The sequence below is a fragment of the Lepeophtheirus salmonis genome, chromosome 8 (genome assembly GCF_016086655.4).
Source record: "Lepeophtheirus salmonis chromosome 8, UVic_Lsal_1.4, whole genome shotgun sequence".
In the NCBI taxonomy this organism is placed as follows: domain Eukaryota; kingdom Metazoa; phylum Arthropoda; class Copepoda; order Siphonostomatoida; family Caligidae; genus Lepeophtheirus; species Lepeophtheirus salmonis.
In genome coordinates, this window is record NC_052138.2 from 11,593,682 (window position 1) to 11,655,116 (window position 61,435).

General features: G+C 30.9%; 1 protein-coding gene across 3 annotated transcripts; it reads left to right on the forward strand.

Moving 5' to 3' along the window:
- Positions 1 to 35,899: 35,899 nt before the first annotated feature.
- On the forward strand, positions 35,900 to 58,676 carry LOC121122424 (uncharacterized). Of its 3 annotated transcripts, XR_005865796.2 has the most exons (19): positions 35,900 to 36,192; positions 48,457 to 48,736; positions 49,517 to 49,677; positions 50,309 to 50,339; positions 50,405 to 50,591; positions 50,656 to 51,314; positions 51,571 to 51,887; positions 51,951 to 52,139; positions 52,197 to 52,344; positions 52,403 to 52,753; positions 52,826 to 52,945; positions 53,006 to 53,458; positions 53,530 to 53,631; positions 56,395 to 56,499; positions 56,559 to 56,639; positions 56,720 to 56,767; positions 58,023 to 58,160; positions 58,288 to 58,351; positions 58,416 to 58,676. XR_005865796.2 is itself a non-coding variant. In XM_040717405.2 (18 exons), exons 2-18 carry the CDS (start codon positions 48,511 to 48,513, stop codon positions 58,429 to 58,431), a joined length of 3,258 nt encoding a protein of 1,085 aa, XP_040573339.1. In that variant the 5' UTR covers positions 35,900 to 36,192; positions 48,457 to 48,510; the 3' UTR covers positions 58,432 to 58,676. The 3 variants fall into 3 exon arrangements, 1 of the variants encoding a protein (XP_040573339.1); XR_005865795.2 differs by having other exon boundaries at positions 58,023 to 58,351; XM_040717405.2 differs by lacking the exon at positions 58,023 to 58,160.
- Positions 58,677 to 61,435: the final 2,759 nt, after the last annotated feature.

Sequence of the window (61,435 nt, forward strand, 5' to 3'; positions counted from 1 at the left end):
AGCTGCTGAATTATTTAGTATACAAAATCTAGTGTCATTCGACTTTTAAATGAGGAAGGTCAATCTAAATGGAAATTTGCTTATTTTATCGTACTTGTAGATAAATGGTTTGATGTCATGAACAGTTTGCAAACTATAATAAATAAAAGTTTTGGATGTGATTATGGGGTAAATTTGGAGGAACAAAGGGAATCCTTCTTTCAATGATAAATTTGATAGGAGGAAAAATGATAAAAGGAATCATAATAACAAAATTATCCTATCAAAGTCTTAAAGCCTTACCAAAAAGGTATACTTATTTGAACAAAGTCGATGATGGCGTAGTATGAAGATTTAAAAAATGAAATTCAGCTTCCGTATGTATTGACATTTCGCCTAAATCAGGATTTCCTTGATTTTTTTTACAGAATAATATATATTGGACGAACTAACTCTCATGCTAATGCCGTAGAATCAATAGATCGATTTCGTATTATTGTAATCAGTGGCTCTGAAAAGATTAATGTTGAAAATGCTCCAGTTAATTTTCAAAATGACGATCACTCTCATTCCAAAGATTCAGCAAGTCACAGGGAGTATATTGGATAAAAAAGATTTAAGAGAAAATCATGAATCTACATATATCAGAGTAAACGTTCGAAGCCATTGAAGAACTTTGATTTTTACAATTCTTTTTTTTAAAGAAGAAAACCCAAGGATCCAGAATCTGGTAGTGAAAATAGAAACTACAATGTAGGAGATTTTGCAAGTATTCCCAACAAAATCAACTGCCAAAAAGAGGGATTTATATACGTTGTGGTGTATGCAGCCAAAAATCTTCCCCCAAATTTAAAACATTATGAATCCAAAACTTTATCTTAATATTTTACCTAGTTCATGGCTACTAACTCTATCAAGAGGGGATTAATTCAACCATCTACAGAATTTATAAGCTTTTCAAAGAAAATGAATGACGAATTTCATCAATTCCACGCCAACTATGTAAATACATACTAAACCATTTGGTATGGATAAACTAATAAAAATTATTCATACTAAGTACCCTAATAAACCTCGTGAAGTTATCAAAAGAATTATATTTACTTGAACATGTATTCGACTAAAATATATTTATAGTTTAAATATGAGCCGTATGAAAAATAAATTAGTGAGGAAAATAAGAAAGATGCCTCATTTTGTTTGTTAACTTTTAATGTAATTAAACATCAACTTTTTATTCTACTCTCATTTATTTTTATTGCAAGTTTTGAAGTAATTTATGTATTTTTAGAAATATAGATAATTTCCATCTATAATATTTTATTTTTAAGATATATTTAGTTTTAAAAACTGAAAAACATTTTAGTTTTAATTGTTAAGATCAATCAATCACTTCATAATTATGCGTGAATTCAATCAATGAATTTAATATAATATCGACTATGACCTCACGCTCCAGAGGCAAAGGAAAACGCGTCGTGGAAGATCCACATCAGTCCAAATATACCTTGCTCCATGGATTTTATATACGTATATTATAATTATGAACTTTAAATGAGTTCAAAGGAAATTTGTGGATTTGAACTGGACTTGTACTTGTGAGCAATGACTTGGGAGTCCTCTTGGACTTTTCCAAAATTATGATATATATTAAGATGAGAAAATTCTCACAAGTAGACATGGACTTTAATATACATACATGTAATTACATGATGACGAAACCTTTATTTTGAGAGCCACGCCTAGTCAAAGCTTCTTCACCTTGAAATGATCCTCCTAGATTAAATTGTTATTGATATCATCATAGATACAAAGTCGAATGAAAAAATACAAAATGAAACTAAACATTATAAGTCCGTTTATTGATGTCTGTACGTATATTGTAGATATCTACGTATGCGTGTAAGTATATTTTACTTCCTTTAAAGACGTTGTATGTCTAGATACCAGACAATGAGGAATTGATTTCAACAACTTGACCCACCCAAATGCCTAACAAACTATTTCATGTAATGTAGGATAAAGGGTGTCTCATTAATTGTGTCTCACCAGAAAAAACAACTATAACAATATGTAAAAAAAATTCAGGTCTTCGAACAACTGCCCACTATAACAAACATTTATTATTGTTATTTAAGCTCTACAACAGAATTTTCAATTGCAGTAGGTTTAGCGTTTAAAACCTTTGATTTTAAAAATCATAATTTTGGGTTATATTTTCGATTCAGAGTCATATTTCGAAGTGAAATAACTATATAGATAAAATGTAAGGGATCGTAAAAATGTTTTGGAACTAAATATGATTAAGTCTATTATTTGATTCATTGTATGAAGTCATGAACATTTTAGAGGCAGGAAAAGTTCAGGAATTAAATATAAATAAGTCAATTGAATTACTTACATTTAACCAATAAATACTACTGTATGCGTCATAAGTCCTTGTACATTTTTACCTTTATTACAAAGAAAGAGAAATCTAGGCTTACTATTGAGAAAACAAATTATAAAATAGGCGATGAAGGATATTTTAATTTCTATTATTTTTCAAAATTCCACCCTCTGCCACAATACAGAGCTCCAGGCGGGTTCGAAATTTAAGACAGATTTTTTTGAGGGTGTCTGCCGAAATATTGGCCTATTTCTCCCCCACCTTAGCCTTCATGACCTCCACACTGCTGTGGTAATAGGTGCCTTCTTCTCAATGGCGCACCACGCGTAGTAGTCAAGGGGGTTCAGGTTGGAGGAGCTGGGAGGCCACATCTCCTTGAACCAAAATCTATTCGCCCCTAAATACTTTTGGGTGACCTAGGATGTGCGGTATGGTGATCTGTCCTGTGTCCCTAGCCCATTTCCAATACCGTAGGGCGGAAATACCTTCTTGGCTATGATTTATATTCATTGGTCTTCAAGGTCTCTTTTATCCACACCGGTGGAAATGCCGTACTGTCTGAACAAATGAGCCCGAGCATCATGGCATTAGGTGAGTGTTTCGAACCCCTGGCGAATTTTAGCTCGGAAGGGGCGTCTTTGGAGGTGTTGGCGATGTACCAAAGGCTATAGGAGTTGCTGACTGGTTCGACTGTGAAAAATTTTTCATCCGAAAAAAATGAGAACTTTCCTATTGGTGTTCTTCAATTTATTAAGGAGGATCTTCGATCGTTCCAGCCTCTTTTGTCTGTGTAAAGCCATCAAACCCTGAACTTTTTGTGACAGCCCTTGACTTGAGGTCCAAATCCTCCTTAGGATGCACCGGACATCCGTTTTGTGAACCGAAGTACCCGGTCATTTGGCAGATGTTGTCATAAAGGTTCGTGTCTATATTTACCTTCACTCTCAAAACATTATAGGGAATACGCAGAGTATAAATATACTTGGCTTATGAGGCTTACTGTGCGGACCGATTTTGGTCTTCCCGACCTGTGACGATCGACACAAGATTTGGTTTCTTTGTAGAGCTTCTTGGCGTTGTATACAGTGGTCCTACTGATTCCGAAGCTCTGATTTCATTTTTTTCAATTAACAACAAGAACTTATGGTGCATATGGTAAACAAATATATTGGATAGGAAAAATATCGAAATTTTTGTATAATCCTGTCTTTAAAACATTAATTACAATTATCAAATAAACAATTTAATTATATTCAATTTCAAAACATTATCCAGGGGCATACGCAGAATTATAAATATATACTTGGCGATATAAGGGCCTGTTTTTTTACTAAAAATGAAAAAAAAAAAAATTAAAAAGTGGAATTTTTTTTGGAAAAAATTCTTAAATTAAATTTTCTAATAAAAAGTACAACTCTGTTAATATATCAGAGCTCAACTTCTTTTTTTTTTTTTGTGGAAAACATGGTCTCGAGCAATTATCTCTCCTGCATAATATGTAAATCATAATACTTCAATCAACTTTTAACAATGTTGACCGACTCAGTGTCGGCAGATCCTAATCCTATAAACTGACATTTGTATGTACATATATATAAGTAATTTGCTTATTTAACTAACTAAATGTCGTGGATATTGGCAGGATATATGAAAAACATTATTCTCATCATTTATCATACACATAATAGTGTTCAGACACGGTTAGAGATTGATTTTTTTCTCGGTTCGAGCATAAGTTATTTTTGTAAACCTTTGGGTTAGGACTGTCGTTTGTGTAGAGTGAAATATTAAATTATATACCGAAAAAAATAATTTTTTATTGAAATATTATCCTTTTAACAAGTTTGATTGCAGGGCCGTCCACAGGAATATTATTTTTTGAAAAATAGTTCAAAAATCTATAGCTGTTTAGAAAAAAATTAAATTTTTTCGAAAAAAAAATCCTAAATTTAAAGTTATTCACAACTAAAGTTGTTTTTTGGAAACAAGTTTCATATATCCAAATTAATTCAAGTGAAATTTAATTTTTTTGAAAAAAAAAATGGAAATTTATTTTCTGTGCAATGGATCTTTGAAATTTTCCTCCGAAAAATTTAATACTTGAATTTTGTTTTCGAAAATTTAATATCTGAAATCTTTTCAGAAATAATTAGTTTTGGAAAATTTATTCCCAATCATTCTGAAAAACAAGTTTCCCCCCAAAAAAAAAAAATTTAATCCTGTGGACGCCCCTGGGTCTAAACCGAATTTTGAATAAGTCCAATCCGAATAGGTTTTTTTTGTAAGACAGATCCAGAACCAACTTTTCTTTCGGGTCGATCAAAACTAATTTTTTATTTGAGACCGGTCCAGACTTAACTTTTTTAAAGTATCAAATTAGTTCGGTCTAACAAAAATGTTATAACTTTCTCCGACTGGTCTATGATTTTCAGACATAAACCTATCACTAGTTATGATATATTTCTCACATTTATTTCCCAAAAAGTCAAACGTCATTTTTTAATGTTGTCTTTTTAGTTTAACTCATCCAAAACCGATTTTTGTGTTGACCTTGGCGTTTTTTCTCTGCAAAATAATTATTTGCGATACTCTTTTTTTTAAAACCTCAATTGCTCTAAAAAACTTTGACATCAAATTTTAGCTGTAATTGTTTAAATTTATTGAAAGGTGACACTTTCAAAAATAAATATTTAATTACAGCTCGATACTCAAAAATACTCAAAATATGGTCAATTTTCTCAAAAACCCTCACATCAACTCACTCAAACGAATGTTATAAAAGAAAAATGACTGAAAATTTGGTGAGTAGTTGTCAACAGATGCTAATTAGATGTGACTAGCTTTTATTTACGAAAGGTGCCATCTTCACGTTGAGAATGGAAACCTTTTTGACCACCCTTGTACATATACACTAACAAGGGATGGAATAGCAAAAATAAACATATTCATACGTCGTTCTAACAAACATTACAATGTGTACTCGATAAATCATATAATTTTTTTCTAAATTTGGATATTTTGATAACTTTTCGAGAAATTAAATCTAAAATAAATTCAATAATGATTAGGTACAAATAAAATTGACCGAAAAAAAACCTAGGAAAATAACAAGAGTTATAAATATTTTATAAAATGATATTTGACCGATATTTAATATATTTATTTAATTTTTTTCGAACAGTGGTCTTATTTTTTCTTTCAAAATTTCCCCCCATATTACATAACCAAACAAATCTTTATCAAAATGTATAGAATGATAATTTTCCTAGCTATAATTTTGCTTTGTAAACGAAACTATGGCCAAATTTGCATTCTACCTTAATATTATATATATTAAGTCGTCCACCTCAAATTTCTGAGTAGTGGCTGCAGCAAATAAAAATTGATTACTTTCCAAATTTATAATTCAGAAAGTATTGGAGGATATTGTTTTATCAAATTTCTTAATAGAAATTGCTTACAAATAAAACTTGTATATATTACAGTTCTGATGATGCAGTGAGGCCACCCACCTCTGTTACAAATTACTTTGGGGAGGTTTAGACCCAAAACTTATCAACACTGTTATGTCATTATAAATGGATGTATTTTATATATGTAAAATGATGTACATCCAGTGTGTTTTTTAGCTGGACCTTTAATTTGTATTTGGTAGTATAAAGAAGGAATGTTTCTTTTCATTAGAAGTTGTCATTATTATTTAATTCCCGTATTGAACATCCTTTCCCATTTAGATTAAATTATATTCAAACCTGTTTAAACGTCGTTCATGTATGGTCATAAAAGACGAAGCATAACCCTGATGATTTGTTGCAGAGTTATAATTGTAAGTCCTTGTGGGACTCAGAATAGAATTGGGGATTGACATTCGAGTAATTCTTGCAAATATCCTTGTTTATATCCTTTTCTCCTTCCTCTCTTGTCATAGCTGATTGTAGCTGATCTAATGAAACGACATTAGATTTATTCCTTCTCTCCTCCAAAACATTTTCAAATTGTCAGGGTTACCATGTTGATTTTCGGTTTCTTTATTTTAACATGCCCATGCTTCATTGGATTTTCATCATTGTATATATATATACTTGTAGAGGGTACCCACGTTGCAGGGCTGAATAGAAAGGAATAGAAACAAAGAATGAAGGTAAAAAAAGAGACTAAGATAGGGATCCAGAAAGATACAGACGGAGAAGAGAAGGAGAGAGATATGGAAAGAGAGAAGGGAAATAAGATTTTATTTCGGTCAATACACCCTCTTAATGACTCCCAAAAAAATATCATAGGAATATGCTTGATTATTTTGTATGTACACTTGCTAAATTTCGGAATCATCTGTTCGAACATTTGGATTTCATATGTGATAACAACAAAACAAATCTATACATATGATATGTTTTTTTGGTGGGGTGGGGGTGGGGCTTCGGAAACTTATAGAAGGGATCAATCTCCCCCCTAAAAAATGGGTTAGCAAGACCACTGACTGTCAGTATATAAAAATAAAGCAGCCGAAAATGAATGTTGTAATCAACACACTTTGAAGGATTTTAAATTCTATTTAATCAGCTGCAAGAAGTCGTGAGAGGAAACAAATGAACACTCCGTATTGAGTAAGGACATTTATATCTTGATCTTAATTTTTTAGTGCCTTAATCCATTTCACTCTCCCCTTCAGATTCGATGAGAACCTACTTAATAATAAATATTCCCCCACTTTCGTCATAATCCAGATGATCTGTTTTATATACAATACATCTATCTGGCATTTCACAAAAATTAAAATCTAAAGTGCAATGAATGTTAAGAGTGAAACAGTTCTTAACAATAATAATATATTAACTTATATATTCATAGTACTTTTAAGTATGTATATTAAGTTATAGAAAAGAGGAAGAGAATGTTATGACGACCATTGGTATTTCTAGCCTTATTTTGGTTACTTCAAGACCTCAAGCTACAACCCTTTTAGCCCACTACCTGTGGATGCCCCTTCTCTTTTTTGTAACAAAATTTTTCATGAATACAGAGATTTATTTACAGCAATGATTTTGGTTTTTTTTTAATAATTAGTTTTCGTAGGATATGATTTTGCTAAATGTCTTCATAGAAATTGCTTACAAATCAAACTTATATGCTATAAATAATATTTCTGATTATGCGAGGAGGTCACTTATCTCTAACGTATATTTCAAGGAATTCAGCATTAAAGGATTATTGGTATTTGAAGGATAAGTCTAATCGGTTTAAACTTTTTTGATGACCTTTATCCATTTCTCACTCCTTCAGATTCGATGGGAAGTTATGTGAACATAATTTATTCTTCCTTTTTTTTAATAATCCAATGACCTTTTGTACATCTCTGGCATTACAAGGATCTGTTATTTTTGCACCAATTAAATATAATTTTTTGTAAATTTTAAGAGTAAAACATCCTTAAAAAATGATATATGAACGTATCCATGGAATTTTAGATGCAATGAAGTCGATTAAAGTCATTTTTCTCCTAATTGAGGGATTTAAACGAGGGTCGTTTGAAAAGTCCGTGCAAAGTCCAAGAAATGGTACTACAGGCGCGTATCGAGATTATATTTAGTTAGTAGCATCTCTTGGAAGAACACACACAAACGTTCAGCCAGATCAGTCTATTTCTTTCTTTTTGCCATTAGTTTGAATCGAAGAATCGGCCAGAAGGATTTTGGCAACTGTCTTTTGGATTCGCAATAAATAATCTTCATCACCAATCTGGAAAAGGGTAAAACTATTACAGGTGCATAATATTAATCGTTATTGGACTGTTTGAAAACTGAAACAAGAAAAACCCCCACGATTGGCCCACAAAAAGTCATTTTCCATTATGTCAATGCACCGGCTCACACATCAGAAGTTATGGTTGCAAAATTAATGGAAATAGGATTCCAACTCGTGATGCACACAGTCCTAACAACCTCACACACCTTCACTCTTCTGTTATTCATCACCATTTCATGGATTTTATTAATGATTTCTGAAGTACTAATCTTAACAGGGGGTCCAGAACGTTCAGCGTCACTTGTGCCCATATTACCACTCCGAAAGTTTTGGAACCATTTATAAATTGTTCTAATTGAAGATGCAGAGTCCCCATAATGTTGATCAGGCTTCTTTTTAGTCTCCTGAGGCATTGGAAATAAAGACATTCAAAATTAATCCGTGGTAAGTAATTAATTTTTTATTTACAATTTAAAAAAAAAATTGTTAAAACTAAAATTTGTAATAAAAAAAAAATATGAGAAAGACCAATCTTTGGTGAAATTCGTAGCTTGACATTTTAGAGTTATGGCTAAACACAATATTTTAAGCCCTTATTTTACCTTAATCCATAAAATTGACTCATTTGGGAAGAGGAATTTTTTTGTTTTCCTTCCACATATCTAGAGTTCCATTGTTATACTAATAGGTTGCATTTTGTAGCTCACGCATTTTTTTTGGGGGTTGGCAACTTGAAAAGTGAATTTTATTTACTTGTGCTGCTATTATTATTATCTAATTCATGAGGAGTGAACTTCCTTTTCTACTCCATACAATTTTATACTAAAAAAACACACAGAACATTTGTGTCTGTTCATAAAAGACGGATCGTAATCCTGAGAATTTGTGGCAAATTATAATTGTAAGTATTTATAAGACTCAGAGTATAATTCAAGTTCGACATCAGATTCATTCTTGTGTAAGAATTTGTTTATTTCCTTCTCCCCCTCCTTCTTGTTACAGCTGATTGTTGCTGATCTAATGAAACGTCATGACATCTCTCTTCCAATACATTCTTCTACTTGTTAGGTTTACCATGTTGAATAGGGGTTACTTTTTTAAAAATGCCACCATTTTACTGATTAGTATCACTCTCTATGACTTATTCAATTTATTGTATATTCTAGGCAGTAAGTATATTAAGTTAAAGAAGGAATGTTATGACGGCTAATGGATATCACGCAAAAAAATATTTTCTCTTTTCCCTATTCTTCTCTTGTGTAATCCATGCTTACAAATAACAATTAATTAGTCTTTGGGTCTTCGTTACCCGCAGTAAACACAACTCTAACGATGTATTTGCACCTAATAATATGCATATAGCCTTGATGCAATCTGGTGAAGCACTCGTACAACTTTTCCAAGGTTTTCCTGAAAAAAATATATGATGCGTTAAAATATTAGGATCTTAATCCTTACATTAAGGTCAACTACATATGTTAAATGTACATAGATGTATTTTAACATAAATGTATTTTGTTCAGAATAAATATGTGACCTATGTATAACAGGTAGTGTTAAATCGGTCTAGAAAAAACTATAAAGACATTAGTCCTCTCAATCCAGCCTTGATTGATTTTATCAGTGCGAGGACCGATCTTCATTGATCGTTTATTATAAATTCATTTCCGCAGTTGAAGTTTCATCTATAGTTGCAATCTTAAATCACCATTCAATACAAGGACATTGATTCAGAATGGGGGTTTGGAATAATTTGGTGTATATGTAGCCATACCAGAATCCAGCTCTGACTAATTATTTTTTTCTACTTTAGCTAGGGCCATAGTACAGGCTAATTGGGCCTAGAACTGTTGAATGGAGGAAAAAAAATTGTTCCGATTAGAAAAAAAGACTAAAAGCTTGGGTAGAGGGGGAGGGCAGAAAAAAGATTTGTTAGAAACGAGTTCCTAGGACAAATCCAACTCTACTCGTAACTGGAGTTGTACAATTAATGAACTGTTGCTATGTAAAAATAACCAAAAATTCAAAAACTCAAACTATACTTGATAAAAATATTGCAGGGGTTGCACTTGTGAAAAAGACTTGAGACTTGACTTGACTTGACCGTGCAATATAAAGCCTTATTCTTTTTTTTAAGTTTATTTTATCACTGAACATTTCTTATGAAAAAAAACCCCCAAAAAAGTCCCAAATTTAGTTGGTAACCAAGGAACTAATATTTAATAATTGTTCAGATTATCTTTAGAAAAGGTAATTATAATTCAAAAAAATCAACGTTCAAAGCTCTGATTAGAAGAAAAAAATGAGATACATTGACAGATGACAACAAATTTTAACTCTATTTTTTGTGTTAGGAAGGTAACGCCGTGATTCCAACTTTTTATTAATCAGATATCATTTTTTTTACAACTTCTGGTATTGAATATTATTATTTTTTTTTTTCATTTTTTACAAGACCGAGCATTTTACGACTATTTATCCCCGACTATTCGAGAAAAAACAAGACATTTTTAATTACCTGTCCATATAAAATGGACATTAGTCACACCCAGTTCTGTCTTAAAATTTATATATTCCGGTCCATGATCACGTCACACAACTTTATTTCTTTTAAAAAACAACAACACAGCTCAAGTACCGACAGTCTAGAGACCCGTCAGTCTTCCTGGGGACTGATAGGATCCATCTGAAGTAAGTCTGAACTGGAGCGAATAAATAAAGACAGACACAACCCAAGTAATAATTAAAGATGGGCTGTTTGGTCAAATAAATTCCTGTTTTGAGATTAAAAAAGGAAAACGGTTATTGTTTGCTCTCTTTCTTCTTCTTTATTTTTTTATTCATTATTTATTAATAATTGTTGTACAACATCACCCTCTAATAAAGTCTACATATATTAGCCGCTTACAAAAATAAATATACATAGTAGCAAAATAGAATATGCATTGACAATGAAGACAAAACTGTAGAGAAAAGAGATACACATTATTTTTAGGAGTCTATAATTATCTTCCATCTTTAGTTATAAGTGCTTTGTAGTTAGACGAAATATATACTTCATTCTTTCACACGGCGTTACCTTGCAAAAATAAAATAAAACATGTATTTGGTTGTCAACTGTCGATTCCTTTGTCTTACATCAAAGCTATATATTCAACTAATTTGAAATACCGATATACCAAATAAAAGAAACCGAAAATAAACGTGATCACCCTAACAATTGGAAGAATGTTTGGGAAGAAAGCAGCATTGTAGTCATGCCGTTTCATTAGATAAGCTGTGAGCAGAGAGATCAGAAAAAAACACACAAACGCCACTCCGTATTTAGGATGATGTAGACAGAAATTATAAGGATGTCGATCCTCAGTTCTACTTTGAAAATAACATTCCTTTAAAAATTTTTGTCTGGTAGACTTCCTTCAAGATGACCAATATCAATCATGTTGACGTCAAATGAAAACAACTTCTAACAGGTATTTCAATAACATTAATTAAGTATATATTACTAATCAGGTATATGAAATATATACCGTATTACTTTTTCAATACTTTGAAATTTTATAATTCAACATACAAAAATATTATTCCTAATGATTAATTTTTGTATTTTATGGCTTAAATTCAAATTTCAAACTATTGTAAACTACCTAACACAAAGGCTTATAGAGTGTATTTTGTTATCGACTATTGATGTGTCTGCTTCTTTTTTCCTAACCAGTGTTCTGAACGTTGATTGAATGAATTAAAAATAAGTTTTACAAGTTGTATAGAATATGATCTTCCAGTATTTAAAAATATAAGGACCAGATAATGAACATGGTAATTTTGAATATTTTAGGAATTTTTGGGAGACGAGGAGCTTTGCTGTCGTCACGTTTTATTGGATCGGCTACAAGAAGTTGTGAGAGACTAGAAAATTTAATATTTGAAAAGAAAGTTCAGGAAATGGAAAAATTGAAATTTAATTTTGAAATTTATTTTCCAAAAAATTTCAGTTTTTTCAAAACCACTCTAAAGTTTTAAAATTTCTTTTCCAAAAAATTCATTTATTTGAGAGTGGCTATGGAGTTTTTACTTTTTTTTCCAAAAAATTTTATTTTTTTTGTGAATAGCTATTAATTTTTTAAATTTTTCTCCGAAAAATTTAATATTTGTAGTTCAATGTTGAACTTTATTATCCAAAATATTTCAGTTTTTTCTAAACAGATATGGATTTTGAATTTTTTTTAGAATATCTATAGACTTTTGAAATTTTTCTCCAGAAAATTTAATATTTGAAATTAAATAAAACATATATATTTTTTTTCATTTATTGTGAACAACTCTAGATTTTTGAATTATTTTTCTAAAAATTTAATTTCTTGAGAATAATCCTGGATATTAATTTTTTTTTCCAAAAATTTAAGATTTTAAGAATTGCTAATGATTTTTGAAAATGTTTTCCAAAAAATTAGATTTTGCAATTTTTTTTTTCAGAAAAATTTAATTTTGCAATTTTTATTCAGAAGAATTTAATTTTTCAAATTTTTTTCAAAAAATTGTAATACTTGGTTTTTTTATTATATATAACAAATACCAAGCAAAAAAATACAATAAAAAATTATATGTATATATTGATTATATATAAATAATCCTGCGGCAGCCACTGAACTTCTTAAAAGTATTTGTCTTAGTATATTTGTTTCCTGTCCTCCCTTCCTATTCCGTCCTTGGTTCAAGTTATCACAGTGTGTAACCGTGCTCCTGGTCCCTAGATAATTCAACAACGAGTACATATTATAATTATCCTTATCTAGGTATTTTAAAATAAATGACGGAATAATACTAGATGCCAATGATCAACACTGATATTTGAATTAAATCAAATATGTAATATGATAGTAAAAATCCCTATGAAATTGCTTAATTTGTATATTTTTTTTTGATTTTTTGATTGAGTGTGGATGAGAAAAGAAGGGTAATATGAGAAAAAATATCTTGTTCATTCAATTGTAATAGTTAATTTTTATCTACAATATGGAAATAAGATTGTATAACGATATTTTTTACACATATTAGGGTAATATCCATATATATATAATAAAACGAGGCACTAGAGTGACTGATTTTTGATTTACAGTAAGGTTTCGTTTATTAATTTCAATTTGACATACATTAGTTCACTTTTTTTGTAAATATTAATAAAAAAAGGGTTGTGTTTGTTATAAAATTGGGTTGTTCAACAATGCTTAAATCACATGAATACACTTTACTATGCTTGCAGAAATATTGATGACGTGGTTTTTGTTTCCCCAACTTGGCTTATATAGCTTTGTTGTTACTACATATGTAGAGATAGTCAATATTTTGTTTGACAATTTATTTTAATATTTGAAATTTTTTTCCAAAAAAATTATAATTGAAATGTATTTTTTTGCGAATTCCTATAGATTTTTTAATTTTATCTGAATATTAATGGATTTTTGATTTTTTTTTCCACAAAATTTAATTTTTTTGAATACCTATAGATTTTTGAAATTTTTTTGTGTACAGCTGTTATAAACCTTGGCTGTTCAACAATGCTAAAGGAACATTAAAATAGTGTACTATGTTTGGACAAATATTGATCACTTGGTCTTGGTTTCGCCAACTTGGTTTATAGCTTTGATTCTAACTAGGTATGTAGAGATAGTCAATATTTGTTTTATAACTTTTTTCATGATATCCTTTGCGGTATCAAGGAACAAATAAACAGGAAGACACAGTTATTTATTATGTGTATTAAAAAATCAAATGTAATATTTTAAATAATGATGGTTATTTTTGTTATTCAGTTGATTGACTTCTACAGTACCGTTTTATCCTATCCCTATATTTACTCGAATCAATCAGAGCCACGAAATCATGTTATTTTCTTAAGTTATATTCAGGATTCTCTAGATATTTGAATGATCGGATAATTACATAATATATTTTGCCTTGAGATTCTATCTATAAAGGTAGGAACTATGTAGTGATGTCATTGACAGGGAGTCCTAACCAGCTTGCGAACCGCTAAACTGAGAAACGTTTGTTAACACCTAACCTTAAACCGTGTTTCAAAATAGCTAAATCCGAGAATTTGTACTGACCAATCCTTCCCTCAGCTAGACAAAAGGAAACCAGTTTAAACATCCTCTACTCAGGGGCAGCATGTGTCTATTGCTACCCTAGATAAGTGTAAAATCTACTTTCTAAAAGTGAAAGCAAAATAACAGTGAAATAACATGAAAAGTGATGCTAATCGAGAGCATGCCCCCCCCCCTCTGAAAATCAACATGGTTACCTAGAGAATTTGAAGAATGTTTTGCAAGACAGCAGCTCAGCTGTCATGATGTTTTATTAGATTGGCTACAAGCAGCTGTTTTGAGAAGGAAATAAACAGAGATATAGGGAAGAATGTCTCCTGGCATCGATCCTCAATTCTACTCTTAGTCTTAATTAGACAATGATAGTGATTATCGACAAAAAAAATAAAAAATAACTGCCCCTCTGAGGACCAGTACGTATCTATAATAATAGTGACGGGCCTACCTCTAACCCCTTTCTGGTCATTCCTTGTATGACATAAGCAGAGATGAAATCGTTAGTATTTTTGGAAATTTGGAAAAGAAACCTGGTAATCCTGAGAATTTGAAAAATGTTTTGCAGGAGAGCGGCTTGGCCGTCATGACGTTTCATAATATCAGTTATACAAAGCTGTGATAGGGTCGGAGGGAGATACGGAAATAAACAATCTAAATGCTACATTGAAAGCACTAATTACTCCGCAACAACTCATCTAGGTTACTCTCTGTCTTTTATGAGCACACACAAATGTTCTATCCGCTTTTGTATCTCATTATATTAAGTAAAAAAGGAAGTTCACTCCTCAGGAATTAAATAATGGGGATAATAGCTTAGGAAAGGAAAAGACAGCTCTAAATTTGTCAATTAAAAAAAAATCGGACCATCTAAAAAATGCACACGATCAGTATGCCTGGACATAAGTACTATTTTGAAAGAAAATTGGGTACGTAGGAATTGGATCTGAACAGGTAAAACTAATATTCTGATCCTTAAAGATCCGGAAATTGATAGGATAAAAAAAACAGACAAAATCCAGAACCGAAAATTATGAATCTGTTACATCACTAATGTGTATACATGTATATTGAAAACATATAAGTTATCTAAATCATATACTGTAACAACCACACCTTTGTAAATGTTTGGAACAATTTTCTTTGTGTGTAACTGTAAAAAAAGAATTGCATTTTAGGGGTCTCCGCAGGATTATATTTCTCAGGGGAGACTAGGTTTTTGGATTTTTTTTTGCAAAAAAACAGTAATTTTTCAAAAGTTTATAGGTATTCACAAAAAATTAAATTTTTTGGAAAATTGAAATTGATGTATTAATTTTTTTGAAAAAAAATTATGATGTGCAATTTTTTGGGAAAAAAAAATCAAAAATACATTGTTATTCACAAAAAGTTATATTTTCTGAAAAAATATTTAAAGAATCCATAGCTTTTTACATTTATTTGAAGTTTTAGGCTATATTTGGAAATATTTTTTTCCAATTTGTGGCTTAACATGAAAACAAAATGATTCAAAGAAACACAGCAACGATTACCAAATTATAATTGATGAGCATAATTTTCACCAACAAAATGATAATCATATCATGTATTTGAATTTCCTTTGAAGAATTACGTATTATATGTTTTGTAGTTGTAAGGTAGACAGTGTCGGTTTTTCTTATGTCCATGATAAATCTTGCCCAATACTTTCTTTTTTAAATTTGAATATAAATTGTATTTTATATGTTTTTAAAAATCGAATCTTGTGAGTACTTTTTTTTATAAATATTTTCACTCAGTGTACATATTTTTTACGCTAATTTGCGGGCCTTCAATGTCCCTCTATTAAACTAGCAATGAGATAAAAGTGGTCATAATTGGAGTAATTTTTTGAGACATATTGATGCAGAGTTTGTATTTTTAACTAACTTTAAAATACGACCCAACTCAGAGTCACATATATATTTTTTTTTTAGATTAGAAAAATATGATTTTGCTTATAAGTCAACACAAATGTTTACTATTGGTTAAATATTTTTAGTGATTATACTAGTCAGTAATTTACGTTAAAATTGAATTTAAATGCTACCTGTCAAATGTTGCAACTGTGTTTCAAGGATTTTTGTGTTGAATAAATAACTGGATTTTGTACGGTATTTAGCAATCATTAACTTTTAATGTATTATATAGCAGATTAAGGTAATACATGAGCTATACATTCCCTGACTTTAAACATGGATGCCCCTATTTTTTTAAATTAACCTCATTTTCAGTTAGTACCAACCTTCAAAAAACAGCTGTCACAATTTCATGAGAATCTGTTCTTTTAGTTTGTAAGTTATTCTGCTAAGTAAGACGTTACTCTTGTTATTTCCACTGCAATGGATAAAAAAAATTGTATTTTGATTTTACACTGGTTCTTGATAGGTAAAAATACCGTTGAAACTAAGGAATGGCTTGTAAAGTGTTATGGGAATAAAATAATAATAATTTAAAAAAATTCAATGTTGAACGAAAATAACCGTATTTTCTTTGTTAAGCCCCCGGGACTTTTCTCCACATGTGTTATTATAAGATTCTAACGATAGTACTCAGCATTGCCCGGTGTCACTAGGCATATTTTTCCTTTTTCTAATCATTAGCTATTTCTTTACACACATCCCTTCTTTAGCCATAACCAGACAATTAAACAAACAAACTTTGCTTTATTTATATAAATATTATTGTAAATATTGTCGCTTATACTTTTTTAATGTCCGAGACGAGGGCATGTTGACTCCCCTACTGTAAGTAGGGGAGTCACGCCAAAGGAAATGCCATCTATTATACTATACAATACATATGCGTGTACTTGTATTTTGTATAGAAAAATGTGGTCAGAGATAATCACTCTTATGAAAAAAAAAAAATTCAAATGAGGCCCATTCAATCAAAAAATCAATGTTATTTCATTTTGGACAAAGAAACTTGTCCAATAGCTTTGAAAAAGAATGACTCCATTCGAATGGAAGAAACACGAGACATGTACTTCCTTTTATATAAATATATGTTATCATGATACCTGAAGAATCATGGAGGAAACGAAAAAAGTAAATTATAATAAGTGGCTCGTCAACAGAAAAGCCAGCTGGAATGATTTTCCCCAAAATGGAATTTGGATTAAATTTGTATTCTTCAATAAACTATTTTCAATTTCTATCAAAAAATTATTAGTATTAACTCTTAAGGTGTTACAATAAAAACGTAAGAAATTGATTAATATTATTTAAAACGTAATAATGTTTCTTTTAGCAAATAAACAGTGTCTTGGTTTTTATTTAATTTTTTTCCCCCCATAAAAATAAATTATCTGTGAATAGCTACGGATTTTTGAAATTTTTGGTGTATAGCTGTGTATTTCTAATTTTCTAGTAAAAAGAAAAAATTTCCCTGCTACGTCCCCTCCAACCCACCTGCTGTGGATGCCCCTGCTATGGTAGGGATCCCCAATTATTTTTTTTAGGCTAGAATTTAATTTTTTTTTTTTTTTTTACATAAAAACACCCAAAATATTCTATTACAATGTTTATTTGACGTGTAAGGAGTTGATAAAAGGTTATATCTATTATTTGAACCCATAATTGTATATGTACAGGGTGTGTGGACAAAATCTGCCGAATTTTAAAAACAACATTACTCCATCAGCTGATGCTTGATTTGTCTTTTTTTGGTGTTAAAATTTTTTCCCAGGTCATAGGCTTTACTTATTGTTTACCACTTGTGGCGATAGCATCATTTTAAGTGCCCAAGAAAAGTCCTTATGTTCAATGAGAGAGACTGTGGGTGCACTGCTATTCAGATTATGCTTAGTGATCACATGAAATTAAGCATTGATGACATCTCTGGCCTTCTGTCAATTCCAATTAGAACGGTCAGAAGTCTTAGGAAGCAGCTGGAGGAGTCATTGGATCCGATGGACGTTATTGTCGGGAAGAAGAAGGAGGAGAAGAGTAGCAGGATTGTCCAGGACGTCACCTTCATCAACAAGGTCAGGGACATCATCGACAAAGACCTCAGCGTTCCATAAGAGCCATGGCAAGTCTGTTGTCACCGACAGGCCGTGAATGTGGCAGCAGGGCTCGCCTCCGGCCCACAAAGCTAAGCGGACGCAAGAATGGCTGAAAAGTAATGCTTTTGCGTTCGTACCCTTCTCCTCTTGGCCTCCCTCATCACTGGATTTGAACCAGTTGGACTACTTTGTCTAGTCCTACATGGAGAACTTGACCAACCGCTCCTCCCATAACACCAAGCAGTCTCTCATCACCTGCATCAAGGATAAATTCAGTGAGATAGAAGCAGTGCAGATCCAAAATGCCTGTTCTCGGTTTCGTAGGAAATCTTAAATCAACCTCCAAATTTGAATACAATGCCTTCTATTGACTTAAATATACCTGAAGTATTGGTCTGTATGTATTGGATACGTAAATGAAGTAAAAAAATTAAATGGGATTTTCTTCTTATTCTGATTTTTGTTCAAGATTGTTTTTATATTGACCACCACATATGTATTCGTCTTTTTTTTATTCATCGTCAGGCTATAAACTGATTCTGAGCAATTCATGTATCCCTACCAACATACATAAACATTGAATCAAATTTTATGTATAGGACAAAGCTATAATTCGATTTGTAAAAATTGTAAAAAAAAATCACCGACAATTTGAAGAATATTTTGTAGCAGAACAGCTTAGTTTTCTTCTAATTCATATTTAGATATTCTCTGAATTATTATTTATATATATTGAATTGATAACTTTGTCAATTTAAAAATCAATGATTGAGTATAATCTAATATCAGGGAAAGTCTTTAGGAGGTGGGCTGAAGGGGTTGTAGCCCCCTCCCCCTAAAAAGAAAAAAAAATCAAAATTTCCAAAAAATCTGATTCTTAAAAAAAATCAAAAAAGTTTAATTTTCTGTAAATAGCAATGGATTTTTGAATTTCTTTTTCAGAAATCAAATGTTTATAATTTAATTTTTTTGAATTTTTTGTGAAAAGCTGTGGATATTTAAAAAAATTTCCCCAAATATTTAATATCTTGTGAATAGCTAAGAATTTTTGAATTATTTTTTCAAAAAACTTAATATTAATTGAAATTTCATTTTTTATATTTTAAATTTTATTTTTCGCAATGTTAGTTCGTTGTTATCCAGGGACATCTCCAGGTATATATATATTTTTTTTTTTTTGAAAAAAATTTGAGCAATTAAATTTTATATATTCAATTTTTGAAAAAAATCAAAAAATCAACCGATATTCACACAAAATAGTTATAAATTTTTTTTCATATATTACATTTTCTTGAAAAAAAACCCCCAAAATTACTTAATTTGTAAAGGGCTACAGCCCCTCCAGCCCACCCCCTTCGGACGCCCCTGTTACCTAATTCTTTCCCAAACCCTGAATTGTTATTCAAACCTTGTTTTTTAATTGCTCTTAGCTTAACAAGAACTAGTTCGAATTCAATGTATCCATAGTGATAAAAATTCGCTGTATTTATTATTCTCCCTGGTTTTTTCGAATTGGTAATCAGAAGAGGGAATTTTCAATTCTTCAGCTGTTGTCATTATTATTTAATTCCTGAGTGGTGGACTTCCTTCCCCACTACATTGAACCCTGATTGAATATTCGTGTGTGCTCATGATGAAAGAAGGTGAGTGATCTTCAAAATGTGTTGCGGAGTTATAATTGTATGTAATTGTTGCAATTAAGGATCGACATCGTAGTATTTCTTACCAATTTCCATGGTTTTTTTCCCCCTCCTCCCTCGGGGCAGCTGATTGTAGCTGATGTAGGGAAACATCAAAGTTTCTCAAATCTATAATATTCTTCAAATTGCTCAAAATACAGAGGATTTTCGTCACAACACCTCTACGTTTAGAATAATTATAAAAGAACAAATTAGTAGATAATATATTTTGAGTAACAAACAGTGGAATGAGAGAAAAAATTGTATAACACAGGAATAAGAGGGAGTGTTAATTAGTTTTCATATCCTTCAAACAAAACGTTTGCCTTGAGATATGGTATCCGAAAATATTGCTGGAAATATAAAACAGATTTCCTTATAAGTAAAAAAAAATATATGTATAGAAATTTAAGCCTTAATAAAATCTGGATAATAAATAAATTATCACCTTTTCGTTCATTTATTAATTTTTTCTTATTATTCTTTCAATTTTATTAAAACACAACGCCGATCATGTGAATAATATTTGTCAACAGTTTAACAATTTTTCCATAATATAGAACTATCAATAATGGGTGGGAATTGTTAGGGGCCTTAGAGGAGCTAATACTAATTCAATCAATCAACATTCAGAATACTGAGTAAAGAAACAGAACATCGACAGCTGACAATGATAAAATACACTGTATATTTTTGTTTTTTTTAAATAATTTTTTTTTATGAAGGTTTTCATTTTATATGCACAAATTACATGAAGAAATGAAGAAAGAATGATCACGTAAAAAGATCACATAAATAAACATTTCAGTTTATACCAAAAAAGCAAAAACCTACCTACAATCTATATACATATTACTTATCAAAAACAACTAAATAAAATCCTTCATCATACAAAATTTAGAACACACATACAAAGATATAACCTAAAACCAAAAAAGAAACAAATAAGAATAATATAAGAAGCAATCCACCATTAAAAGTACAAACAGTCTCCAATGTAAGACTATTTCTTTTTAAAAGCTTTGTAAGATCTTACAATCCACTTTAAAGAGTCAAAATATTTTGCGGGCATCGAGGGGTAATACCTAATAACATTGCCTCAATATTTCCGTCGGGATCCAGAGGTATCAGGAACCATCAAAGAGAAGGCAGCATACCTTGCAATAACTGAGATGATAATAGCTCTTATCTCTTCAGCAGCTAAGAGTTCATAATTTATAATTTTCCTGGCAATAAGAGCTTTGAAATTTAATAACGCTAATTCCAACGCCTTCGTCTTTCCTGCAGATCCCTTTCCTTTTGAAAACCCAAACAAAACCAGTGCTTTTGTGAATTTTGATTCTTGGTCATCTAGTCCCTTTACATTTAAGGAAATAAATACTTTTACAATTCGAACACTGGGGCAATCTACGACAGCGTGAATAGAGGAATTAAAAGTTTTTCCACAGTCTTTATATAAGTCTTTGGAGCATTATAAAAATAAGACCAGCCGAGATTTGAAGCTGCAAAGTAAATTTTTTGTCGTCATAAATATATAGTAAGGATCTCTCTATTTTTTTATCCCAAGATTTTAGGAGATCTAAAATTTTTATAAAATTTTCACATATCACAGTAACGTTACTCTTAAATTCCCTCAAATATAACATTTTCAAATGATATAGTGTTGGAGGAATGTAGTTCTTAGCAGTCCTAAAAAGTGGAAACAAAATTTACCCTTCACAAATACCGAATCAGGGTATTTTGGAAGGTCATGATCAAAATAGATTTATTTATGTCCATACTTTCTAGGCAGCTGGGATTCTCTGTATTGTTGAAATAATGCTTTATTGCTACGTTTTGATGAATGATATCTATGGTAGTGTTCGACTCATACGTTGGCGTTCTATACCATAAAACAAGATGAGCAGCACTCCTTGAAAATGAGATTTTCTTGACTGATCCGTTTGATGAAATAGTACTTATCATCAGAAGCATGTATAGAGGAGTACCTGATACAGTAAGTATCCATTCCAAGAGAGGATTTTTCGTTATGTCACTAAAAATCTTCTGGTATATATTGGGGATAATAAAATATGGTAGAGTTAGCTCACTTCCTATAAATTTTTTGGCCTTTTGAGAGAAGGGAGGTACTTTGAATAAAAAAGGGTCTTCAGCAACAAATTTTTCTTCATTAATTCCCTTCTCAGCTAAAAGAGGCAGAGAATGTGATTTATATAAAACTGGTGTAACTATTTCAGGACCATACATCTCAACTCTTGTCCGGAGATTGTATTTTCTTAATTATCTTACTTTTTTATAGATTAGGATATTATATATTACACATGCATATTATTGTTTTAGCGAAGTTACGCCCTGTTTAGAACGATATCTTCAGCATCCTATAGCAGGAAAAAAGTATTCTTGTATTCAATTAAATATGTACAAAAATCGATCATGTTCCCATTGTTTCCCCATTTGTTTATGGCTTTGGTCTTGGAGATAAAGATAAATAAGGAGAGAAGAAAAACAGCTAAATGTACACCGTTCAAACATTTTTTTGGGTTTTCGTTCAAATATTTCCGTTCAGGCTTTAAAAATGAACGAAAAGCTTGAACCATGCTAATTTTCTGCTCAATATTGTAATTGTGTAATTGGTGTAACCAACAGAAGAAGGTCAAAGTTTAATCTTGTGATGCTAAAATAGTTGTACAAAGTTCAGCAATGGCAATGAGAAAGAGACATCATCATTGGCTTCAAAAAGTAAACATCATATTTAAGAATAATATATTTAAATATAGAGATATTTACTCCCACGCGCGCATCAAGGTTGAAAATTATTTCATAAGAGCATATTAAAACATTATTTCATGCCTCATTATTTAAATGATATCATTATTTCAAGTTTACACCATAGGCTGCCATATTTTCTTCAAGAGTATATGTAAGAGTAAATTAATAGGTACAATATTTATAACAGCAATTTTCTTATCTTTTAATTAATACATCGTAGGAATGGTTTTTTTCATGAGAATGATTGTTTTTTTCATCTTTAATGTTGTCATTAGCGTTTTACACTTTAAATTTTTTACCTCCGCATCGAAGTTGTACTGAGAATGTAAGAGAGTCAACACAGGGTGGGCTGGAGAGGCTGTATCCCCCCCCCCCTGTATCCAAATTATGAAAAGATTTAATTTTTCAATTTTTTCCCCCAAAAATTTAAAAATATTTTTGAAATTTTTCAATTTGTCTTTGCAAAATTTATGAATAGGTAAGTATTTTTGAAATTTTTTTTCAACAAAATATAATATTAAAAAATTAATTTTTTCGTGCAAACACTGAATTTTTTTCCGAGAAAATTAATTTTTTTTTTTCAAAAAATATCAAACACGGAATTTTTTCCTAATAAGTTTAACTTTTCAAATTGTTCTTAATTATTTTTTTAATTTGTCAATTTTTTTTCAAAAAATTTCATCTTTTGAGAATAGCTATGGATTTTTTAGAATTTTTTTCCAAAAAATTCCTAAAACCAAAGGACACCCTTGGGTTATATTTTTTTCTCTGTTTTTTTTTTTTTGTTAATCACCAAGATTATGGCAAAATTTAGAGGCCGTTTGATCAAATTTGGAACTTATGTAAGGTCACAGTAAGAAGCTATTCATTTTTGAGAGGTCAAGGTAATACAAAATGTAAATTGATCATAACTTTGGAACAAATTGAGATTGAGACTCAATTTGATATGTCTTGAAGCAGAAATTTTAAGCTCTACCAAGTTCCCAGACTAGTCTACTATGTTTTTCTTGGTATCTATTATTTTTTTTCTCTGAAACAGAACATAAAAGTACAAATTATTCAACAAAACTACAGGAATAAAGTTTGGTTTAAAAACCAAAAAACAATAGTGGTAAATAGCAACATGTAACCAAAAATAACTTAATAGAAAATATACAAATAGAAACATACAGACGAACATTGCTTTTTATATATATGGACTATAATCTTGTATTAATTTAATCACTTGTAATTATTATTTTTATGAACTCTTAATGGTGAGTTTCCATAACTATTGACCGTCTAACGGTAAGATGTGTTTCATTATAGAGATTTAAAACTCTTCACGATATAGTCTCTAAATCTCAACTATTATCATTTTCAAAATGAAAATGTTCTGAGATTTAAAATGTTTTTTTGTTAAAAGGATAGAAAATGCTTTTTTCATTCTAATGCTCTTATCTTTTTTATAATGAATAAAAAAATCTTTTTGGATTTCTCTAACTTGAAAATCCCTAGTTGGTATATTAACCTTATAAGGGAAAAGTATTTTAACATCGAATATATATGTTCCAATGGCCCTTATAGGGTTCAATTTTGGCTTGTTTGAGTCAAACCAGATCCAAGTAATTAAACCAAAAACAGAATCTTATTTACTTAATTATCTCAAGAACATGTATTTAAATATACCTGATATTTAAATATAAATGCATGATTCATAGTATTGTTGTAGTTATTTTAAAGTCTAAATTTGACTTGAAGATAGTAATTATTGTTTTTAATGTTGGAATGTCGGAAATAAGAACATACTTGATTGTCTAATGTTTCCTTAGATAACTGATAAGTGGTTGTTACAAATATCTGTACATTCAAATTTCAAAGGATAATTAAGTACCAATTAGGAATAGCTACGTGTAATACTCGTACTCGGAACAAAGATATAAAAGTTATACAGATTTCAGATCTTTATTCATCAACAAGTAGGCTTTTTACCCGGATATTTGGTCATATTACAGACGAGGGTGGTATGAAAAGTTTCACACCTCAACGTGAAGTTACCTACATACATTCGTAAATAAAAACCAGTCACATCTATCGGTCATCTATTGACAGTTACTCATTTTTAGACGCGCAGTTGTTATTTAACAGTCATTTGAGTGATTTGATAGGAGTGTTTTTGTGAATATGGACAAAATCAAGGTTCGAATGTCATTAAATATTTGTTTTTGAAAGAGTAGCCTTTAAATATATACAAACAATAGCAGACATATAGGGACTTGTTGTGATAAAATTTGAGACGTCTAAGTCAATCCAACTCGGATTTGTCACCAGTTTTGAGCGAATTAGGATCATCATTGACGTTTGTCAACAGCTCATTCTTTTTATCAAAATTTAGCAGTTTCGGAACAAACTTCTCTGGCACTCGTTTCATTCCCAAAACGTTCAAAAAATTTTATAGCACGGGCCTACCGATATGTCAATATCATCAGCAACTTTTCTGATGATATTCGACTATTTTCAAAACAATTTTCTTGACTGCTTCTACGTTTTCAATGTGTTTGGGGCTCCAGAGCAAAGCTCATCATTGGCATCTTCTCAGCTATCTTGGAAGAGTTTCTACTACTTATAAACATTTTCTTTACTCAGAACAGTTTCACTGTATGCCATTGTTAACATTTGAAGTGGTTTTAGAGCACTTTTTTTCTTATTTTACACAAAATTTTATGCACATTCTTTGATTATGTTTTTTTATTGCAAAAAATCCCCAAAGACACCAAATACTTCTAACCCTCTCACAAACAAACTAAACATATAATCTATCTTTAAAGTTAAACATTTTTTCGAATGTACTAACATAAAAAAAATATAAAATCTAGCATAAAAAATACGCTCTGCCTGCAAAATTTGAAAAGTCATATTACAGTTTAAACACACCTCGTATATCCCTAGAATTGTAAAAATATGACCCTAGTCGAGTTCGAGACTTGTTACAGTTCCAGCGTGCACTGTTTTTATAATTTTCCAAAACTATTATCATTATTATTTAAGTATGGAAAAAGGAGCATCTAAGTATATAGAAATAACTAGTGCGTCAATTTATGAAAGACTGAGAGTTTGCTCACGAGTTTTAAGTATAAATACTTGTTGGAATTAGAGTAAAATTGAGCATTGGAATCGTTTAACTCCAGCCTATATATCCTTCCTATAAGGAGTGGGATTTGGGGATTTATGGAAATTTTTGTTAATGGTGTCTATGCCGACAAAGAAGCAACATGTGTAAAATTTTAGACTTGTGAAGGCGCGAGGGCCCATTTTGGAGTCCCTCAAAGTTTTTCCCCTTCAAAAGACCTTTGATCCGTTTAGGAGTACGAGCTTCAATTCATATTTTATAAACAAATGTAATATGTACAAAAAAATTATTGCCAAATATAAGAAATATGTTCCAAAATTGATTTCGCCAATTTTTTGTGAGAAGTTTAATCTACTCAAATTCCATATGTGTGCAAAAAAATAGAATTGGATCTCAATGGAATCACCTTTATTTAGGCCAATAACTGGAATGAGTTGACTTGAAGTAAATAAATACAGGTTTGCTTTTATTTCCTTCAACTCATAGCTGCTTGCAGATATTTTATTGAAACCTCATGACAGCTAAGCTGCTCTCCTCCAAATTGTCAGGATTACCACGCTCATTTTCAGCTTCTTTTATTTTACAAACAGGCAGTTCAAACTCTACATATACATATATATCACTAAAAACTCTTGAAAAATAGACCTTAGACGATACTTCTTGTTATTAACACCCGAACAGTGCTTTTTATTTTACAAAGTTGTCATCATTACTCTATGATATTTTATGAGGAGGAAACAATTCAGTTTACTTGTTTAGTTATCCCTCCATAAAAGGAGGGATTTTTTGCATTTTTAACCAAAAGTTGGATGGAAATTAGGGCTAATTATGCATCAGATGAATTTTTCCCAAAATAAAATCCTGCGGCAGAGGCCTCCGCCGAGTTATACTTATTTTGGGAGGGGGTAGGGGGAGGGCTTGGTTTTAGAAATTTAAAAAAAATCCAAAAATTAAAATTTTTTGAAAATAATAATTTAATTTTTAAAACTTTTTTGAAAAAAAGTTATGAAATTTATAACTATATACAAAAAAAAAAAAAAATTTGAATATTGGGAGAGGGGCTACAGGTAGGGAGGAAAAAGTTTTATATGACATAAAGGAAAATGACAAAAAATGATCCCTTGACGTCATCTTTGGTGTCATTACATACGGCATCTTGCCTGGGGAAAATATATAATTTCGCTACTTTGTTTTAAAGCTTTAGTTATGACTATAGTTGCAAGATAAAATAAAGTAGGTCTTTTAAAAACGTGGAAGGGGACACTACAAAAAAAAATCACAGTTGGATTAAGTAGCTCTACCATATGGTTCTTTTTCAAACCAGTTATTTCCTGAATATTTTATTATTTAGTCACTCAGTCATTACTTATATTTTTGGACTTCCGAGTCTCTCTGGTTGATCGTAGGAATATGTAAATATATCAGAGTTAAAATAAATGAAGTTGCCAAATTTTATCGTGCTATACTGAATTGCAATAGTCATAATGCCAACTACAAGACCAGTTTTTAAATTATTGTACCCGATATGAGTTATAGTTATAATAGTCATAATCTAAAGTGCAAGACAAAATATTTAGTATTAATAAGTATGCGTTGTTATGTTTGTTATGACGATGTTTTCAAATTTGATGAAATACTCATGAAAAGTGTGACGATTGTGGGTGATAAAATGTTTTAATTTCTTTTTGTCATTTTTACATCATTACATTTTTCAGCTAAAATTTCATAATAGTTATTATAGACATAAAAAATAAACAATAATGATTTTTTGATAACATACCTATGTAAAGGTAACGTCTTGCACAAAAAGCCCACGACTCAAACTTTTATTACGACCTATAAAGGACCTTAATGATCAAAGCAAACTTACACAATGTGTCCTCTTTATATGTAGGGATGTACATGGGTAATATAGTTATAACAGTAATATCCAACCATAGCAATATGCAGAAGCGACTAACGGTACCTTAAGGGCATCACTTAGTCTATTTTATAATATATCATCGATAGAGATATTAAATATAAATCAATCCACACTTTGTGTGCGGACAAAGTATTTGTCCATCATTTTTCAAAGGTCATGGTGATAATATAAATCCATATTCACATCCTAATCCATAATTCTTTTGATACATTACATATAATTGGCGTCACTTATAGAGAAATAATCCTATTGAGGAATCCGGTTTTGAATTTGTGCATACAGTATGTCTCAATATCACTCACACCCAATAAATACACCCACAAATAAGTAAATGACTTTTCCAATACTAATTTAAAATAACTGTTTAATTAATAGTGGTATAACTTTATTTTAAATTTCGACCTCTGCTGCGATACATCCTCCACCCTCTTCCCTACGCCTTTGTCATACTAACTATACGATCGCCGCTGACAATTTGGTCCAGTGCTTGTTCACAGAGGTCTTCGGACAAGTGATTTTTTGTTAATTACAAACCTTTTTCTCGTTGAAACTCTACACATAGTAGTCAAGGGGATTCAGGTTTGTTGATGACGGAACCCAAAGTTTATTTGATCAAAATCCCTGTTATCCTATGTAGGATTGAGTGATTTTTGATGTAAGAAATGGAACCGCATCTTGTGTTCATACCCGATTCAATGGAAATACATTGTATGCCAAAATACTTTTGCATTGAATGCTATTTATTTATCCATTCAAATAGACTGAGGGAAAGACTTTTCCATCACTTCCAATTACACCCAATATCATGGCTGATTGATAATACTGTGAATAACAATTAATTAAAGCAAATTATTAAAGTACTTGAGTAAATCAAACATCTCGAATAGTAATTGTTATTGTAAATATCTTTAAGAATGAAAAAGTGAGTGTTGCTTCGAAAAGTGTACGATTGATATTGATACATACTGTATGTGAGTATATACCTTTCTACTTCAAATAGGGCCTAAGACGTAAATAAGAGTTCAACGACACTGTTAATAACGTTAATAAGGATTACCTGTATGTTATTCTCGGTGAGAATTTACATAGAGAACGTTATACCTACAAAAAGAATACTATTATAGGCCTGTTGCATCTCATTGTATTGAGATGAGCCTAAATAGAAAGTTGCATTAACCAAAATTAAAATAAAGTATTTCTATACCACATTGGGTTTAATGTCACAATGCAACTTGAAAACGCCTTGCCTTGTAAATATATGTAGGGGAGACAGGGACAAACGCAACACTTTGTTGATGACTTAATTACTCGAAGCTGGAAGCATAAATTGTACGGCACACTTGAACTTGCCTCAAGACACAATGTTTGGGAAACAATTAATAGTATCTTATTTGTACGTGGTAATGTGAATTCTATCAGTTCAATAATTGTCATTCAAATATATTTGAATGAATGGCAGAATTGACATTATCTAATGTACCACATATATTATTACCTTCTGGTTTATACACTGCTGTCCTCAGATACCATAGAGAGGTTATTTACTATATTTAGTCACTTATTTAAGGATATATACCAGAGTTTAAAAGATGAAAACTTTGAAAAAATAAAAACTTTTGCCAATGAATAAAATATTTAATAGTTAAAACATTGGATTAGTCATTTTATGTGTTGTTTTTCTATTTTAAATCTTTAAATTTTATTAATTCTTGAAACTTATTTCTCGTAATTTTTTGGAATCAATAATACCTAAGAACTATTGAAATTAATTGCAATCATAAAGAGATGTCAAATTCAAATACTCCTATACAAGAAAATAAATGAGGGGTAGCGCGCCCACAAAATTAGTATCTGAGTGGAAGCGTGCTCAGGATTTCTTGATTGGACTAATGCTCTGCTTACCTGTATATTTAAAAAAACTAAAAATTAACTTAGTCGCCATGAAGACTTATAAGAATGTTTGGGAAAAGAGCAGCTCAGCTGTCATGGCGTTTTATTCGATCAGCTACAAACAGCTGTGAGAGGAAGGGAATGCACACGAATTTCACTCTGTATCTAGTAATGATATTACTAAAATGTCGATCCTTACATCTACTCAAGGTAAAACAAGGATTTACACTTAAACCTTCCAAAGTAATCCTCCACTTTATAGTGTGAGGACTCAAAAATGAGAAAATTTTAAAAGCCGTTTTCACTTCTCCGTATTTATTTTCTTGTGCATTTTTATAGCAAACTTTTGAAGCAAAAGTTAGTAATTCAACAATAATCTACACTTTTTATATAATATGTCTGCCTCCATTCTGAATGATGGCTTCAATACGGGAACGAACAGAAACACAGTTGGCCTTAATAAAGTCCGAGGACAAGTTGTTCCATTCTTCCGTGATCACGACCTTCAGGGATCCGACATTCGAGTAAGAAGTTTTGTTGATCTGGACATCCAAGACCTCTAAACAGTGAAGTCCAGGGGGTTCACGTGGGGTAAGGACGAAGCCCAGAACTCATTACGGTCAAAACACCGCCATGTTCTCCCTGCAGAAATTCTGCACCTTCTCGGGTGTGTGTGCTGAGATGCCGTCTTGTGTAAACAGATAGTTGCCCTTGAGGAACGTGCCCTTCAACCATGGCAAGCCATGTTACCTGAGGACCTTGTAGTAGACGTCCGTGTTGACTTTCTCGTTGGTCTTGAAGAAGTATTGAGGCATCTTGCTGCCATCAGATGCCTGAGGCCGAGGACCATGACCTTTGCTGTATGTTTGGTCCTGAAGGTTTCCTCGACCTGAGCTCTTGATTAAGCCAAGAAGCTATAATTTCTCCTGTTCAGAACAGAGACTACATGTGCACGGAGGAGATCGCACACTCTCTGCTGTTTTGCTTGTTTCTGCGACATTTTTGATCGCACAAAAACAAAGCAAACATCAAATTGTTGTTTTTCCTCAGCTCTTTCAATGGTACCAATTACACAATTGTCAAATTTTAGTTATGGAGACTAGACGGTCTCAAAGATAATTTTAATTTTGGAGTCCTCACCCCATATACTTAGATGTTCCCTCCTCAAGAATTACAGAATAATTATAACAGCTTTGAGAAATAGGAAACTATGTTCTTGTTGCAACTATAAACAGTCTCAATCTCGTATATTATCCTATTTTTTTTACATTTATAACAACAAAGGTCAATTATTTTATGGAAAACCAGTGAAAGTTTATACTAGACAGAAATTACCTGTCAAATGTTGCAACTGTCTCCAAAGTCGAATTTTAATTAGCAATTTAAAAAAAAAACAGAACATTTTTTAAAGAATAAATAATAGAGCTTCTTATGAATATATATATTAACCTTCAATGTATTATTGTAGATTAAGGTATAATCACATGTATATTATATATCACTGATTAGTATTCAAGATGAGAAAAATTAATTCTCACAGCCCTCTTGAGGGATTTGACTAGGCTAATATATGTTGTAAAGAGTCAATATATAAAATCTATATTCATAAAGAAAGGGTTGTCTGTCTGGATGTTTGTATGTTTGTCGATACTTCATTTTTGAATGTCACTTATTGATCAAATACATATATAACAATGTAGCAATGAAAGGGATTAACGATAGTTAACGTGTTATATAAAAAATAGAAGGAAAGGAAAAAATACGAGTGACTTTATAGGAGGTTTGGTAGCAAGCTTCTGCAGCTAAAAAACAAAATCAAAAATTCCAATTTTGTGAAATCAAAATCAAAAATTAATTTACAACTATTTATTTTTTTCAAAAACCGATAGTTATTCACACAAAATTAATTTTTTTGTAAAAAAATTTCAAAAATCTATAGCTATTCGTAGAAAATTAACTTTTTTGGAAAAATTATAAAATTCAAATATTAAATTTCTTGGAAAGAAGTTTCAAAAATCTATTGTTATTCACAAAAAAATATTTTTTTGGATTTTTTTTTCAAAAATCATTTACATTTTTATAAAAAATTAAATTTCAAAATTTAAATTTTTTGCTGTGGTACTTTATTGGCCCGAATGACTTTTTTAAAAAAAAGAAAATAAATCTTTTATACATAAATCATCCTGACCGCAAAAAAATTTAGCAAAATGCCAAAATTCCTTGTATTTCAAAAACTCTAAAGCCCGGAGACACTCATGAATTTTGCCATTTTTATATAACTAAAATTCTTAATTAAAGAAACCTAGAAATGGAATTTCTTGTCCATTCACGAATGTAATAGAGATCATGCAAATTTAAAAGGAATGCATTTCATGGCATTCAACTAACAAATTGCACAAATAAATTATGATAGGAAATATTTCACATACTAAAGCCCGAATCTATTAATTTTAGAAGGGACTATTATGGTAAATATTTTAACTTTTTTTTATATTATGTTCTTTTAGGGTGGCCATATTTTGGTTTCAATATAAATAGGACACTAATCAGAGTCCATTTTAAAAAGATATGGTTAATCAGGCCTCTCCAGTCTCACACAATTGGGGTGAGACTCGTGCATCTTTACCGAGCGTATCAATCTTACGCAAAGAAGCCTCAAGAGTTATTCAGGGCGTTACTCGTATTATTTTTTAGGGGAGGGGTAATGTTTTTACTTTTTGACAGAAATTTTTTTAACCTTTTATTTTAGAAAAGTGCAGGTCCTCAACACTCAAGAAAGCTAGAATGATTTATGTCAAATGTGAGTATGGATAATATTTGTCCCCTTGGACAAACTATCCTCAATTTTTGTGAGAAAATTGTTCATATTAACCCTTTGAAAAGCTACAAATTGTACGTAAGGTTACTAAATTCGAAACAATAAAAGAACAAGAAATAGACAGATTTTATCTAAAGGCGCCATATAAAGACGAATGTTAGTCTTTTAAATCAAATAAACGTTATAAACAATAGCTAAAATTATAGAGTATCTCAAGACCTTTCACAAATTTGAAGTTAATGCCTATAATTGACTCAAATATGTCTGTAAAATATTGTGTTGTATGTACTGAGTGGTCCATTAAAATCGGAATACTTAATTTTAAGCTTCAAAAAGATGTAATTTATTAATTAACAATAGAATTTCGACAAAATTAGTACTAAAAATACATCTGTGTGTTTGAGCTCTCTTAATAATTAATGTAGCCACCCTTAGTGGCAATGATGGCTTTCAGGGGACGGAAGAAGGCCTGGCACCCCTGCAGATGTAGCCCCTATCATTGCGTCCAGTGCTGGCTGACAGTGGCTTTGAGGGACTCGGCGTTTGGATAACGGGCACTGAAGGCATTCCCCTCAACATGCACCTAAAAGATGTAGTCGATGAATTTGGGGTTGTAGGGGTGGCCAAAAGTGCCAAATAAGAGTTCAAAAGACACATTCATAACTTTTTCAAAAGATACTGTCAACGGAGGAAATGGGGTTCTATCATTGTTTGTGTCAAAAGTGGCCTCTCCATCCTCACAAGACTCTTTCTGTTCACTTTTTTGATAGCTCTCTGGACAGTTTGGTGTGAACCCCCGAGATCTCTTCTATAGTCCATCATTGACTTGAGGGGATTGTGCCTGTCTTGTATTTTCTTAAACTCCTTTAGGTCCAGTTTGGCCTTTTTGACCCATTCTTTCTTCCTCTCTCAAGCTTTGGTCTTTATGATGGCGTAGACGCCCAACTGCATGGATCAAGACGATAAGCTAGAGAGCTCAGGTTTGTTTTATTTTGTAACTAATTGTTTATGCTTTAACATATTCAAGTATCAATTATTTTCAATCACTCAGCCTCCATTAATTATTGAATTAGTAAGTGTTCAGATTTCAAAGCACCATTCGGTATATATGAAGTAAAAAAAATATATTTAGATTTTCTCCTTTTCTTAATTTAAGGATTAACAAAAGTTGAATGACGTCTTGTAAAGATTTCACGCCAAATTCATTTCAAAACTTGATAGCCCCTAGGTGAATATTTTGATTGTTATACCATCTTAAGAATAAATAAATAACTTTACTGATTCCTCTGGGTTTTTTTAATAGACAATATGTATTTTCGATTTTTTGTATTATTAATTAATTATCGTTGTATTTTCCGTTTTACTCTACCACATTTACACTAAATACTATTATAAAAAGAATGCACAACAAATCGTAAAGTAAAAACTACGTGTAGCGATTAGAAAAGAAAAGACGGTTGATACGTGTACTCATTCTTCTCTATAGTTAATTTTAAATAAGTACATCTCCCTCTAAAAGAAGAATTATCGCCCATCTTTGGTGTAAATTGATTTAAAACTATATAATAATAAAAAATATATTAATTTAAATATAATTATAAGATTTCTTTTGCAATAATTCTTTTTTAAATGTAATAGATTCTCCTCATTATAGCAGTAATTCATATTCATCCTCTAAAATCAGAAGATAGGCAGCTATTATTTACAATATTCTTAATTCAGATGTACCATATGTCTCGCTCCTGCCTTTCTCCTCGCACTCATACCAAAAATACCATCTCTAAGGATAACATCTTGCTACACAATTAATAGCCGGCAAATTAAATGAATTCTTTTTTGATTTTAAGTTCGGTGTGCCACAGTTTTACTTCATGAAAACACAAATTATATCATATAAGTATAGATTGTTTGAGGGCACTGGTGTGTCCTTTATGTCATAATGATAATTATCATTCAAGGAGTTGTATTATTTCGTTGCAATACGGGGATACTCTCTGTCATCTTATTTAAAAACTAATATAAGTAAACAACGCTCTTCCCCTATTATCAGAAACTACCAATGTATTGTGTATTTAAAGATGAAAGGTTGTGAGATGTCAGTATGCTTTTTTATCAACAAAAACTAGATGTATTAATAATTTATAAAAAAAAAATCCGGACAACACGTAGAAAGAAGATATGTTCGGGCAAAAGAGAACGATCGAATATCCTACTTTATCAATACTTATCAGTATTGGGTAGTAATCTTTAATAGCTCATAAAAACATTATAGGGATCATTGGAAGGAAATCCTCGTTGATCAACTCATTTTAATAACTCTATGAATCATTAAAAGTTATTGACGTCATCTTGGACAAGAGTAGAAATATCCATCCGTATTTTTTCGAATGATTGATTAAAAAAATAATCAAAAACCCTAGGATTTGAACCAATAACATACAAAAAGATATGTGACTCTTTAACAAAAAAGCAAGCTAGAATCATTTTTATCGAAATTAAATAAACATTACATTAGTCTTCTCTGAATACTAATTATTGTCAATTTCTATCAACAAATCATTGTTTTTAATCCTTAGAGTGTGTCACAAATTGCAGGTAAAGCAGTCCAGTTTTTATATTTTAGAATAAAAAATGAGAAATTGTTAAATTTGATGTATTTTAAAAGTCTAAAATTGATACAGGGGTGTTTGCAGGGGTTGTAGCCTCCAACCAAATCAGGGATTTTTTGTTTTTGCAAGAAAATGTAACATCTGAAATTTTTTTCCAAAAAATTTAATTTTCTGTAAATCGCTATGGATTTAGATATTTTTCTTCAAAAAATTTAATATTTGAAATTTTATTTCCAAAAAATTTAATTTTCTGTAAATAGCCATTGATTTTTATATTTTTCTCAAAAAAAATAAAATATTTGAACTTTTTTTATTATTCAAATTTTAATTTTGAAATTTTACGTGAAAAGCTGTGGATTTTTGAATTTTTTACCCCAAAAATTTAATTTTTGGGTAATATTATTATGGACTTTTGAAATTATTTCCATAAACTTAAGTATTTTGAAACTTTGTATACAAAAATTCAATTTTTGAAAAAAATTTTAAGAAGTTCTAAACCCCACCTTCTCCCTCAACCAAAAAATAAATTATATATAAATAATTCTGCAGATGTCTATGTTATTTAATTCCCTAACACATAAAAATATGAATTAAAAACCTATATGCTTGTATGCATATTATTACACGAAGTAAAAAAATTAAACAATTGAAATGTTCTTCTTTTATTATTTTTGTTCAAGATTGTTTTTATATTGACGTACAACAATATTTAAACACCAAGAAGGGAACCTCAATTCCAAGAAGTAACTACTTGGCCCTTACATAAATACACAATCTATTATTTTACTGCTAATAATAGCGTTGCTACTTGCTCAGCCTAGAGGGAACCCGGTTTTGTAAAAAAACACGTAAAAGGCTCAAGTAGAGTACAGTACGAGTCAGTCACTAACACAAAATCGCTTAAGCGTTTCTTTTGTAAACATATTTAATGGAAACGAATAATAAGAATAACAAGAATTAAAATAAAAAAAAAACCTACGGTTCTTCATGTAACTTTTAAAACTCTTCAATTCCTTTCAGTCTGTGGTTTAACTCGCTTGGGAATATATTCGTCGTGGTTGGAGACAAAAATTATTGTTGTATACTTTTAATACAAAGTTATATTGTTAGATTTACCAATTGTTTTTCCTAGCCCATATCTTGTAGTCCATCAAACGTGAGTACCTTTTAGTTATTATATCAGCTCTATGGATTCCATAAATTAATTATTGAAGTCTTTTACTATATTTTTAAAACAAGTTTATTGTTTATTTATAAATGTACTTACTTACCCATAAAGTGGATTTATCATGATTGAAGTGTCTTTGTGAGCTGTTAATTATGGGCTATAAATAATTATAAAAAAACTCAATCAAAGTCGTGTTTGTTGATGGCTAAGGACTCATAACTTATGTGTCAAATTTATTCTCCACGTATCAATTTATTTCAAGGTTTTTCTATGGAAGTTTGAAAAACAAATATTATCTTTTTTTTTTGTCTTTAATCTCCAATTCCCCTTTGTATTATGTGACTCTGATTGAGACCATTTTTGTGTCATAGTATAATTAATAAAACCGTCTTTTCAAAATGATTACATTCCATGTCCCTACTAGTAATGGGTTGCAATCCTGAACAATAAAATCATTAATTATTGATTAACTTAAAAAAATAAGGACTAGAGTCAAAATTATGTAGGAAGCTGTATCTGACTCCACCTTTTTTTAAGTACATATGCTCTGAGCCAACTTGGATCCAAGTAATTTTCTAGTTACCCTGATCCTGAGTGTAAGATTCCAATGCCAGGTGGGTTAGATAAAAACTTTAGTACTAATAAATGGTGATGGGACAATTTCAAAAAATATCCTTAACCGATTCTGATGCAATTGTAGCAAAAATACCCGATGCAAATTCTTTAATATATTAAAAAATACAATTTTCCATTCAGAGGCTTCTATAAGATTATATATATATTTTTTTTTTTGAGGGGAAAGGGGTTTGATTTTAGGATTTTTTTTTTTTTGAAAAAAATGCAAAATAAGAATTTTTTGAAAAAAATTTGAAAAATTAAATTTCTTTCAAAAAAATTTCAAAAATTCCCAGCTGTAATGAAAAAATAATTTTTTTTTGAAAAAAAATTCAAAAATTAATTTTTATTATAAAATTTTTTGATAAAAAAAATGAGATGACAGTTTTGATTTTTTTTTCAAAAATACACAGTTATTCACATAAAGTAAAATTTTGTGGAAAAAATTTTGAAAAATTAAATTTTTTAGAAAAAGAGTCTAACAATTAATTATTTTTGAAAAAGATTTCAAAATTTAAATTTTTTGGAATAAGATTTGAAAAATTTAAAAAATAAAATATTAAAATTTTAGGATAAAAATTTTAAAATATTAAATATCAAAATTTTTGGAGAAAAATTCAAAAATACATGATTATTCAAAGAAAATTAATTTTTTTAAAAATTAAATTAAATTTTCTAGTAAAAACCATAAATTCCTGTATTTGAGGCTATTTTTTCATAACTAAAAAAAGTAATAAATAATTAAATGCCATTAATAAATAGTTATAAATAAATATCGGAATCGAAAATTTCACATTATTTTCTCGATTTCGATTTCAGAAAAAACATCCGATTCTCCGATGCCCAATTCCAATTAATCGTCCCATCACTACTAATAATTATTTAATATTTTTATTTTTGAGTACACCCACTTTAAAAAAACAATTCAGATATTTCATTCATTAGTACCTGTTTTAAGAGTATACATCTAATATATGTATATTTATTTATTTACTTTGAATATTCAAGTTTCCTTTCATAAAATATACAGAACATTGATTGCCTCTCTGTATATTTTGAAGCTCATAAAGACTCTTGCTCTTGGATATATAAAAATAACTCAAAAAACTAAGTCAAAATCATTTAAATTACAAAGAGGGAAATCCCTAGCCCAAACTTTTGTCTCCAATGAAGAGTAGATGAGGCCAACCATTGATAATAGTGTATATTTTATGGGTAGTGTAGGTCTTCAAGGTCTTGTGCAACATAGTATATACACAGAATTGTTCTTGGGCTCCACCCCATAAATACATTAATCTTATATGTCAAAGGAGTGATTGCCCTCAATAAAAAATCCAGTTTTTTCTTTAAAAAAATATTGACTTTGTGGATATAATTACCCTTGATTTAATCCTGATCAAGGGCTCAGGGATGCTTTGAATCAATTAAATCATCATACATATTCCTTGAAGATTCAATAGCCCCCTAAAGTAATTAAGTATTTAAATGTAGATTTTGACGATCCCAGTTGTGATTATTATATAATAGTTTCTTCAAAAATACTAGATATAAAACATTACGTATATGTTTCATCGAAAGAAGGTAACTCGCAAATTGAAGTGTTATTTTATTTTTTCCATAATTCTACAGATGATATACAAAGGTAAATATTAAAGGCATAAAGCGTAGTGATATGCCTTTCCTGGAACAACAAGGGTCTCATAACGGTTGTCTACAACTAAGCATTTTGTACTTATTGAAATCATAATTCCATTGTTATTCTGTGATTTGCACACCCGGGATACAAAGATAATGAGGTACAGTATTTTTTTCCCTCGTTTGTATTTAATTACCTCTTAATTTACAAATTTCAATACATAAATAATTTTGACACGGATCTTAGTATTGTGTCAGTCCTTATTTAGGACTGAACTAGACTGCAGTCGCGTCTAGTTCATTCTCGGTCCGTTCCAGTTCATTCTTGGCCCGGCCAAGTTCATTCTTGGTCCGGTCCAGTTCATTCTTGGTCCGGTCCAGTTCAGTCCTAAAAACCTTTTAAGTTCGGTCCTTCATAACTTCAATCAACTTTATTTCTTCTTTTTTAATCAGTTCTAGTACTGAAGGACCAATGGTCTTAAGTACCGATCCTAAGGACTGATCTTAAGACTGGAATGGACAGAATAAATAAGGACTGATACAACATTAACGGAACTATGTAATCTGATTGGTCTTCACAACATTCAAGCAAGCTCTTACTTATTCCATACTATTGTCAGCCGTATCTCAAACTTTATCTAGAGCGAATAGCTGGGATTTATATTCAGTAGTGTGAGATTAGATTGGTTCTCTCATTTATATATATAATCAGTATAACAATGAAAGAAGGAACAAAAAGATCCAATTGTTGAAGTAGCTCACGCAGATAACTGTCCTAGTAGAATCAAAACCTGATTGGTTACTCAAAAAGCACAGTTTATTATGTCTACATGCCAAGGTTTGAGAAGAGACACTCTATCTTTGTTGCTGACTTACAAAAATACAACGGGTGAAATCCTGGAATTATATGAGTATCCTAGACAAAATATATAATTACAAACAGCTATTCCATTTTCTCAAATCCCTTCAATTTGAGCATTAAAGATGAAGTTCCCAAACGCCACATCTTTTAAAAAAATATATTGATGGGTCTCCACTCTTATTACAGTTTTTGAGGAAAATATGAAATCTGCGTCGTATGGGGACATTTTTAGTAGTACAAACCACGTAAAATGGAATAAATTATTTCTTAAGTACCACGATTTACTATTTTTTCTTTGTTTTTTAGTATGGTTATGACAATTAAAACATTTTATTTATCATAAATTACAAAAAATAATGGATGCGAGACAAGATACTTTTTTTAAATTAATATTTATCCCAATATTTCACCCATTTTATAAAAAATTTTTAAATATAACAAAAGGCGCAAAACAAATGATTAATAATTAATAGGACATAAGATAGCTTTAAACAATAAAAGAGGAGTTCACACTTCCTCGTTGAGATGATACTGTGCTTCTTCTGTAGTTCTTTGAACCAAATTATTGGTTTTTTAAAAGCTTTGTAAAATTGGGTTGTCAAATAGGAACCATATTTCTTCATTAAAACATCCAATTGATATGAGGTAAAAAGCTAGGCGAAGTTTCAGCCGCTCCAAAGGCCTCGTGTATCCATCCATTGTATTAATCATTATTGACTTTTTAATTAAAACTAATACATTTCTTGCTATGGCCCCTCCCTACCTCCTTCCATAGGTCCGAGAATGAAAGTTCATGCCTTTTCCTTTAATTTCGCAAGGATCTTAGATGCAAGATCCCTTAAGTTTTTCGTCATTTGACATGACGTATAAATTTGAATGTCAATTTCACCACATTTAAAAGAGCAAAGCCTTTCCTCCTTGGTTTTTCCAATAAAATTATTGCATAAAAGTGTCTTGCAGATTATATGAGCTGATAGGTTTCTACCTACTATGTCTTTAACACTTTTTAAAGTTTGAAAAACACTTAAGATTTTTTCCTTTCCTTCTTTCTCATCTAGTCCTATGCAGTGCAATATAATTAACGGACAATATACAGTCTTATTATAGTAAAAACTTTGAAACTTTAATAATCTTTCAGCCTTTGCTACAGCTCTTGGTAAGAGTATATTAAAAGGTGCGAGACAAGAATCTAGTAAAGTGATTGTAAAATCAAATCTTTACTTGATTTGTAATTCGGTCATTTCAATACTGTAAAAATTAAATAATCGGGATCTAACCAATATTTATTTTCGCAATTTTTTTTAATTTAAGTTTTTTTATAATAACCAAAAGTATTAAGTATATCTGTTTCAAATCATATAATTACAAGACACTCAGAAAACATATTTGCTCTCTCATTTATTTATATAATCTCTATAAAAATGAAAAAGGAAGCTCTCCCTAATGCAAAATTATATACATCCATTATAATCTTGCTCATTTCCTTATGTACTTTTTATATAATTTATTATCATAATATTTAAAAAAAACTGCAAAAATAGGGGATTATACCCGACAATATAATTCCAAATACTGTGTTATGCGAAATCGGCGGTGTTTGAAATCGAGTTAGGTAGGAACCTCTTGTATATAAGTCACCCACAGTCAAAAATGATTAAAAATTGTCGGAAGAGTGAAGCTTTGTAACCATATTTTAGTGGAAATGAGATGTACTGGACATCGGAAAGATGTATAGAATTAAGTCTCTCCCATTTCCAAAACAAAGATTACATCCTTCACCATGACTCAGTGTGTCATTGGGAGCAATAAAAGGTATATAGAGCTGCTTTTGTTCTCAATGGACGTGATGCATGGGTCTACAGGGGCGTTCGCAGGATTATATTTTGGGGTGAACTTAGTTTTTGGATTTTCAAGACTCCATTGGTATTTATAAATTTTTTACAGTCCCATCAGCCTAACCGGGAGGACATCTCTACTGTACAAAGCTTTTTGACGTTGTATTCAGTGATTTTTGTATGCAGAAAATAATCAAATTAAATGTAAGAACATGGGTGGTTATTTGGAATTCTTTGAAACTATTTTTTCTTTGTGTTGTTTTAAATACGAGTTTCAAATAGTGCTGATTGATCTCATCGACCCTGTTTGCCAATCTTCAAGTAGCATTTAATGCTACTTACAGATATACAAATGATAAATATCAACTTAAAAACATATTAAAAGCACGTTCTCTAGACATGCATATGCAATGTTCCCACATTCCATTAATGATTCGCAAAAATAGTTGCAAAAAATAAATACGGAAAAAATCAAAGGCACGATTAATAAAATCATAGAAATATGATAAGCAAATATAATATAAATATATATAAATTTAGAGTCTATTTTATCAGGAAGTTTATCTATTAGTGAATGCACATTGTGTCATTAAGTCATTACCATCAGGAGGAAAAATCAGTTGTTTATTTTTAAAGACAAAGAATGCATCCTTGGACTACCAATTTCAGATCAAATTTTTCTTTTCATGATTATAAATTCATTTATGAATGCACATAATTACTTTTATTATTTCCGAATCTTTTGAATTTGATGCAAGGATTATTTGGATACATCCCTTATATACCTATATATAAGGGATGTATCGATCCAAACTTTTGACGGCTCGTCTGTTTCAATCTTTAATTTTAAGGTCACGTTAGTATCGGACGTAAAAGCCACCTATAGAACATTCCTTGATGAATAAGCCATCCTGGACTGTACAAGACGGATTTTAAGTCCCATATTAACGACCGATACGATCCTTAATAAACCCTAATACATACTAAATAATATCGAAACAGTTGTGCATACATAAACAGTGGGGACCCAAAACTTGCACTAACATTTAATTACAATTTTATTCGTCATTATTTTATATTACGAGGTTTTATTATGTAACCAAACAACAGCTGAAACAAAAATAAACAAGTTTTGTTTTCATCCCATGTTTCTATGTGTAGAAATGTCGGTGCAAAAACAGAAAAGGCAACGCTTATGCGATCTACTCTAGCTGTGACTCAACCCAACACCTCTCATCCAAATTTGGATTACTTCGAGCTGGCATGATGACAGTGTGACACGCCATGGACACGGCTTTCATCGTCAAGAGCTCCGAATCTGTTCAGCGGGGTGTCGAGGCCGTTACTGCTTATGAGGGAAGACATATTGAATAAAAAAATAGCTAAATATTTAAACATATCATGGGTTTGAGTTGTATTTTTTTGATTCAATAGAAATTGTATTTTTCGTTACTTAGTAATGCTATTAAAAGTTTTGGGGTACCTACACTGTAGAGGTGACGAGATGGAAAAATGATTGAACAAAGATATCAGCTAACAAAAAGGTATTTTATGTTCCGTGTTGCAACTGTCTCCGGTCTCCTTGAACATATTATGTACTGTGCCTCCTTCTATGTAAATATTAATTAATAGGGTAATAAGTTACTTATTACCCTATTACTCCATTAAAAAGTAATTTTGTTTTCCCTACATATAGGTAACATATTTTGTAGATACCGATCAGTTCTATGAAAGATACTTGAAAGTAGTTTCAAGTTATTTCCGGTACTACTATTATTAAAAGCAGAATTATTCTTTTGACCTGGAGTAGGGTTCTGATTGAAGTATTTTAGTGAACATTCGCTCTCCTATCTTGCTGGTGCTTGGCTTACTTTTATACCTTACTTCAAAAATTTATGCCTGAGTGTACCTATAATTTTCAAGGTCAGTAGAATATGTTTAAACAAATTAATGTTTAACCTTGTAGCTGTCATACATGTTTTCTTGTTCCTATAAGTAGGTTTGAACATTCTAAGCAATTTTTAATTTGCGATTGTTTTTTGGCAATTTGAAGATTCTATATTTTTTTCTAAATCTGTTTTAACTATTATTTCATTCCCGCGGAGATATGTATGTCCTGCCGTGTGTAAAAATAATAATAAAATAAAAAAATGAACGTAGTAACCCTGACAATTGGAAGAATACTTAAGTCAGCTGCTAATAGCTGTCTAAGGAAATAAATATACGCAAATCCCACTCTGTATATAGCAAGGACATGTAGGCTTATATTACTCATATGTCGATCCTCAATTCTCCTCCGAGTCAAGCAAGAACTTACAATTATCACTCCTAAGCAAGTCCTCATTGCTGCTCTCCGTCTTCCATGAGCATATGCCCTAATTATTACTTCATACTTCGATGTTCTCTCCTCAAGGATGAAATAATAATGATAACAGTAGACGGAAAATAAAATACGCTGTTCGGATTGCCTAATAGAAAAAACCCCTCCTGCTTTCTAGGACATCTTTTATTTACTTCTGGCATAGAATACATATAATTGTAGAGTGTAACCATGAGTGTGTGTGCTCATGAATAACAGAGAGTAATGTTGAGTGGTAATAAGTGTTACGTCCTTGTTGGAGTCAAAGTGTAATCAAGGATTGAAAGCGTAGTAATTCTTGCCCCTGTCCTGGATTGATACAAAGTGGGATCTGTGTTTATTTCCTTCATTTTACAGCTGTTTCCAGCTAATTTAATATATTTTCATAACAGCTAAGCTGTTCTACTCTCAAACATTCTTCAAATTGTCAGGGTTACCAAGTTAATTGTCGACCTTTTTTAGATATAGAAAATGCTTACGTTTATCAATCGTAGAATGGCAAAAAATCCAAATATAAATAAATAATTATCATATTATTAATCCATTTACTGGACTCTGTAAAAGAGATGTACAATGGTTTCTAGTCTAGTGTCGAGTCCAGTTCCAAAACGGTTTTTTTATTCGGTCATAAATGATTTTTTCTAGACTGATCTGTACCAATATTTAGGTTTAGGCAGGGGTCTCAAACCGTGGACAGGGAATAACATAGTTTTTTTTTAAGATCTAATTTTTTTTCTTCAAATTTATAATCATAAACATCGTCATATTTATTTTGTGGGACTGATTAATCCCAATTTTTTATAGTATAAACCGAAAGTTAATACAGAATTAATCCTGTCCTACAAAAATGATAACTGTCTCTGACATAAATGGATTTAATGGGATGGTAAAGGCCCTTGACTCTCAAAATTGATCGTAAAAACATGTATATTTTATATACTGATGTATAAAAATGAAAATTAAGAAGGATTGGTCTAAGGGGTCTAGTTCAGTAGCAATATCGAATTGTTTTCAATGGCATTGAACCTCGTATATCTTTTTTCTCAACAAAAAAGAAATTAAACAAATATTGCAGTTAAACCGAATACCGTTATGAAAATGAAATCTTAACCATGTATTAACGCTTCAAATGAACATATTTGTCGTAAGAACAATTGAAAAACTGAGGCGTTATTCCTTTTCAAACCAAACCCTCAAAATGTAGTTATTTTTTAACCTTTAAATTGTATTTTCTCAGGATTGCATATAAAATATATGGACAAATAAGATATCAACATAAAAATGTGTATAATATAAGTATGCATTAATTTTCATGTGGATTACTGATTTTTTTTTCTTACTAAAAAGTTATCTTAAGCCTCGAAAAAAGATAAATATATTCATAGATTTCAAATTTAATATTCTCTAAAACCAGATATGATAAAAGTAAACAATTAATTTTAGATTTTTTATAATCAGTGCGTAAAGTACTACTAGAATTGAATATGGAATTTAAATGATTTTTGGAAAAAGTAAAATGGAATTGACACATTCTGTTATTCATATAAATAAAGCAACGTGTTTTCGTTTATTTGTCTGTGTAAGACTCATTTTTGAGTATGTGCTTAATATCTTAGAACTACATAACTACTTGGTCTAATAAATTACACTGTATAGCTTATGTATGCCTCATATTAGAAAAACAAAAGAGAAGTACAAATACTCATAAGTATAGGGACAGTAACTTCACCTTAATATTTCTCCTAGAAAAGTGTATATTTTTTAATTGTGTTTTTTGCATATGATTCATGCAAACTCATTCTCTGTTTGTTGTAAAACAAACTTTTTTCTAAAACGTGTTCTTGAGCCTCTAACGACGACATCATAAACCCGAAGGATCCCATCATATCGCTTCATTTGGAAGGGAAGATCTGTAGGGCCATTACCAAGGCCTTGAAAGACCTCAATGTATCCTTTTGGCTCTCTATACAATCAAGCGGTTCAAGGATACCGGGAGTATCGATGACATGCCGAAGAGGGGTCGCTTAAGGTACAATAGTACACATAGATTGAACGAGACAACGAGGTCGAAGATCAACCTCAAAAAGAAGCGCTCCATGAGAAAGAGGGGCCATGAGACTTGTGTGTATCGAGAAGCCATGCTTAAAATAGTCATGGAGGACCCAAGGGTGAAGCCGCATCGTCTAGATAAGCGGCAGTTTCTCAGCGAGACCACACGAACGAAAGTGCTTATGAAATTCCTCAATTTTTGTATGCCCGTTTCAATTATTTGAACTGACGAAAAGATCTTCAATGTGGAACTGGCTTATCACAGCCACAACAACCGGATGCTGGCCCGGAGAATCGAGGACATTCTTCTGAACAAGCACAAGAAATGTGGCCCCTTTCTTCTCCGGATCTCAATGTAATGGACTTCTCGATATAGTTCATTCTGGAGAGGGAGGTTAGTGTGACTTCCTACCGCAGCGTCGAAGATACGAATGACATCATAGTGTTGGTATAGGACAACTTGTCGGAGGAGGCCATGCATACACCGTTTACAGCAGTTCCAAAGCGTCTGAGAGCTGTAGTTGTCGCAAATGGTGGACATGTGGAATGAACTGGCACTCGTTTGGAAGGAAATTTCACGTTGATTACAATGCTTTAAAAAGATGTTTCGAGAAATAAATATTTTTAAATATAAGTTGTCCCAAGACTTTTTGGTCACCCTTTGTATCTTATTAAAGCAAATTTATTCGACGACTAATAACTCGGAGCTATGATGGGTACTAGTGATGAAAGTCAGGTGTACTTTTTAGCTAGCACGTTTATTTTTTTTAGAGTTTGAAAACTTAATAATTCATTTTCTTTACTTAAGCAGTTGTCATTCCAGAGGAGGAAAATTATTTTTCTACTACATATGATCAATCATTGGCATATACAAAACCAGATTTAACATTTGTGTGTGCTCATGAAACACAGAGAGTACATAGAGGATTTGTTGCAGAGTTTTAATTGTAAGTCCTTGTTGGACTCAAAGTCGAACAAATTCAAATTATTCAAATTGTGTAGGTTTACATGTTGAGTTTTTGTCTCTTTTTTTAACATGCCGTTAACAGGTACTCCAGCTAGTAAACCTATATATAAAAAGCAAAGGTTGTCTGTACGTCTTTGGATTTAAAAAAAATATTATTAAAAAAATAAATGATTATTATTAATGGAAAAAATAAAGTCATTGTCAGTTATATATAGTTGATAACACAAAGGGTTTATATATATGAACGCAAGACGGAAGTACTTAAAATAATGTTAAAAAAAAAAGTACTTCAGTATTTGCGTTTGCAACTCATAATATTTTTTTAAGAATTTGATATTAAATATCTTCTTTTTTTTTCTTTCTATAAGTATATATCATTATATTAAGTAAAAAAAAAACAAATTGACTATACCTTGAATGAGGGGAAAGGGAGCTGTTGAAAAACTGTTTTTAGTTTGACAAAAGTGCTACGTCAACATAAAAGGAATCTTGAAACAAAAATCAAGAATAGAAGGAAATCCCAAATTATTTTTTTGCTTTATTTATACGAATACGTACATAACAGCCACATATTTTTTGAACATATTTGTGTCAATCATAAGCTTTGACTTCAAATTTGTGAGATGATTTAATTCAAATTTGTGAAATGATTTAAGACATCCAATAATTTTTGCTATAGTTTAGAAGCTTTATTTGATGTAAGAGACTTTATATTGGCCCCTATTTTACCTTTCGAATATAATGAATATATCAATTTCTCATACTTTTATTGTTAAGATGAATATGGGCTGCTTTATGCCCCATTTTTAACATAGTCAAAGGGTCTTTAAGAATAATTTTTTGATTGAGCCTCATCACAGTTAATTGAAAAAAAATGGTGCAGTCCACATTTAACAATGATAAAAATAATTCAAGCTTGTTTTAGTGTTGACGGGACACAAATTACTCCAAGCTATACCAGGCACACACGCTAGTTATTAATCAGAGGCGTCCGGAGGGGTTCCCCCTAATTAATTAACTTTTGATTTTTACTAGAATTTAAATTTTATTTTTGGAAAATTTTCTTTCTTAAAAAAAGTAAATCAAATTAGCAACAGAAGAAAATATTTGATATAAAATATGTTGAAAATAAATTTCAAAGCTTAAAATTTTTGAAAAAAATAATATAAAATATTGAATTTTTTGAAAAAAAAGTTCAAAAATCCATAGTTATTCGGAGAAAATTAAACTTTTTAGAAAAAAAAAATCAAATTTTAAATTTTTTGAATTTTCCAAAAGCATTAGACTTTTTTGGAAAAAAATTAATATTTGAAATTTTTTTCCAAAAATGTTTTTTTTGAATAGCTGTAGATTTTTGAATTTTTCTCGGGGGGCGGGGAACAATTATTAATTTTTGAATTTTTTCCAAAAAATTTAATATTTACTTTTTATTTTTCAAAAATTTTAGTCATTGAAATTTATTTGAATTACCTTTTTTAAGAAAAGAAATTTTGCAAAAAACATAATTTTAATTATTGTAAAAAGCAAAAATGAATTAATTTAGAGGGTTTTAAAAAAATTTTGTTCAAAAAATTTAATATTTGAAATTTAATTATTTTTTAAAGCTAAAGATTTTTGAAAATTATTTTAAAAATGGTTTTATATATATATATGATCCTGCTGACGCCCCTGTTAATAGATTCAATAATTGTTACGTTTTTAAGTAGGTGTATACTTATTTTACTTTGTTTAAAATCTTTTCTGAATAAACGTGTATATGCATTGTGTATGGACCTAATTTATAATGACGTATTATTTCTGTAATTCATAAGATTTTTGATTATTGTTTAAGAAAAGGACAAACTATTTTTGATACCATGTAATTACGTACACAACAATTCATGATTTTTTTATCAAAAAATTATTACGTTTTTTTAAATACACATTATAGAGGCTCACTATTCAATCGAGATAGTTTCATCCCATACGAAGTTTGAGGATCATCATGAAGCTCAAGAGCTCATCCTTGTTTCTCCTACTTGCTACTATATTTAAAATGGCCGACTCTCATGTCAATTTAAATTTCCCAAAAGGAAGGCAATTGAATTTAGATTTTTTGGACTCTGTGCGAACGCCTGCTCCATGTGGTATGCCCAAAGGAGAACCATTGTCTATTTTTGAGGCTGGGGCTCGTCTCAACGTTTCCTGGCATTTGAATTATCCACATCAAGGTACGTTATGTTTTATTTGAGTAAATACAAATTCATTAGGTGTCAGATTCTGTCTGAGATATAATATTTTTTCCCAGTTCGGTCTATTGTAATTTTTTTTAAAGCACGTTGTTATATTTCTTGTATTTCGCAACCTTTATACACAAAATAAACACAAAAAGGCCCAACATTAGTTGGTAATAGGAGATGGGCAAACTAATTTGATATAATTTAATATTTGAAGATTAATTTTTCAAATTTTTTCCAAGAAATTTAATTTTCTATGAATAGCTATGGATTTTGGAAAAAAATTTAATATATGAAATTTAATTTTTGAATTTTTTTTTGAGCAGCTTTGGATTTTTGAGAATAACTTGAGATTCTGAGCTTTTTTTTCTAAAAAATTTAATATTTGAAATATTTTGTTAAACAATTTAATATTTGAAATATTTTGTTAAAAAATTTAATATTTGAAATATTTTGTTAAAAAAATTAATTTTTGAAATATTTTGTTAAAAAAATTTAATATTAAGAATTTAATTATTGAAATTTGTAGCAAAATATTTAATATCCTAATTTTTTTCCCTTCCACTTTTGAGTTGGTTTTGACCAAAGCTATATTTTTTTTTTTTTTTTTGGGGGAAAGCAATCCTCCGAGACCAATATTTCCACGTTGACGGAAGTTGAATCGAATTAGTTAGGATTATAACGCTTTCATACCGGTCTAGGATATTCAGACCGAAGGCAATTTGCAATATTTATACTCATTAATACATCTTCCATTTGGTGAATATAATTTAGGTGGCCATAAAATAGAATTGCTTGATCCTGAAGATAATATCCTTATGTCCTTAACTCCTGAGAATGGTGGAAGTAAGGGAACGGGCTGGATCGATGATGACTCAACTGCTCAGAATCAGGAAATAAAATTACCACGAGGGTTTACATGTAAAAACTGTGCGGTATGTTCATATGATTATAAATCGTTTTCATGTGACGTCAAATTGTTGAAGTCGGCGATTTTAGGGCCTTAACAACCAAGTTATATATGAATAAAAACACTTTATCATTATATTAAGGAAAAGGATGCACGTTTGCCGTGTATTTGAATGTCAAAAAGCGATCCACAAGTAAAAGGACTAAAACCTTACTGTTGATCAAAAATCTATCTTATCTAATCTTAAAATGTTATTACATTATTTAAATACAATCATATTTCCAAATTATGGATAAAAATTAACTATTCAAATGGAAAAAATAAGATTAATTTCACTTATTATCCTATTTTTATCGTTACTCTTCTATCCCTTAAATAAAAATAAAATTATTTGAATAAATGTAGCAATATTATAGGGATTTTCAAAATTCAGTTTATCATTGTTATCAAGTAGTAATCAATGCAGTTGAAAGTCTTTTTATTCTTAGAGCCATTTGATGAATTTTCATATAGATTTATAGGAAATTTATAAATATAAAATATTATGGCGTCGCCTTCAATACAATTTTATGACGTCAGTAAAAACGTACTATAATATACTACTAAACCATTTGTTTTAGTTACTAATTTTTATTTATAAATATGTGTATGATTAGATCCGACTTCAAAGACAAGCCAAGGAATGGGGTGAGTAACTTATTCAAAAATTTCACTTCGCTCAATGTTTTTTTTAACTATTCCATATACGATAGGTAAATACAGGTTCTGGTCATGTGCTGACATTGAAATAGTTCCCAGAGGGAAATTAAAAGTCCGATGCTCTGGCAATGGTAAATATAATCGTGCAACGGGTTCTTGTGAGTGTGATAGATTATTTACGGGACGACGATGTCAATATGAATTGGAATGCAGCAGTGATTCTGATTGTGGAAACGGAAAGTACGTTCCTTAAATTTTATATATGTGATTCTTTTTAATATTATGTGTGTCGTTGTGGTTTCAGGTGTATTGATATTCAATCTACAGGATCAACTATTAAGCAATGCTTTTGTAATATGGGATATTTTGGTCGATACTGTGATAAGCGATCCTCTCTCAACTCAAAGATGTCTGACTTGACGTCGTACCAAAGTCGTAATTTTAATGATAAAATGCAAATGTTTTATAAGACTCTACCGGAGACGGGAGAGATTGAGGTAGTCCTCAAAGTAAAAGGACTTAGTTATGGTGCAATTGGATTTAGAAAGAAAGGTACCTCTACCAGTTGTAGAAACTTTCCATTAATTGATGAAGAAAGTGAGGATGAGTTATCTAGTTTTGAATCTGAGCAAATTTCCCGTACTCCAAAGTTCAATAAAGACCTGGATTTATCAGCCTTTATTCCTAAAGGAAAACTTCATGCAATGGATTGTACTGATATGGTGGTTGGAATGGCCCGAGGAAACTTAAATCGTGTATTTGACGGTTACACAAGAGACCGGTCAAGGCCACGAAGAGATTCATTCTGGGGAGGTGAAGAAGATTTAACTTCGGCTCTTGCATATGAAGAAGATGGAGAAACGACCATTGCTTTCAGAAGGAAAATGAAGTCCAATGACAGAGCAGATGTTTCAATTGACAATGAGGATATGCATATCATTTGGGCATTTGGGCAGGAATCGGGTGAGTTTCTCTCATTAAGGTCGGTTACTACATCTATCATGCGTGTACATGCCATTTTTTTCTTAGAACTTTGCATTTTTTTATCTTCATACCCACACTTGTAATTTTCGTGCTTCCAAAATTTTAATTTATCTTAATTCTTAGGAATAAATTGTATATTAGTCAGTTCCAAAGTTATACACGTCTATACATGATAGATGTGGTAGATAACCTTACTCTTATTTGGGCCTTAACTATTATTTTAAATTGATCTTAGACATGTATGATCATAGACCCTCCTCTGGTCTTGAAAAAGGAACTGCCAGTATTCCTAAATTCTATAGAGAAGATCATGTAAAATATCACGGTAGAACGAACCGAGGAGTTGACACATTCAATTTCTTCGCCAAGGTTAACAATGGTGGTCAATGTGAAAATCAAAAGTTTAAATACCCCTCAAATTGTGTTGATGAAAACGATTGTCTCTATACGGCTAAATGGAGCCGTAATGGGAATCACATTGACTTTGTTGTAACTAACCTTGTGGATGACGATACATGGACTGCTATTGGTCTTTCAAATGATAGATTCATGGTATTAATTTGGCTACTATGATAATCATAGGAACTAAGTTATGAAATTGTTTTGAAATTGCAGGGTAGTTCCGACATCATTGCAGGCTATCTTGATGGTACTGGTAATGGAATTGTCAATGACATGTGGGTCACCACCTATACTTCTCCTCACCCTGATGATCAACAAAATTTAAAGGACATGACATATAAACGTGAAAATGGAGTTTCTACCTTAAAATTTTCGAAGCCCATCACTTCACCTGAAGTTGATGTATTCAAGCTACTTTTTTTCAATCAATTTCTGATGATTATTTTCTTATTGTTATAGAGAGATGTTTCATTAATAGAAGAATCTGTTTATTTGTTCTTCCCTTACTCTGGTGGGTCTGTCAGAAAAAACAATGATCTTAAACCCGTTGCAAAGCATTATGAAACTCCAATTGTGACCCAAGATACCGTTACATTTTCTAATTGCCGTAAATTTTATAATATATTAATTTCTCAGTTTTTCAATGAGTTATTTGCTGTTTTCAGCACTTAATTGGGAGAGTGGTAGTCACGGAGTACCTGGTGCTGAGCCAGAAGCGGAAACTGGATATGCTGCTAGTGAATCAGAAGCAGAGAGTGGAAATGCTGAAGTGGAATCCGAAGCAGAGTCAGAGGGTGCTTATGCTGAAGGTGAAGCGGAGTCCGAGGGTGTTTATGCTGAAGGTGAAGCGGAGTCAGAGAGCTCATCTGCCGAAGGTGAAGCAGAGTCAGAAAGCTCTTATACTGAAGGTGAAGCGAAGCTAGAGTCAGAAGCTAAATTTGAGTCTCAACCAAGAAATTCATTTCCAAGAAGATTACCCAGTCGTAGAAGAAAACATCATAATAAAATTGATCATGGTTAGAGAACAAAAATCATACTACATACAACTTTTTATATTTTTATTCTTCACTATGATTAAATTGTATTAGATTCTGAACCTGAGGCAGAACAAGGTTCTGAACCTGAATCTGAGGGTGAAAAAGACTTAAAGGCTGATCATAGCACCAACATTCTTAAAACAAGACGTCGAATCAATCGACTAAGACCAAGTATAAATAACTACATCATCTATTATTGAATCATTTTATAAAGGCTAAAACTTATTACAGATATTAAAAGAAAGTCATATTCTGAATCAGAGAAATATCCTGGGTCTGGAGCTGAATCATATCCTAAGTCTGAAACCGAATCTGAGGCTGAATCCGAAGCTGAATCATATCCTGAATCAGAAGTTGAGTCTGAAGCTGAATCATATCCTGAATCAGAAGTTGAGTCTGAATCGGAAGCCGAATCAGAAGCTGAATCTGAAACCAAAGCTGTATACACTGAAAGTAAGTCTGAAGGTGAATCAGAGGCAGAATCTGAAACCAAAGCTGGGTACACTGAAGGTGAGTCCGAAGCTGAATCAGAGGCTGAAGCTGAATCTGAGGCTGAAACTGGATATGAACCTAAATCGTCATATAGCTCAGAACAATTGCATAACAATAGAATTATTAAAAATCCAAGAAAAGCTGTATCAAATTTTAGACGTAGAATAAATCACAACAAGCACCATGCGACAGGTGATATATTTTTTTGATCTTCGTTCTTTGACCTTCTACGTAGACTGTGATTAATTTTGTTTTAATAATAGTGGATCAACACGAAGACGAGGAATCTGAAGCCGAAGTTGTGAAAGATTCGTCTTCAGAGCATAAGTTCCACCCCAGAAGAATTCATCGCCATCGTACCAGAGGTATATTGTTAGAGTTGTAGAAAAAATGACTTAAAATGTGTATTATTTTTTGTAGTTGCAACATGAACATGCATTTTGTTTTTTAAAGGTGTTATCAATTTTCATTATTATTCTTTTTAATTCTGAAAAAAGGAAAATGCAAAGTATACATATGAATGATGGAGAGTAATACGGATCATTAGTGTTGTGAATCTTAAGCATTTTTTAGCCTGTGGGTTTATTTATTGATAAATAGACCACTGTTTAATTTTATTATCTGAACCTGTTATCATTATTCTAATTGCAAATAAGAGTGTGTCTGCTCATAAATGACGGAGAGTAAAACTGATAATTCACGGGAAAATTAACAATTGTGAGTCGTTTATGTATTTGGAGTAGAATTGTGGATCGAGAACGGAGTCATTCCTATGTATGCTGTTACTATATCATGTTTAGTAATACTTATCGAATGAACATATTTTATTTAAAAAAAAAAAAAATTTAGCCGAAGTAAATAATACGAAATTACCTTTTTTGGTTATAGGTATTTCAATTTTTGTATGTCGCTAAATAAATAATCTAAATTATCTGATGACATAAAATTTTATCTGACTCAAATAATCTATGGAAATTCTCCCCGACTCGTAGCTACGGCTATGCTCATAAGCAGAGCCGTACAAAAAAAACTTATTCGAGGCGTCTGTAAAATTATATATGTACATATTTTCGTTATCAATCCTGATTAATCAATCCCTCAGGAGGTGAAAATCAAAATTCCTTACAGTAATAGAGAGCGTCCGCAGGATTTTATATATATACATATAGTATTCTTGGGGGGGGGAGGGGGATTTGAAAAATCACTATCCACAGAAAATTAAATTTTTTGGAAAAAAAATATTCAAAAATTCAATTTTAAAATTTTAGAAATTTTTTTTCCTAAATCCACAGTAATTCACAAAAAATTAATTTTTTTGAAAAAAAAATTCAAAAGTGAAGTTTTAAATCTTAAACTTTTCAAAAATCTACTGTTATTCACAAAAAATTCAATTTTTGTGGGAAAAAATGTAATACCAATATATTTGTATAAATGACGTCATTTCGTTTCCTTTTTGGTGTATCATACCTGGAGCGCACTTTATTACTACTCAAAAACATAACGGAAAGTACTTTAAAGTGCTCCCTGCTTTATTTAATAGGATATTTTAGTTGTTTTATTGGTTGTAAGTTGAGGAATGATATGACAAGAATAGCAACTTAGAAAATGTTAATTACATTCCACTAAAATAAGCAGGCATCAACTGATATTATTATTATTATTTTACCCACACCGAGTGACAGTAATTATTTATGTCCCTGGTTACAAATGTAAAAGTCGGTTACAGGGGCTTCCGCAGCGAGTGGCTGGATCCTTCCTCCCATCAACCCCAAATATCCAAAAATTAAAGTCTTCAATTTTCTGTGAAAAGTTATAGAGTTTATAATTTTTTATCAAATATTTTAATATTTGAAAAGAAATTTAATATCCATAATTGAAATTTTGAATTTTTTTTCAAAAAAACTAAATTTTTAGTAAATTATTGTAAATTTTAAAAAATATTTTCCAAAAAATTAAATTTGTGTGAATGGCTGTGGATTTTTGGAGTTTTGAATATTTTGTTGAATGGCTTTAATTTTTTTTTTTTTTTTTTTAAATCTAAAAACCGAACAAAATAAATATGTACATTTATATATATCTAATAATAATCCTGCGGATGCCCCTGGATTACAACATTTTTCGAACGTGTACTCATATATGCATGCACTTAATTTTGGAGTAGACCAATTAAAAATTTAATGCTTAGAATTTTTCATTTTATAATCTTCAAATCTCAACAATTTTTCCTTTCAAATTAAAAAGTCTCTGCGATTTAGAATGTGCATTGTTTGTGGAAGTGAAAATGACATGATAATATAAATTTTTGGAAATACAAAAATTACGAACGTGGTATTTTGTTTCCCTCTAAAAAGAAACATTTTTAAATCACAGTACCTCTTTATTTTAATAATGAGAATTGTGGAGATTTGAAATTACAATATGACAAGTTTGTAAATGAATTGAGCAGACACGTAGGATAGATGTAGTATTCTAACTTAAGTTCTTTTAGGATTATAATTAGAATTGAGGATCAACATTGAAGTAATTTCTGACTACATAACGGTGTTACCTCGCTAACACAGAAATACCCAATGTACTTTATTGTCAGCTATCAATTCCCTCCTCTCGCTTAATGGCTATTACATAATTTATTCTTTTTAACAAATAAACAAAGTAATTCTTGCTGATCCTTTGACATTTATATAATATATAGAGTGGTGATTTTATTATTCACATGTATGAAGAAATTTTAGCTATCATATAGAAATACAAATCTATAGCTACACTTTTAATAGAAATATTACTTAGCAGTATTATAATACGGTATCGAATAAAATACTATGTAGATTTTAATAGTATAAAAATTATTGTTGACTTATATGGCTAATTACCAGATGATCTCGGGGCCCTTTTTTCTTGTGTGTGTGTTTTTCTTCCGGAGGAAAGGTTGCGTGATATAATAAAGGTAACGACGTTTTGCCCTTTATAGTTTCAGAGTGGGGTTCGTCTTTATTTCCTTCCTCCCATGCAAATATAATATCTTCTCCCAAGCATTGTTCAAAATGTCAGGGTTACCATATTTTCTACAACTCTTTATATTGATGAGATAAATATCAGATTATGATTTAAATGTATATATTTTATTATAGTGAGTCATAAGGAACCTCATTCTGAACCAGAGTCTGAGCCTGAAAAACCATCAATCAAGCACAGTTTTTCCACTTTAAGGAGATCCAGAATTCCTAGTTCAAGAAGTAGGTTGATATTGCAAAAATGTTTCAAACGTTTTTCTTATTTTAATTAACCCTAACAGATCCCTCCGAAGAAGAACCTGAAGCCGAGGAAGATAATGGGGAGAATGAACCTCGTGCTGCCAAACTTCGAAGCTTCAAAGGTGATAATTACACCAATAATAATTAATTAATATTCAAATTGATCAATTCAAAAGCTTATTATTTAAATAAATTAAATTAGGAAACGCTGGTCGTGAGGAAACAAGACAGAAGTTCAGACGTGTACAAGGTATTTAAATCAACTTGAAGAACACTTATGGTAGCTTGTATGATCTCGATATAATAATAATAATATATGTGGTCCGTCAATACAAAATCAACCTAGAATGGTTTTCTCAAAATTGAGTGTGGTTTACTTTTGTATTCCTTGACAAATTAACGTCAACTTCAATCAAAAAAGTGTTCTTATGAACCCTTTGGATGTGCTTCAAATTGCTCTAAAAGTAGTCAAAATTGATGGATTTTATTTGAAAAGCTATATCCGGGTCATTATAAGTCTTTCATATCAAATAAAAAATATATTGAGATTTTCTCCTTATTAATTTCACTAAAGTTATTTTTATATTGAAGCATCATATACTCTTACTTTATTTTATGAATGGGAGTCCAGGGACAGCTGAAAGTTTTTTATTGTTTCTCTTATAAATTGTATAATTTAAATTATTGATATATTGTATCAAAGTTCAAAACTTGCACATTTAGGATAAATTTGATATGCTATAACTCTCAGTACATAGTATTCTATTGCAACAGGCAAAATATTAAAAACAAGAGATGAGTGTACCATTTTTTTGGTAAAATTGAGATAACTTAATCTTTTACTTACCCTTACAATCCAATTTCTTCTTTTATCCTCTTTGAAAGATTATTTATTCCCCTTTTTATATATGAAATAATTCTGATAAAAACATATTGAAATTAAACCAAGGATTTTGGTTCTTAAGTTTTTTTATTTTGAAATTTTTGACAAGAAAGTGCTGCTAAAGTTTCTTGCTTTGAGAATAGCCTTGTCTTTTCTCATGAAACAAAATAGCTAGAAAAACCAAAATCCCTGTTTTTCTTTTTCTAAACATAATTTAATTAAGTTTCTACTGACATAAACAGCATATCAACCACCCTCATGGTTAGTGTTGGATCGTTCCTAGGACTGATTCCCTAATCACTCTCAATTTTTACGTTCAACGGTCCTTCAGTCCTACGATCCTAGGTATATTTTAATTTTTACTCCTTGCTGGAATTGAAGAATATAAAAGCAAAGAAAATAATATATGATAGCCATAGTGAATAAGACATGAGTATTGTAAGTTTGATCTAGCCACATAGCTCTTATTGTTGTGAACATAAAATACCAACAAGGATCGCTTCTAGGATTGACAAATTTTATTACGATCGCACTAATAGGATGCAGTCTTTTTAGTTTGTTTAGAGTGATAGCACACTCCTCATTGTCTAAATCCCATTAATTACCTATCGTTTATTTGTAGGTTTTCACATTCATCCATCAAGAAATCCTGACAATAGCTCATAACAACATTCGACATTATTTAAATATTTGGATCCTTACAGAATTAAATCCTTCCACTCTGTCCTTCTTCCTATCCTATCCCACCTTTCTACGACCTGTACGACCCATCTCACTTTCTTATATTTAACATTTATGACTCCCAAGAAATACTAATTCCATTGATTTGTAGTTATAGTTTATATAAAGGATCCCTACCTTAATATCTTTTTTTTTACGTTATATAGCAGTAAGACAACGAAAAATCCCAAGAGCTAGAGTTCTTCGACGACGGCAAAGAATCCCCGAAAGGTCCGAACTTATATCATACTTTACATATTTTTAACAGACAATCATACTATTTCCCTTATTACAGTCATCCAAGCAAATAACAAGGTCATAAAGAACCCCCTCTCCTAATCCCTCAATCCTCTTCGAATTCTGTATATGAATAGTGTATTTATCATGTTCTCTTCAAAATAGTTACTCCTTCAAAATTGAGATAGTATTAAAATATATTAATATTTAAATTTGTGATATAGTGTTTTTCTTCGACATCATTCCGAATATTTATGCTAAAATATATGTAAACGGTGACTCCAAAAGAATAATTTGATTACCTACAATAAGTCATTAACTATTATTTGAGTACTTTATTTCTGTTCCTTCTTTAATTATATCTAATGAATCTTTTCACAAATCTTTTTGTATCAGCTAAGGAAAAGGGAGTATGCCCATCTTCAATTATGATCTTAAAATTAATAAACACACAGGGTGCGTCACATATCTATGCTGCCACTTTGGTGTGCACGGGCACTTAGGTAGCTGATTTTTTTATCGTGAGATAGCTTGTTCAAACTTATACCACTTAAAAAAAATAAAAGAGGAATCAATTGACAAATTCTTTCTCACAAATATTTGGAAAACACATGTAGCCCTCCTTGGAATCCACGCCAGGAGCGAATACAGAGAAATTGGTCGAACTCTGGGACTCAGTGAGACATTCGTTTGCAAGGTAAGAAGGAATTTTAGGGCTATAAAGGACTCGGCTCCCCATCAAAACTCGGAAAAAAAAAGAGTATCAAATGGCTCCAAGACAATTTTGACGACTTCGGTTATTTCATTTCAACGGTTTCGGTTCTTTTTTATACAGGCTCAATTTAGTAACAGGCACTTAAAATAAGAAAGTTATCGGGCCCAGCAAATGATATTAGATACAAATAGGGCCACAATTACCTTAAATTCAGAGTGCATAGTGCACCAGGTTCCAGCAGGGGCTCCGAAATCTAAGGTTGCTTAACACAATGGTTATCAAAGTGGGCCCCGAAGGGAGGCTAGGGAAGCAACGGGAAGATCGAAAATTTGGAATTACTTTCAATGTACACATATTTCGCATAAAGGGGGCCTTATCTAAAAATGTATTAGGGTAGGGGGCCTTGGCATAGTAAAGTTTGGGAAACCATAGTTTAAGGAATATTATAGGGGCCCGACATGCTTTGTAGAGGACTTGGATCTATACTATACCCTCACTCCTTTTCTCTTTTATTTACACCGTCTTGTACCTATAGCCACTTTTCCAGATACATAAGAAGTCCTTAGCTATTTAGAACTCCGATAAAACTGTATTACCCTTGCGACGTAAAAAAAAATCATTGGAAAACGCTGGAATTGCACAAAAAAAAACTCAGAAAATTGACTTACTGATTAAAGCTAATTTATTTTTTATAATATATATTGTAATATACTTTTACATTCTAAATAGGAAAAAAAACACGAGAACCGAGACTGATAATCAATATATTGCAGTCTTGGTTTCGACTTTGTCGGTTCTTGTTCTAGCGGTTCAAGAACGTGAACCTCTACACTGATAAAGGCACAAAATAAAGCATTAAGCCAATTAGTAAATCGATGTCCAACGTGATCAATAGTGGGAAAATGTCTTGATCAAAATTTACTTTTTTCCCGCTAGAGGTATGAATTATTATTTCTAGCATTTCGGAGAGTCATTTCCTGTTCTCTCGTCAATGAGTCAAGTCATTTATTGTTACTGTATTATTTGTTGTATACTTTTTGTGTGAACCCGGAACAATTATGAATTGGCATCGTACAGAAACCTGGTTTACAGTTCGTCTAATTTATATTATCTATATATACATATAAGATTATTTCAAATTTAAAGCTTCATTTTATCATATTTACTGACATTGATTTTAGATTTGTCAAAGATATCTGCAGGTTTTAAAACAAAGTCTTTTTGAAAATCTGCAACAAATTTGAAAATGACTTAAAGAATTAGTATAAGATGGAAAATTTTCTTAGGTAACAATATCTTCTGATAAAATTATATCATTAGAAAGAAGAAGATTTCTCCAATTTTTCATAAGATGGGAAGGGTCAGCAAGAAAGTAAACTTTTTAAATTTGAGTAGCTGGATTATTAATTGTATTGTAAAATTGAGATTTAACTCCACGATGGATACCAAATCATCCCCACATAGCTACATTTTGAGAACCCATTATTTTGAAGACTAATTTGTTTCAAATTTGCTTTATAATTATATATATAAATATAAAATATATTATGACTGGTATAAATTATATACGTGTTATTACTATTTCAAACCAAGGTAGCTTGATTCAAACTAATTAATACTACTTTGTACGTACAATAAATATATGAGTGACGTCATAGAAAAGCAACATCTTGCAAAATATTATAAAAAATACTGACCATACTATTTCCTCAGGTTAAGAGTGCTCATTTTGCTACTTGGTTTTGATCCTTTAGCACAACCTTGCATAGAACCCGTCATTTAAAAATTAGTTTTCACTTCTCTAATGAATAAAGTACACATTAGATGCATTAGCATTCATACCCGGTTCGGATTAAGCAGATTTATTTAACTTATGGATGCGAAACTTTTTGAATCCAAATATTGAAGGGTTTTGAAAATTTTGCACTGTGTGTACAGGGTATAAGAAAAGTCGTAGTATATTTTTTTTGTGTGTGTGTGTTTGGGGGAGTTAGAAGTTACAATTTTTTTTTAACAATTTTATAGACACAAATATTATATGTAGTGGTGACGATAAAAAAAATATATTACATGTCCTCCATCTGCAAATGCGCTGTAAGAGTATACATTACAGAGCAATCATTATTCTTTTAAATAGTGTTGCCTCCGGCAAATCATCAATTCTAAATTTCACAGAGAAAGGAAGTTAGTTAAGGAAGTATTTTTTTTGGCTATAACGTGGTGTAAAAAGAAAATGGGGAATCCCATATTTTGACGAGTTACGATTAAATACTCGCATTCTAGGTACAGAGGCCCGAGTCATTGTTGTCCTTTTATGTTAATTTAATACAACTCGAGTACCAATTGACGAGTTTTGCTCGTGG

Excerpts from the sequence above, each read along its gene's own strand:
- LOC121122424 (XM_040717405.2), top strand. The coding sequence starts at position 48,511 with ATGAAGCTCAAGAGCTCATCCTTGTTTCTCCTACTTGCTACTATATTT. Across the intron at positions 52,140-52,196 it reads TCACTTCACCTGAAGTTGAT|AGAGATGTTTCATTAATAGA; the intron begins GTATTCAAGCTA and ends TTATTGTTATAG. Across the intron at positions 52,754-52,825 it reads TCATAATAAAATTGATCATG|ATTCTGAACCTGAGGCAGAA; the intron begins GTTAGAGAACAA and ends AAATTGTATTAG.